At 47.2% G+C, this 72,089-nt stretch overlaps 2 protein-coding genes across 2 annotated transcripts; both read right to left on the bottom strand.

Moving 5' to 3' along the window:
- Nucleotides 1-26,339: 26,339 nt before the first annotated feature.
- On the bottom strand, nucleotides 26,340-28,622 carry LOC123065204 (uncharacterized). The gene is made up of 3 exons (XM_044488553.1): nucleotides 28,492-28,622; nucleotides 27,867-27,958; nucleotides 26,340-27,156 (listed from the first exon to the last, which is right to left on the bottom strand). Exons 1-3 carry the CDS (start codon nucleotides 28,562-28,564, stop codon nucleotides 26,941-26,943), a joined length of 381 nt encoding a protein of 126 aa, XP_044344488.1. The 5' UTR covers nucleotides 28,565-28,622; the 3' UTR covers nucleotides 26,340-26,940.
- Nucleotides 28,623-29,635: 1,013 nt separating this feature from the next.
- Nucleotides 29,636-52,439, bottom strand: LOC123069323 (peptidyl-prolyl cis-trans isomerase). Its single transcript, XM_044492155.1, has 6 exons — nucleotides 52,137-52,439; nucleotides 50,887-51,031; nucleotides 50,590-50,678; nucleotides 49,060-49,114; nucleotides 48,773-48,858; nucleotides 29,636-29,949 (listed from the first exon to the last, which is right to left on the bottom strand). Exons 1-6 carry the CDS (start codon nucleotides 52,326-52,328, stop codon nucleotides 29,794-29,796), a joined length of 723 nt encoding a protein of 240 aa, XP_044348090.1. The 5' UTR covers nucleotides 52,329-52,439; the 3' UTR covers nucleotides 29,636-29,793.
- Nucleotides 52,440-72,089: the final 19,650 nt, after the last annotated feature.

The following is a 72,089-nucleotide window of genomic DNA, read 5'->3' as shown; positions in this document are numbered from 1 at the left end:
TGTTGCCGCGGAAGAGGAATATTCAGAGTCTTCGAGAGATGGAGTTCGACGCAGGGTAGCAGTCCTTGGAGGAGTGGAGTCGAACTGGAATCTTTCATTGAAGCCATCATCTTGAAGATCAGCTTCAGCACTGAGCAGGGTCAAACTCTTCCATGATCTTCGGCAGGTTTCATGAGCAACAAAGGCATTCTTGGTGGCAAGGTTGCAAGTGCGATTGACATCCACCAAGAGGCTTTGCATTTGGTGCTTGAGCCAGAAATGATGCTTATCCTTCTTCTGATGAAGAGCCACAAGAAGCTCTCGGTCATTAAGAACACGAGAACGCTTCCGAGGCCTTTGCGCAATGGTACTTTCAGTAGCTTCAGTGGGCGCTCTGTGAGGCAGACGGGTGTTACCAGCTAGTGGATAGAATCTTGTTGCTGCATGAACACCTTCAATAGGCTGAGTGAAGCTTCGGTGCTCAATATTCTGAAGACAAAGTGGCGTCTTGGCAGGGTCAGAGTATACAACATCAACTAACATATCAACCTCGGGCAGAAATATGATGTGATTGCGAGCAGAGGGCTGATAATTGACAGATGAGTGTCGCTTGATGAGGTGCATGACCCAGGGAGCATAAAACTTCAGACCAAACAGGTCAGATCTGGAAGCAGCAAGTTGCCTGATGAAGAAGTCCTGAGTGTTGAAGCTGATGCCATTGAGAACATAGAAGACCAAAGTCTTCATGGCTCCTTCAAGCTTGGCCGATGATGAGTGTCCCTTGACTGGCCATAGAGTTCGCCTGATGATATGATATATGGTGCGCGGCAGATATTCAAGGTCTTCAACAAAGAAATGTGTGGGATACTCAGCATCATATGGCAAAGGCTTCATCATGCTCAGCATCTGGCTCATATTGGGTTCTGGCTTATGAAAGATGCTCTCCACAGCATTGCGGTGTAGCTGACAGTTAGGCTCATAGAGTTCTCCAGGAGTGGCTAGCCCAGTAAGCTCGATGATATCCATAGCTTTGGCTTCATGATGAACATTGCCAGTCATCCACTCGAGAACCCAAGTCTTAATGTCTCTGTTGTAGCCGCAAATGTGCAGAGTAGCATAGAATTGAAGCAGTAGCTCTTCATTCCAATGTTCCTTGTCTGTCACAAAATGGAGCAGCCCAGCATCGCGAAAGCAGTCAAGTGCTTCTTCCAAGCACGGCAGTCCAGCAATAGCTTCAGTGTCAAGGCGCATATGAGGGAAAATGCGCCCTTGATCATATAGCACGCAGGAGTAATAGCTTCGCTGCGGATAGCTCCAGAACCGATCTGATGAAATCCTTGGCTTGGAGTAGGGGTTCTTGGCGCTGTCAAAGAAGGTATTGTGGCTCTTGAAGCCATTGGCATTGAATGATCCTGGCGAGTTGGTAGTACCTGGAAACCTTGGCAGCCTGGGCTTTGGCTTCTGGACCGGAGGCCGATGCTCAACATGATAGTCAAATTGGGGGCCGGAGGCAGCAGGCGGAGGTACCAGAACAGGCCATCGGACAGTGACAAGCTGACCGTGATCGTATGCTTGCTCAATAGTGTGAGGCCTTGGAGGCGGAACAGGAGCAGGGGCAACATCAGAGGGTTCAGGCTGCACAACAGGTGCTTCAGGAGCATTGGTCATATTCGCTCCAGGTGCAGCCTCCTCATTGGCGTCAGGTGCAGCAGTCTCATTGGCGTCAGATTTAGGGGCCACATTTGCTTCGGGCACAGTGGCCTCATTGGTTTCAAGTTTCGTGCCCACACTTGCTTCAGGCACACTCGTGGGTGCAGGCTCCACATTGGCGTCAGCCATGACCACGTCATTGGCTTCATTAGTATTGGTGGTGGCAGCCTCAACATTTTCAACCTCCTCTTGACGAGCAGGAGGGTCGGGCACAGGCACGTTCAGATCATGAACTGCTTCTTCTTCAATCTCAGGGGGAGTTGGGACACGAACTTCTTCTTCTTCAGTAGCAGGGGGAGTTGGTACACGTACTTCTTCTTTTTCTTCGGCTGATGCAGCCGGAATGTCTTCAGCAGCATGTGCTTCAGACACGGAGATGTTCACTGTTGGAGCTGGTTCAGAGAATACTTGTCGTGCAACAGGTGAACGTTGCACTTCTCCTTTAGGAACGCTCGACAGAGGGACTTCAGGCCTTTGTCCTCTGCAAAGCCTGCGAAGAGCTGGCTTCAGGTTGGGAGATGGAATTGGGTGAGCCTGAAAGTCTTCATCCTCTTCTTGCACTGGGGGTGTAGCTTGTTGTTGTTGGGGAGTTCTGGGGGAATCTTGTTGCTGTGGGTGATCAGCCCACGAAGCATCCTGTGCGATTGGCGTCAATGGACGACCAATGCTGATGATTTCGCTGTTCGTACGAACAGGCGATGATACCACTTGATGTTTGATCTGAGGAAGAACTTCATCATCATTTACATTGTCATCTTGACCAATGTCTTCAGCAGCGTTGGGTTCAGCTGCTGGAATATCTTCAGTCTCATGAGCCTCTGTGGTAGCAGGCTCATGGACAACTATCCTTCTTTCTTGATGAACAGACACAGGGCGAACAACGGAAATGGGTTCAACGACTAAGGGCTCTGTGGAAGCAGCCCTAGTCTTCTTGGTCTTGCGCTTCTTCTTGGAGGGAGCGGCATCAGAGGCTTCAGCATGCTTTCTCTTTCTGGCGTCAGCCTCGGCAGCCTTTGTCTTCTTCTGTTCTGAAGCGGTTGTGGTGACCTTTGGCTTCGAGCCAGTCATGCTGCTCGGGAAGATAATGCGAGGGGCTTCTTGGCTTGAAGGCTCAGGCTGTTCAGCAGGGTGCTTCTTCTTCCTCTTTGCAGCCATCCTGGGGTCAATGCCTGGACGGCAAGGGGCCTTGCGCTTCTCAGCCTCATTATAGGCAAGCACACACTTATCAACCAAAAGCTTCATGCGTTCTCGAGAACCCTGAGCTTCTTGGCGTTTCATCAGAAAGGCTTCTTTAAGCTCATGGAGCATGACCTTGAAGTTTCGGACGTCTTGAACACTCAGATTGGCCACATGCTTCTTGAATTGAGCCTTCTCAAAATCAATCTTCTTTTGAGCTCAACGATGCACTGAGCAAGATCTAGCTCAGAGGCAATGGCGCCATTGAAGGCGACACTGAGGCCAATTGGGAGCTGTAAATCTTCAAAGCTGACGTTGGGGGTGTCGAACCACTCATCAATGAAATTGTGAATGATGGCCACATCAAACAGAGGCAGGTTGCTGAAGATTTCTGCTTCCTCTTTGCTCTTGATCAGTTGCTCAAGGGCATCATCCGCAAGATCTTCATCACTTGATAGATCAATGGATTCTTCACGCAGAATGGCAGCAGGAGTCAAAGCTCGCTGATCAGATGGTCTAACAAGTTGCTTCTTCTTGTCCGTTCTCTTGGAGACACGGGACAGATCTTCAGATTGCACACTGGCTTCAGGAGGTGCAGTGGCCAGTGGCTTCGCACGCAAAGTCTTCGGCGGGGGCTTTGCAGCTGAGGTTGAAGCCTTTGACTTCTTTTGCTTCTGCGGCTTTGGAGGTGGAGGAGCAGGGGCTTCATCAGAGTCAGCACCATCGTCAGAATGATCTACTCTGGCGCCTTGGACCATGATATAGGTGATGAGGCCGTCAAGGTTGGCATAGGGGCCAATGACATTGGGATTTGCTTCACGGGAGCCATCAGCACGGGGAGCAGAGGGACCTGGATTGAAGTCCAAACCCAAGGACTTCTTGTTCTCCTTGGCCGAAGCCACAGCAAACTGATAGTTGCGCTTGAAGAGCGAATCTTCACGACACCATAGAAGTGAAGTGGGATCTGCGTTTGCTGGCTGTGGCCCACGGACCATGCATGGATAGAAGCCTTGTTCAATGGCTTCAGCTCGGCTCTTGGGTTGCAGCCCTCGATAGAGGATATCACCCCATGGGCTCTTGATGGCATGCTTCTCTGCATATTCCTTTGTCACAAATCTGTACTTGAACCACTCCTCAGCCCAATAGCGTCGAATCCATTGGGTTCGCGTCTTCCTCTGATGATAATTCTCTTCAGGATCTGTCTTGTACAGTTCTGCTAAGTCATCAGGCAGATCTCTAGATGTGCCACTTCTGCGCTGTCTGCCACCCTTCCTTGCTGATTTCTCTGTTGCCATGAACTTCAAGCTGAAAGGCTTCAGTATGTTCAAAGGCTTCAGAGGTCTGCGTTTGCTCGTCAGACAGGAACTGGCTTCAGGAGAATTTATATGGTGCTGCAAGTATTCTGCAAACGAATGCAGACTATGAGAACCAAGGGATTCTCCCACGGACATGTACCTGTGACAGCATTAGAGATGCGAGGGAAGGGGAAGAGGTCATATGCATTCTCAGAAGATTTTGAAGATAAATCAGTTTGAAGACATTGACCTCATGTTGCAAAGACACTCACTTATATAGATGAGTTGGTTCCAGATTTGTACCAATCCGTGAATAAGTACAAGTGAGGAATCAAGCTAGTAGAAATCTAAGTGAATCGACTAGGCAGTATGAGATGCAGACGGAATAGATCTAGCTTTGAGTGGACAGAAACTACTTTCGATAAATAGGATGAATCTTGAAGATCAAAAAGGTGGTAAAAATAGAGTTATAATTACCGCACGAAGAACTGCTAGATGGAGAAGAATAGGGGACCGAACAGTTCAGCCCACCGTGCCCTAACTTGGCGACGGAGGACACCTACGGCGACGGCGGAGAGGACGATGTCCGCAGCCGGCGTGAGGACGGCGTCAGAGAAGTCGCGGCAGCTAAGCGCTTCGTCGCCGGCGTCGTCTCGAGCTAGCGGTGGCGCTAGGGTTTTGACGGAGGTGGAGAGGTGGAAGAAGTATTTCTTTACCGCAGGGGGACAGGTATTTATAAGTAGGTGAGAGAGACAGCGCAATTACGCTGGTGCCCCTGCCGGTTCATATCTGAGGGGTACGTGGCAAGCATGCAACACACCCAGGGTTGTCCCACGTTCCCACGCCCGCCAGGCATGTCGGAGAGTTGTTCCGTCTTCTCCGGATTTCAACAGTAAAGATAAGCCATTAAAAACAGATTTAATGTTTGTCTCTGTGCCTTCTGCTGACTAGGACGCAGAGAAGACATTCGATAGTTTCAACAGAATGCATATGATTTGGATAGATAGAATTGAGATAGAGAGCATAGAGAGGTCAGGGTCCGATCACATTCACTTAGTGCAAAAAGATCCAATCTTGAAGACATAGCTATAAGTGAATGTTGTAGAGGACAGAACACCAGTATATATATATATATATATATATATATATATATATATATATATATATATATATATCAAAAATCAATCAAATCATCATAGTGCAGAAAGTCATGAAGACAAATTGAAACTGAAGACAAACCAAATGCGAAGTCATTGCAATATAACGCCTAGAATGAAACGCTTCAAACAAGAAAAGTTGGTGGTGGCGTTACCCACCGTATAGGAAGTATTAGACCCAGACATGGCGCACAATTATCGTGGCGATCCGAAGTCAAATTCCATGTTAATGTATTCACACTCAGAGTGTAAATCTTCATTGATTGAAGATATACATTACTTTGTGTGTTGCACATCTAAGTCATCAACATGCATAAGTGTTAGGATGTGTGTCTGATCACAGGACATTAGAGGATTCCAAGATATTTAGCTCACACCGTAACTTGCAAAACCTTTTCTCATCCAAGGGCTTTGTGAAGATATCTGCCAGTTGCTCATCAGTGTTGACGTGAATGATATCGATATCTTTCTTCATAACATGATCTCTGAGAAAGTGATGACGAATTTCAATGTGCTTTGTCTTCGAGTGTTGGACTGGATTGTTGGCTATTTTGATGGCACTCTCGTTGTCGCAGAAGAGAGGTACTTGTGTCAGGTTGATGCCATAATCCTTGAGAGTTTGCTTCATCCATAGAAGCTGAGCACAACAGGATCCAGCAGCAATGTATTCAGATTCAGCAGTTGAGAGTGATACACAGTTCTGCTTCTTCGAAGACCAACAGACAAGTGATCGACCAAGAAAATGGCATGTGCCAGATGTAGACTTGCGATCCACCTTGTCACCAGCATAATCAGCATCAGAGAATCCAACCAAATCGAATCTTGAGCCCTTGGGATACCATAATCCGAGTGTTGGGGTGTAAGCCAAATATCGAAGAATTCGCTTCACAGCTAAGTGATGCGATTCCTTTGGTGCCGCTTGGTACCGAGCACACATGCAAACACTAAGCATAATATCTGGCCTAGATGCACATAAATAAAGCAAAGAACCAATCATGGAGCGGTATACCTTTTGATCGAACTCTTTACCATTGTCGTCGGGACCAAGATGGTGCTTGGCTGGCATTGGCGTCGTATAGCCTTTGCAGTCTTCCATTCCAAACTTCTTCAGACAGTCTTTGAGGTATTTCTCTTGAGATATGAAGATGCCATTCCTCTGCTGACGAATTTGAAGACCAAGGAAGAACTTCAGCTCACCCATCATGGACATTTGATATTGCTCTTGCATCATGTACCCAAACTCATCACTGTACTTCTGGTTGGTGCATCCGAAGATTATGTCATCCACATATATTTGGCACACAAACAGTTCACCATCATATGTCTTCGTGAAGAGAGTGGGATCGAGGGATCCAGGTTTGAAGCCTTTGCTCTTCAGGAAGTCTTTGATTGTATCATACCAGGCGCGAGGGGCTTGTTTGAGGCCATACAGTGCCTCATTTAGCTTGTACACCATATCAGGATGTTTTGGATCTTCAAAGCCAGGTGGTTGTGCGACATATACTTCTTCTTCAATCTTGCCATTGAGAAATGCACTTTTTACATCCATTTGATATAGCAAGATATTGTGATGATTAGCATAGGCTAGCAGTATGCGAATAGCTTCGAGCCTAGCAACAGGAGCAAATGTTTCATCGAAGTCAATTCCTTCCACTTGGGTGTATCCTTGAGCCACAAGACGTGCTTTGTTTCTGATGACTTGACCATGCTCATCTTGCTTGTTTCGATATATCCATTTTGTTCCAATAATGTTATGCTTCCGTGGATCAGGTCGCTTGACAAGTTCCCAGACATTATTTAGCTTGAACTATTGAAGTTCTTCTTGCATGGCTTGAATCCATTCAGGTTCCATAAAGGCTTCAGCAACTTTCTTGGGTTCTGATATTGACACAAATGAAAAGTTCCCACAGAAGTTTGCTAGCTGTGTTGCTCTTGATCGAGTGAGCGGACTAGGTGCATTGATGCTGTCAATTATCCTCTCTATTTGAACTTCATTTGCGACACGGGGATGAACATGACGAAGATTTTGCTCTGGCTGATCATTGTCATCATCGGGAGGATTGTCTTCGGTCTGAGCATTGTCTTCAGGTTGATTTGGTGCAGAGATGATAAGTTCTTCTTTAGGCTGTGCTTCAGAGGGCATGATTTCACCAGTTCCCATCAGCTTGATTGCCTCGTTTGAAGGAGCTTCATCCAGTGTACTTGGCAGAATTTCTCTCTGTGAACCATTGGTTTCATCAAATTTCACATCCACAGTTTCAACGATTTTGTAGAGAAAAAGGTTGAAGACTCTGTAGGAGTGTGAATCCTTTCCATAGCCAAGCATGAAGCCTTCGTGAGCCTTAGGTGCAAATTTTGACTTGTGATGGGGATCCTTTATCCAGCATCTTGCTCCAAATACTCTGAAGTAACTGACGTTTGGCTTCTTGCCAGTAAGCAGCTCATATGATGTTTTGTTCAGAAGCTTATGAATGTATACACGGTTGATGATGTGACATGCTGTATCAATAGCTTCAGGCCAGAACTTTCTTGGTGTCTTGTACTCATCTAGCATTGTTCGAGCCATTTCAATGAGGGTTCTGTTCTTGCACTCAACAATGCCATTTTGCTGAGGTGTGTATGGAGCAGAGAACTCATGAGTGATTCCCATTGTATCCAGATACAGATCAAGTCCAGTGTTCTTGAATTCAGTGCCATTGTCACTTCTGATGTGCTTGATCTTCACACCATAGTTGTTCATTGCTCGAGTTGCGAAGCGTCTGAAGACATCTTGCACTTCAGTCTTGTACAGAATTATATGAACCCATGTGTATCTTGAGTAGTCATCGACAATGACGAAGCCATAGAGACAAGCAGTTGTTGTGAGGGTGGAGTAGTGCGTGGGTCCAAATAAGTCCATGTGTAACAGCTCGAAGGGTTGAGATGTTGTCATGATTGTCTTCGATGGATGCTTTGCCCTTGTCATCTTTCCAGCTTCACAGGCACCACACAGATGATCCTTCTTGAACTTGACATCTTCGATGCCTATGACATGCTTCTTCTTGACGAGTGAGTGTAAGTTCCTCATGCCAGCATGTACCAGCCTTCGATGCCAGAGCCAGCATTCTGAAGCTTTTGTGAGAAGACAAACGGCAAGCTGTGGACCTGCTGAGAAATCTACCATGTACAGATCATCTTTTCGATACCCTTCAAAGACTAGAGATTTGTCAGATTCCATTAGTACAAGGCAATGATATTTGCCAAATATCACAATCATGTTCAAGTCACAAAGCATTGAGACAGACATTAAGTTGAAACCAAGGGATTCAACAAGCATCACTTTATCCATGTGTTGATCCTTTGAGATTGCAACTCTATCTAGACCCAATACTTTGCTTTTACCAGTGTCAGCAAATGTGATGTGACTCTTGTCGGATGGACGTAAGGTTGAGTCCATGAGAAGACTTCGATCACCAGTCATATGATTTGTGCATCCACTGTCCATAATCCATTCTGAAGCTTTTGGTGATGTACCCTACAGTGCAGTTAGGAGGATAGGCTTCACACAAGTGTTGTGAAGCATATGCATTTGATACATATAGGGACAGTCACAGCTTATATCAAAGTTAGGACATAGACTGATGAGGAATTTAGATGTGAAGCATATAGAATGATATTTTAACGTGCGTCCTCAGTGAGTTTTAGGTCCCCAGCAATAGTATCGGACGCCATTGATTGCTGGCTGGAGACCATTTTCTGCAAAAGAGAGTTAGTTCTTCTTTGCCACCCACATTTTCAGTGGGGGCTTAGAAGCAATGAGTCTAAGTGCAGCATCTGAGAATTTTGGCTTTGAAGCCCTAGCAAATAGCCTTGCAGGAGATGAATGATACTCATATGAATAAGCAGAAAAGTTCTTAGTCCTATGAACATAGCGGTTCGAAGATACACGCTCATATTCATAAGTCTGAGCATGATTTCCCTGCAAAACATTGGCGTTAGGGCGACTCATGTGAGTCCTGTATCTATATGAAGCCTTTGGGCCATATGAAGCTATACGTCTGGGGTTTGTCTTCTTCCTAGGTGGTGTCATGACGACATTCACATGAAGACTCTCAATGTACCGCTTAGGTACCTAGATTTTCTTCATAGGTGGTCCATTCCTGCAGTTAGTACCAATGTACCTGGCAAACACTTCACCATTCTGATTTTTGAACAGCTTATAGTTTGCATCAAAGGATTCAGCAATGATAATAGGATTAGCACAGGTAAAGCCAGATAAGGTAGATGGATCTACTGAAGGTCCCTTTGCAGCAACCCATGTGGTTTTGGGGTACTGCTCAGGCTTCCAGTACGAGCCATCAACATTCATTTTCCTTTCGAACCCAACACCCTCTTTCCTAGGGTTTCGGTTCAGAATCTGCTTTTTGAGGACATCGCAGAGAGTCTGATGCCCCTTCAAGCTTTTGTACATCCCTGTTTCAAGCAATGTCTTCAACATAGCATTTTCATCAGCAACAACAGTGGTATCCTCCGCAGAGGGGTTAGTGACCACATCAGTAGGTGAAGACAATGAAACAGTGGCAGAAGTGGAACATTCAGCAACAGATGTAGCGTTATCACGCTCAATGCATTTTAGACATGGTGGTTCAAATCCTTCCTGAGCGGAACTGATCTGTTGGGTGCGAAGTAACTCATTCACCTTTTGAAGATCTTCATGAGCCGCTCTCAATTTCTCAAGCTCTTGTTTCCTTTGAAGATAATCATAGGAGAGCCTTTCATAAGTTGTTGAGAGCGATTCATGACGACCTTCAAGTTCTTGGTACTTAGCATGAAGATTTTTTATGTCATCAACTAAGGACTGTGAGCGTGTCATTTTAGCGTCCAACAGGTCATCGCTTTTGTCTAACAGTTTCTGAGTATGTTCCATAGCCTTTTGTTGTTCAGTTGCAATTTTAGCAAGAGTTTTGTAGCTGGGTTTGGATTCACAATTAGAGTCATCTTCACTTGAAGTTTGAAAGTAAGCATCGCGTGATTTTACCTTGGCACCACGTGCCATGAAGCAGTAGGTGGGAGTAGGATCGTCTTTGTTATTAGCTTCAGCGTTGGTGTGGAAGTCATTGTTTTCAGTGTTGAAGATTGACTTGGCAACATAAGCAGTGGCTAGAGCCAGGCTTGCAACGCCAGGGTCAGACTCCTCTCCAGACTCCACCTCCGCCTCCTCCGAAGCAGACTCCTCCTCTGAATCCATTTCCTTGCCAACAAAAGCACGAGCCTTGCCAGATGAGCTCTTCTTGTATGATGAAGACTTGGAAGAAGACTTAGAAGACTTTGAGGATTTCTTCTTCTTCTTGTCATCAGAATCATATTCCTTGCTTTTCTTCTTCTTCTTCTCATTGTCCCACTGTGGACACTCAGATATGTAGTGACCAGGTTTCTTGCACCCGTCGTAGGTTCTCTTCTTGTGATCATGTGTGGAAGCTTCATCATTCCTTGAGCTAGATCAGGATGACTTTCTGAAGCCTTTCTTCTTTGTGAATTTCTGGAACTTCTTCACAAGCATAGCAAGTTCCCTTCCAATGTCTTCAGGATCTTCAGAACTGCAGTCAGATTCTTCTTCAGATGAGGAAACAACTTTTGCCTTCAAAGCACGAGTTCGGCCATAGCTTGGACCATAGATATCTCTTTTCTCAGATAGCTGGAACTCATGTGTGTTGAGCCTCTCAAGTATATCAGACGGATCGAGTGTCTTGAAGTCAGGACGTTCTTGTATCATGAGGGCAAGGGTGTCAAAGGAGCTGTCAAGTGATCTCAGCAGTGTCTTGACGATTTTATGCTTTGTAATCTCAGTTGCGCCAAGAGCTTGAAGTTCATTTGTGATATCAGTGAGGCGATCAAACGTGAGCTGGACATTCTCATTGTCGTTTCTCTTGAAGCGGTTGAAGAGGTTGCGAAGAACACTGATTCTTTGATCTCGCTGGGTTGAAACGCCTTCGTTGACCTTGGATAGCCAGTCCCAGACTAGCTTCGACATTTCCAGAGCACTCACACGGCCATACTGTCCTTTGGTCAGATGACCACAGATGATGTTCTTCGCAGTAGAGTCCAGTTGAATGAACTTCTTGACGTCAGTGGGGGTGACACCTTCACCACTTTTGGGAACACCATTCTTGACAACATACCAGAGGTCAACATCAATGGCTTCAAGATGCATGCGCATCTTATTCTTCCAGTAGGGATATTCAGTTCCATCGAACACGGGGCAAGCAGCGGAGACTTTGATTATCCCTGCAGTCGACATAGCTGAAACTCCAGGTGGTTAAACCGAATCACACAGAACAAGGGAGTACCTCGCTCTGATACCAATTGAAAGTGCTAGTATCGACTAGAGGGGGGGGGGGTGAATAGGCGATATTCATGAAAGTCTTCAAAACTTGGAAGTTTCGAAGACAAACAACGGAAACAACCTAATTGATATGCAGCGGAAGATAAACTACCCTGAACAAGCTACAGTCAAGCATGTCATGATGTGAAAGTACAGGACTAATAGCAGTCAGGTAGTAAGGATCGAGTTGGAAGATAGTATGAAGCCAATCAACAATAGTAGTCAAGCAATGAAGTCAAACAGATACACAGACAAGCAATGACTTCATGAAGATAAACTTAAGTAAGGTTGGAAGGGATAGAACCAGTTGCTTGTTGAAGACACAGGATTTGTTGGACCAGTTCCAGTTGCTGTGACAACTGTACGTCTAGTTAGGGAGGCTGAGATTTAACTCAGAAGACCGTGTCTTCACCTTATTATCCTTGAGCTAAGGACACCCAGTCCTCGCCCAATCACTCTGGTAAGTCTTCAAGGGAGACTTCCAAACCTTCACAGACTTCGTTCACCGGCAATCCACAATGACTCTTGGATGCTCAGAACGCGACGCCTAACCGGCTGGAGGATTCACAGTCCTCAAGTGTAATAAGTCTTCAGGTCACACAAATAGAAAGACTTCAGTGATGCCTAACACTCTTTGGCTCTGGGTGTTTGGGCTTTGTCCTCGCAAGGATTTCTCTCTCTCAAATGCTTCGAGGTGGGTTGCTCTCAAACGACAAAAGCCGTGCACAAACTCTGAGCAGCCACCAATTTATGGTGTAGGGGGTGGGCTATTTATAGCCACTAGGCAACCCGACCTGATTTGTCCAAAATGACCCTGGGTCACTAAGGAACTGACACGTGTTCCAACGGTCAGATTTCAAACACACGCGGCAACTTTACTTGGGCTACAAGCAAAGCTGACTCATCCAGCTCTGGATAAGATTTGCTCTCATTGTCTTCGCTCGAAGACATAGGATTTGGGTTGAGCATCACTTCAGTCACTCTGACTTAGTTCACTTGGACCCCACTTAACAGTACGGTGGTTCCTATGACTCAACAAAGAAGAAAATGAAACAGCGAATCCACACAGTCTTCGCGCTCCAAAGTCTTCACTCAATGTCTTCTCATGTCATAGTCTTCAATATGAATATATTCTCATACCACCATTGTCTTCAATGTCTTCATACATTTTTAGGGGTCATCTCCGGTAGGTAAACCGAATCAATGAGGGACACTACGTGCGTTATCCTGCAATTCTCACAAACGCATTAGTCCCTCAACCAACTTTGTCGTCAATACTCCAAAACCAACTAGGGGTGGCACTAGATGCACTTACAGCTTGTAAGATTCATCTTTGTACTGATTCGTAATTTGAATGAAGAATTTCTCAAAAAAAGTAGTATAGCACAGCTTAGAGCAACTTCAATCGGACGATCCATTCTATCCGTCTGCGTCCGTTTGGGTCGGCACGTACAAAAGTGAAGGTCCAACGCAGCCACCCAAACGTAAATCGCGTCCGCCTGGCGTCCGCGTGCATCCATTTTCGGTCCAAAATTGCACCTGGAATGCGTCGGTGCGGACGCGACGCGGACGCGTTGCGCGTCTCCTCGGCGTCCGCCGCGTCCCCACCTGTAGGCCACCCAACCGCCACCGGTCGTCTTATTTATGACGACCACCGACAGCGGGCCCACTTGTCAGCCTCAGGAAGCGTCCTTTTTTAAGCACGCATGTGGTGGGGGGGCGGCCTAATCCACTTCTCCCGTCCACATCTGGCCCACACTACTCCCTTGCTTCCTCGCCGACGACAGAAAACCCTAGGCCGCCATGGGCATCTTCCGCAACAATGGCAAGGCCAAGGGCAAGTGCACCCCCGCGCCTCGTCCTCCCGTGCTCCCGCTCCCCAGCCACAGCCGGCGCGTTTCCGCCCGGAACACCGGCGCCTGCATATCCCGGTGCACCAAGCGCGGTGGCACTGGGAGTACAGGCAGCCCCTCTCCTACCCCGACGTGACGCTGCCGCATCATTGGCACTTGGATCCCCAGCGGATCCTGGTGCCGGCGGTTCCGCGGAGCCAGCGGGCGCATGACGAGGAGGTGCGCCGATGCCGCGCGCAGCTCACGCCGGAGCAGCTTCGGCTTCCCGAGTACGCCGCCGACTCTCCCAACTGGGAGGCTTGATTCGTCCTCAAACACAAGGAGCAACGACGCTCGGGTGTCCACGCCGTCCCGCCGCCGTTCCCACCGCCGCCGCCGCAGGTACAGCCGGAGGACGAGGAGGCAGAGGCGGAGTACCAGGTCGCCCTCGAGGAGGCCCTGCAGCAGGCGCTGGAGGGTGGTCGCCTCGAGGAGGACGCGCACTGGGATGGGCTGGAGCAAGCCCTTGCCCTATCGGTAGCGGGGGACTCCGTCCATTCCCCGCTGTTCGTGCCGCCACCGCCACCCTCCGCCCATCCAGCCTAAGCCGGAGCCGGAGCCGACGCGGAAGCGCTCCCCGCCTCCACCCACATGGCCGGAGGAGGCCTACTCGTGGATGGGGCAATATCGTGAGTGGGTGAGCGCGCCCCCCGTCCACTTCGCCGCGACGTCAGAGCAGGAGGCCGACCACCTCGAGCGCTAGAAGGCGCACTGGCTTCGGCAGGAGCAGGACGACGGCGAGCAGCATATGCGTTACGAGGCCATGCTCTAGCGCGATGCGGAGGTGCTCTGGCTCGAGAAGGAGGAGGAGGAGCACGCGCAGCTGGCCGCAATGCCGTCGCCCCAGCAGACGCCGGAGGAGGCTGCCCTGGCAGCATACCAAGCGGCGTTCGGCTGGGCAGGCCCAGCTCCCGTCTTCATCGACCTCACTAGCGATGGCGACGACAAGGGCAAGGGCAAGACCGACGACGTTTAGGGCAGCGTGCGGGGCGGCAGAAGGCGGGCACGAACTTTTTAATGTTTTATTTAATGTTTAATTATGTTTAAGTGGACTTTGGCCGGCATTTGACCGGCCACTTATTATGTTTAATTAAGTTTATTTTAAGTTTATTTCATGCGACCTTTTTTTTGCGTGCCCGCACATTTGGGTCTACCCCGTTGGACGGCCAAGCCGATCCATTTCAGAATGCGAACACGCACGTCCGCCTGGCCGACCCAAACGGACACCGCTTTTGTCCGCTTTTCGTCCGTTTGGGTCGGCCCGTTGGAGTTGCTCTTAGTTCCTAAAAAAAGTATAGCACAGCTTCTTTTTTGAGCCAAGGAAGAATTCACAGCTGGGAGGACGGAAATGTTGACCGCCTCGGACATGTTTTTTTTGAGACAATCACGCGAAGCTTTATTCATCCTGAAATAATGTTTACAGGGACAAAAACAAGATTACCGGGGTGTCCTAACCAAACATGGCGGCCCACCCCTAGTTTTAAAGCATGCTTTGCTAGATTGTGAGACTCGAAGTTCGAGCTCCTATACTCATGAACAAAATTGCACTCTACAAAACTAGTCACTTGGTCTGATATTTCATGTAGAATTGCACCATAACCAGCCGGGTTTTGCTCCTTCATGTCCTCGATCACCACTTTGCAATCGTATGTGAAAGAACATGCGATGCCCCCATGTTTGGTTTTGGTAATTGATGACAATCTCTATGGACTAATGGTTGCCTTGAGTTATATTTGAAGGGTTTGTCCATAGGCTTTTCTTGGAGTCCATTTGTTGGTTTCAAGGAGAGTTTGTGATGACCACGGTGCTATTAAGGAATTATCCAAAGATCGGTCATGTGAGTGTTGAGCTTATTGCAAGCATGTCTTGAAGAAGAAGATTGTGTGATCATTCATGTTTACCTTCATGACATCATCCAAATGAAGAGAGTTGGAAAGATTCAAGGTTGATCAAGACTAAGTCAAGAGTGAATCAAGTTGATCAACTCACAAAGCGTAGAAGATGTACTGAGAGGGATCAAGTGATCCCATGGTATGGTAAGCATTGTCCATTGCACTTTGTGTACTAACCCATGGTCTATGTGAGAGTTCTATGTGGGGTTAGGTACGTGTCCATGGGCTTGTGTCAAGAGGAAGATATCATACAACCAATGGAAAGGATGACATCAAGTGGTGATCGTCATCAAGATTGCCGTGTGCAAGTTCAAGTGGAGCATCACAAAGAGATCAAGTGCTTGAAGCTTGCATCCATTGTGGTACCAATGGACTTGTGAAGATGTGCCGAAGAGTGGCTCACCCATAGTGGAGTATGGGGGAGCAATCATCTAGTCTTCATCGAGCCAATGCAATCAAGAAAGGTGGTCCAACTTGAGGGAGTCAAGATCGTCATCATCTAGCTCAAGTGGACCATGTGCAAGGCAAAGGTTTGCCCTTGATAGGTTTTCTATTTTACCGGTCTCGTGGTGGTAGTTGGGAGACCGGGTTATAGGATCATTTGCCGTACTATCAAGGGGGGCTCTCAAGTTGGTAGCTTGATCGTATCGTTAGTAGAGATCTCGAACCATTGCATCCTTGCATCATGTTTCTTGGTTCTTGTTTGGTTCTCTCTATGAGTCTTAGAGCTTATGGTCATCTTGATGACAAGCTTGAGTTCATCGAAAACGGAGTTCGCATGTGTCTTCTATGATGTTTTTGGTGTTGGAGGTTTTACCGGTCTTATCCGAGGAAGGGTTCATACCATTTTCTTATGGGCCTTTTCTTATTTGCTTCTTATTGTTATTTCTATCAGGATTGTGTTAGCCCTTGTTGCTAGTTTTCCAACAAACTTGATTTCATCGAATTCGGAGCTCGTATGCGAAAGTTGTGGCTGTTTTGATATTGCCTGTTTTACATAGAGAGGTTGTACCGCCCCATAGAGAGGTTGTACCGGTTGACCGGTACAACCGGTGTTTGGAGCGGTTGTACCGCTCCAGAATTGGTCCGGAGGTTGTACCGGCCATGTACTGCTCTACCACCGGACTAGTTTCTGTTGTGGTGCGGTTGTGGACCGGTTGTACCGCTTATTGCCTGTTACCGGTTGTACCGGTGCTCATAGCGGTTGTACCGCTCCTATGTTATTTTGCACATAACGGGCAGATTTGTGGGGACCTATTTAAGGGGGTCTTCTTCCCCAATGGTTCCCTATCTCTTGAGCTCGTTTTTGCCCCCATTGTTGACCTTCTTTGAGCTTGCTAACTCTCAATCCCTCAATGGATTCTTGCTAGTTTTTGAGGGAAAAGAGAGAGGAGATCTAGATCCACACTTCCACCAATCACTTTCTCCTCTATGTGAGGGGAACCCCTTGGATCTAGATCTTGGAGTTCTTTGTGTTCTCCTTTTTGTTCTTCCTCTCACTTTCCTCCCTAGCATTAGTTGCTTTGGTGGGATTTGAGAGAGAAGGACTTGGGCACTCCGTGTGCCCTTGCCATTGCATTTGTGCATCGGTTTGAGTTCTCCACGGTGATACGTGGAAGTTTCAAGTTGAGAAGCTTATTACTCTTGGGTGCTTCGTACCCTTGAGCTTGTTCCTCTTGGGTGCTTGGGCGCCCTAGACGGTTGGTGGTGTTCGGAGCTCAATCATTGTGGTGTAAAGCTCCGGGCAAGCGTCGGGGTCTCCAATTAGGTTGTGGAGATCGCCCCGAGCAATTTGACGGGTACCGGTGACCGCCCCCAAGGGTTGCCAAAGTGTACGGGTTCGGTGACCGCCCCCAAGGGTCGCCATTTGTACGGGTTCGGTGACCGCCCTCAAGGGTCCCTTAGTGGAATCACGACATCTTGCATTGTGCGAGGGCGTGAGGAGATTACGGTGGCCCTAGTGGCTTCTTGGGGAGCATTGTGCCTCCACACCGCTCCAAACGGAGATTAGCATCCGCAAGGGTGTGAACTTCGGGATACCTCGTCGTCTCCGCGTGCCTCGGTTATCTCTTACCCGAGCCCTTTACTTATGCACTTTACTTTGTGATAGCCATTTTGTTCCTTGTCATATATCTTGCTATCACATAGTTGCTTATCTTGCTTAGCATAAGTTGTTGGTGCACATAGGTGAGCCTAGTTGTTGTAGGTTTTGTGCTTGACAAATTAACCGCTAGGTTTATTCCGCATTTGTTCAAGCCTCTACCGTAATTATTTTAAAACGCCTATTCACCCCCCCTCTAGACGACATCCACGATCTTTCAGGATGCAACATGTAGTCTCTGTAAATTCAGATCTTCGGCCAAGGCTAAAGCCTCCCGAATAGCAAGGGCTTCTAGTGTCGGCGGGTCATAAACACCCCTCACAAGAATTGCCGAAGCCCCCAAAAAAATTCCATCGCGGTCTCTGCATACTGCAGCTGCAGCTCGCCTTCGCCGGTTCTGAGAAACTGCACCATCTACGTTGATCTTGCACATTGCCCCCAGTGGGTGAATCCACTGTGTTTGTCTCGGCCTTGATCCTTCCACCATCGGCCTTGCTCTGCTGCTGCTGTTTATCTGCACTGACCGAAGATCATTCATATACGACTGAATAAAGTGATTGGTAGATTGAGGGCTCTCGAAAATGTCCTCATATATGGCCTTCGCCTAGCCTTCCAGACCGCCCATAGTGTAACCACCAAGATCAAAAAATCCTCCTGGGATAGTTCTTCATGCATTGTGAAAATCTAGTTCCTTGCGTTCCTTTCTGTATTCTGGCTCATCTTCTCCACAAGGCTGGGATCGGCCAGAGACCAAATGCATCTAGACATTGTGCACTCCAGTAGGGCATGTTTCCATGAGTCATCACATCCGTAGAGAGCGCAGCATCGGGTGGTAGACATATTGCGGTGGTGCAGAACATCCATAGACGGGATCGAGTGTTGAGCCAGTCTCCACAAAAACACCTTCAGCTTCAAAGGCACCTTAATGTGCCAAAGATCTGTCCACTCATTGCTCTTTGTGTTAATATCTGAAACTCCACCAGACCCCTCCAACCAATTCTCGCGATGATGTTTTGTGTTCATCACCATCCTGTAAGCCGACCTTACCGTGAATCTTCTGCTTCTTTCACACGACCATGCCCAAAAGTCATCCATGGATCTCGTGCACAACGGGATCGCCAGTATTGAGTCCGCGTCAAACGGCAAAAAAGTTTCCCTGATTAGTTCCTCTCTCCATGCAGCGGATGTGGAGTCAATCAGCTCTGACACTAACCTTGGTGGATTAACTGAGAGGGATGTGATTGGTCTCATGGGACCGGTTCTTGGAATCCAGTTAGTATCCCAAATATCTATTGATGCCCCGTTTCCAACCCTTTGAATGATGCCCTGTTTCAAAACCTCTCTGCCATCAATCACAGCCCGCCATATTTGTGAAGGGTGGTTTCCTAACTCAGCATCCAGGAAACTACTCTCTGGGTAGTAAGCCGCTTTGAGCAGTTTTGCACTCAGCGATGTAGGATCATCCATGAGCCTCCACGCCTGTCGAGCAAGTAGAGCAAGATTGAAAACCTCAATATCTCTAAAACCCATGCCACCTAAATATTTTGGTTTTGTCATGATGTCCCAAGCAACCCAAGCTGGTTTTCTTCTACCTTGTTTACTCCCCCACCAAAACTGCCTGATTATCGAAGTGATATTCTCACACAAGCCCCATGGTAATATGAAGCATGCCATTGAATAAACTGGGATGGCCTGTGCCACAGATTTTATAAGCACTTCTTTCCCTGCAGCTGAGAGTAACTTCTCCATCCATCCATGAACCTTCTCCCATACTCTGTATCTTAAGTACTTGAAAGTACCCATCTTAGACTGCCCTACATCCGTTGGCATTCCCAGATACCTGTCACTCAAAGACTCATTATGAACATTCAGGGTCTGCTTCACAATATCTCTAACCACTTGGGGACACCCTTTGTTGAAGAAGATAGAAGATTTATCATTGTTTATCCGCTGTCCGGAAGCCTTGCAGTACACATCCAATAGGTTTGATACCATTGTCGCGCCCTCAACACTTGACTTAAAAAGCAACAGGCTATCGTCAACAAAAAGGAGGTGGTTAACAGACGGAGCTGAAGGTGCCACCTTGATCCCTTCCAAACCTGACGACTGAGAACTTGATTTTAAAAGGCACGAAAGGCCCTCTGCTGCAATCAAGAAAAGGTAAGGGGAGATAGGGTCTCCCTGTCGGATGCCTCTTGTGGGTGTGAAGTGTTCTAGTTTCTCACCATTGAAAAGAACTGAGAAGGATACTGATTGTACCATGTTCATCACTATCTGAACCCAGCTTTGTGCAAAGCCCAATCTTTCCATCATGGCGCGAAGATACGACCACTCTAACCGATCGTAGGCTTTCATCATGTCCAACTTCAACGCACAGAAACTGTTGGATTTAGCCCTGCTCCTCTTCATAAAATGTAAGCATTCATATGCACAAATGATGTTATCTGTGATTAGTCTACCAGGAACAAAAGAAGATTGTTCCTCTGATATTATGTCAGGGAGAACTATCTTCAGCCTGTTAGAGACAACCTTGGAGGCAATTTTATAGATTACATTGCAAAGACTTATGGGACGGAATTGAGAGAGTTGTGTTGGGTTCAGAACCTTGGGAATGAGCACTAGCACAGTATCATTGACACAACCAGCCCCCTCTTCCCCTTTGATAATTCTCAAGACTGCCTTCGTCACCTCATCTCCACAAATATCCCAATGCCTCTGACAAAAATGAGCTGGGAACCCATCTGGTCCCGGAGCCTTGGTAGGGAACATTTGGAACAGAGCCTTTTTGACCTCTTCCTTCGTATATGGCACCAAGAGCATCTCGTTCATGTCATTTGTGACTTTGATAGGAACCTTGGATAATACATCCTCCATATCAGCTACCCCTTCGGACGTATACAACGTCGTATAGAAGTCCCGAACCAATGATCTTAATTCTGCAGGGTCTTCTATCATGACTCCCCGGGAATTAGCTAGTGCTTTTATCATATTTCTCTTCCTTCGCTGGCTTGCTCTTAGATGAAAGAAACGAGTGTTGCGATCCCCAGCCGAGAGCCATTCTAATCTTGAGCGCTGTCTCCACATGAGTTCCTCCCTGTGATACAATTCTATTAGTTTCTCATTGATCTTTAACTCAACATGCGAGGGTGCAGTCCTTCCAGGGTTAGCCCGCAGCCTTTCTAGCTCCCCTTTCAAACTCTTTATCTCTCTTCTAACTGAGCCGAAAGTGCTCCTATTCCATACTTCCAGATTCTCAGAGATCCTTCTGAGCTTTCTCCTTAGCTCCTCAACAGTACCCGTCGCTCCCCCTTCTGTCCACTTGGATGTGATTGTCTCCGACCAAGTCTCATGTGTCTCCCACATTACTTCATACTTGAACTCCTTTTTATGATGCGGGCGTTCTCTCCCTCGAAATTCCAGCAAGATCGGGCAGTGATCAGATGTCGCTGCCGTTAAATGTTTTAGGTATGCTTGAGGAAACCTCTCATTCCATTCTGCTGTAGCAACTGCTCGGTCCAGCCGCACTCGCATATAGCTTCCTCCCGTCACCTTCTTCTCATATGTCCAAAACTGACCTTGGTAGCCCATGTCCATCAGCATGCAAACATCAACGACGTCTCGGAAGCCCTGTATTTGAGCATTACTCCTTTCTCCCACTCCCACTTGTTCATCTGGACGTAAAACTTCGTTGAAATCACCTATGCAAATCCATGGGAGCTCGCTCAAAGTGCTTATCCCCTTCATGACCTCCCATGTTTGGTGCCTCAAGTGTGTTCTTGCTTTTCCATAAAACAAAGTCATTCTCCATGGATCGCTACCTGGTTCCTCCACAGAGAAATCAATGTGGTACACCGAGTAACCAAGAATTTCAATCTTTATTGGATTATTCCAGAAAAAACCCAAACCGCCACTTCTACCTTGGCTGCTAACCGCATAGCCATTATCATAACCAATAGTTCCTGCTAAGCTTTCTACCCTAGATCTATCAATCTGCGTTTCAACAATACATAACAGGGTAGGGGCAAAACTCCTCGCTAAATCGCGAAGCTCTTTCACTGTCGCGACTTTGCCCGCGCTGCGACAGTTCCAACTTAAGATACTCATTGCGCTCGGCGGCGCTCCTCTCCGGAGCCCGCCGTTGTTGCATTTGTTGTTGAACTCACTGCCTCAACTTCCTCCTCAAGTGTTTCTGATGCCGTACCCCCCTTCTTTGGCCTCTTCCGTTCCTTCCTAGGCGATAGATAAACAGGTGGGAGGGGCGGAACCATAGGATCACGAACTATCAGCTCCATGCGTTCCCCCTGGCCACTTCCATCAGGCGATGTTTCTGAACCACTCGCCATGTTCTCAACGGAATTTCGTTTGTTTGATGACAGTATGATCCCTGTCGAGCCAGACGGCAGGCTTAAACCCCCTTCCCGTGAGCTATCCTTCCCGGTTGTGTTCTCTTCTGCTGGCTCCTTCTCCCGCGCCTCATGCTGCTGCTGCGGCCACGCATTAAAACGCCAGCTCTGGTTCGGGTTATAGGGTTCTCGGCCTCTTCCTCTGCCTCCTACTCCTTGTCTTCCTCCTCCTCGCTGCGATGTATATCCTCTCCCCGCGAGTTTGAGCGGACATTATCAGCAAAAATGAAATCTCCCCATTCAAAGGTTGTCTCATCATGCACACCATCTCCACACTCCTCATGCCAATGACCAAACTCACCGCAATTATAGCAAAAAGTTGGGAGTTTTTCATATTTTACTTGATACTTGAAACTCTCTTGTCCCTTCTTTGAAGTGACAAAACGCTTGATCTTTGCATTGATGTCTATCTTCACTTTGACCCTTCCAAATTCTCCAAAAGCCCGCTGGTAACTTCAGTTGCACTTCTTCTACCTCACCGATCCTTGATGCCAGCCCCTTCATAGCCGGCTCAATCAAAAACTTGTCCGGCAACCGGTGAATCTGTGCCCATACAGAGAGTTTATTCAGCGCAAAAGTATCGGGGTTTCTGAAACCATCATATTCCTCCATGATCACTGCCTGCTCCCTAAACAGCCACGGCCCCTCTAACATCGCCTTATTCCAGTCACCTAAACACCCGAACTGCGCCGTGAACAGATTGGCTTTCACCTTCCTCCATACTACCTGTTTAGCAGGGTTCCATGCCGCCCGCATCTCATTGTACAACGCGTTAGGGCTAAAGGTCTTGGGTGTATGCACGCGAGCGATTGCCAACCACCTTGCCGGTTCCACAATGTCCGGCAGCTCCTCCTCCCATATGAACTCGTCTTCTTCCTCCTGCAGAGTTAACCTGGCTAGCAGATCCTCCGCTGATTCTTTCCCCTGTCTATCCTGCGAGCTGCTTGGTTCCGCCATCACCCTGGAGATCCGATCTCGCCTCCCGTCGTTCCCGTCAAAACCCTAGAAGCCAAGGCCGGGCAGGGTCACCCGGACCCCCCCGGGATCAGCCCGAACTCCCGGGATAAAAAAATTAGATAGGGAAGCGACAGGAAGCTTAAGGTAAATTCCGGCGGCGGACGCCGGAAGACTTCGAAACCCTAGGTTTTTCGCCTAGGGCACTTGTACCCTTTCATCTAGGTTGCGCGCCGCTCGACCGCCTCGGACAGGTCTTCCGCCGTGCCACACTTCGTAACAAAAAAGGAAAAAGGAAAAAGATAGCAGCCCATAACAACAGGAGGAGCACAACGCAGGCAGCCCATATAACCCACAAAACACAAAAAGGCCTATGCCAAATGAACACAAATGCAAACCTGGCCCACCAAGGGACAAACACACACGCCGGACAACAGACACAAACACCTCCGCAACGCGCGAGACAAACATTTTGCAAGTATCTAGCAGCACTTAAAAATGTGGTGAATATTTTTTTTAACTTTTAACCGCCCCTCCCCATTAATTTTCTGTCTAGTCTTCTTGTTGCTCTTTTACATTTGAGACACGGATTCTTTGAAAACTGATGTTTAATCTATGGTAATTTGTTTGATCCAAAATTGCCAATGGCAGTCAATGTTTAATCTAGGGTAATTTTCCTTTCAGGGCGTAGGGCCATTATCCATCCGGTGAGAGTAAAATCATGATGTCATCTTCATTGCCGACGATATCCCCTTATTTGATTTGGTTCAGTTTCATGATTTTCAATCAACTCATTTCAACCATAATAAAGGAGAAAGAAGACTAACTGGTAACAAGAATTTTCAACCAACTTATTTGGTTTGGTCAAACTTTGTCATCTTTCATACCATCTCGACTTGAAGCACACTCTAAGAATACCTTCTGTCAACACATATTTTGCCACCAAATGGGATTCTATGCTCTAAATCCGGCACAGGAAAGATCATGTTTAAACACATGGCATTATTTCAGTTTACCATATGAACTAGATGGGGAGTGCGCCTTGGCGCGAGGGTGCCGGTCCCAACATTTTGGTTGGGCAGTTGGAAGCGATGCCATCCAAACATAGATAGTGGTAGGGCCTTTGTCTTTGTTATTAATCAAAGAACATGTACTGTGCTTTTAGATGATCATCAATGAGAACTCCTACTTCCTCTTTCCATGTTCCAAGGAGAAGCTAATGCAGCTTGTAGTGACGGATACTTGAAAGCAAAGGATATGTAGCATCCTCGGGCTTCATTTTCCTAAGGATACTGTGAAACCTCTAAAAATCATTACAATGGGCTAATAAACCTAGGAAAGCTATACAACAGAAATGATGAAGTGGTGTGTTCTTAACGAAAATAGGAACATATTTTTAGAGAACAAATATATATCAATCTATTTAATACATGTAATAGCAACTCCTCGTGTACACAATGAGGGCGATTAAGGAATGCATTCCAGTCACTTTCAATATAAGGAAACGGAAAGTAGCAGTTCTGATAATTGACAGCAACAGGTAACCATAAGTTAGCTCATCACAAATGAAAGAAATGATTGGAGCTCCAAGGACCAATATGTAGCTTTGTTGTCCCAGTTATAAAATATAATAATATCCGCTTCACGGGTACATGAATAATTTCTCTTATAGTGTGAAATAAACCTCAACACAATTAGTATGCTATGGATCCCTTTATGGATATACTAATAAAACTCTAAAAAAGGATAAATCACCTCATATAATCCTGACTTACTTGCAAACAATCTGTACTTGTCTATTTATGGTCTTCATAATACAGTCAAGCTCTTGCTTTCCTGAATCAGAAACAACAGTCACAACAGTCGGGCAGGACCACCATATGCACCAAAAAAAGGTTAAACACACGCACAAAGGAATAAAGAAGGCACAGGAGCCAAACCCCTTAACTTGTAAACTGAAAATCTATATGTTCTTAACTGATGGTTGAGACAATCAACCACCAGTCCTTTTTGTTTATCCAACAAATATAAGATACGACAGATTTGCAGGTAAGCACAAGGAGACCATATTATTCAACAACTTGTTGATTCAAATGCAATAGCACTGTCCTTGTCAGCACATTTAAAAATTACAGAGATCTTTATCAAGGATATACATGTGCATTTCATCTCCATTACAGTTTGAACATATAAAAAGAAGAAACAATGAATATCTGTAAGAAAGGACAACAAAATTAAGTGTTAAAAGAATGGAGTGGAAAAATAAAGAGAAGATGAGCTCACCAGCGGCTCCTAACAACTACGACACACGTTGCCATACTAACAAACACTGGCTAGTATACCTTAGGGGTGTGCATATGTTACAACCTGCTACTTAAACAATCTGAACTTGAACCTAACTTCTATTGAATGATTCAAAATGTGGTGCTGCTAGACTAATAGGAAAATGAATAAGCATCTACCATATCCAAGTAGGAGCTAGAACCCAAATACTTGAACCTTCATAATATAATACAGTAATAAAAACAGAAGTTTCAGAGTATCGGCTCTATATACAAAATACTCTCATTGCTAAAATAAGGATAAGCTGTGTAAGTTCATCCTTATTTAACTCCTCTTTATGTAGGTAGCATATTTTAAACTCTATAGTTGGAAGTTTGTTCAAACTGCAGGATCCAAAAAAATGGAGTGGTGACGTACAGAATTGGGAAAAGCTTCAGAACAAACTAAAGAAAACAAAAGGAAATGTCCGCTCAATGGCTCGGATTAACCAAGCAACTTAATCACATCAGTCGAAAAATTGTTTATGGATACAAAACGGGACACGCTACCTCGGTCACTCTTTACATGAACAATCCAGCATTATCTCAAGAAAAATACCAAAAAAATCCGGTAGTATTAATTTCTGTAGCATGAACAAATAGCTGCAACTGGTAACTTGCAAAAAAATAGAAGTAATAGTATCACAACGAATTAAAACAAGTCATTCAACCGATAACTTGCTGGGAGTGAGTCTTTCTAGTATAACAAAGTGCAACTTACTCTTAACCAGATTAAATCAAAGAACAACAACAAACAATAAAGGTACGAGAGAGAAGAAAACTTTACTTTAAATGGCTATAAACACTGGAGCATAAATAAGCAACACCTTTAAATAAAAATAAAAAGGGTTTAGTGTTCATTGCATAGTGGGCTCAGATTCGCCTTTCCTCGATCATATAACCTACCCCGCCATCTCTTATCACCAGATCAATCTGTTTACACAATGGAGCTGCCCTGGTTATCACTCAACAAGAATGACCATCCAAGGACAGATCAATAGGTATCAAAGGATCAAAAAGGATTCTAGAGACAACAGGGAGGATCCAACTTGATACCCACAGGTGCCTTGATTGCTCAAAGGCACACTTATTCCAGCCATAGTTAATCATCATCGCCCTAGCACGAACACCACCGCCACAGACAAAGCGAAATGGCGTGAACGCCCCCGGCGGGGCACTGGAATTACGTGCGGTGGCAGGCCGGGAGTGAAACGAGCGCTCAGTTTTTATCCAACGGTCGAGGGCGTTCGGGAGGGGGATCGGACAGCCGGAAATGCATCAAGGAGCCGATCCGACGGCCAGGAGGCTCAAATCGCCGAGGAGCCTTGTGCATCCACTCGTCTCTTATTTCTGGATGGATCACCAGATCAATATGTTCTTATGAGGGTGAAACTGCCCTGGTTATCACTCATCAGAAATGACCATCCAAGGACAGAGCCACTAAAATAAGAACGTGATCAAAATAGCTCAAGGAAATGAGGGGGGATCCAAATTAATACCCACAACAATTGCCTCGATTGCTCGAGAGCATGCCTATATCAGCCATAACTGATCATCGTAGCCCTAGCCATGTCCCATGCAGTAGCTGAAGCAGAGCAGGAGGAAGATGGAGCTCACCGAGGGAGGTTGTAGCCGAGGCAGTACTTAGTGGGCGCCGGGGTTGTACCTGAACGCCGTCCAGCCGGCGAGGAACCGCTTCCTACACCGCACATCCACGCCGCTGCATCGGAGTTGGGCCTTGCACCGTCCCGCCGATGAGCACGAACGCCACGGGCACCGAGGCGGCCAATGAGAGGATGAGGTGATGTAGCACATCCAGGAGCACAGAAATATGTCGTACGTACACAACAACCTGTTTGCTTGGAGACACTGCTGCCCCTGCAACAGCAGCAGCACCAACCCACAACAACAACACCTGCAAAAGACAAAGAAGAGCGACAATCAGAAGGGTTTAAACAAATATATCTAAAAAACATAGATCATAGCAGAGGTAAATAAAGCAAGAGCACCAAAAATTAACTAAATAGACCCAAGAAGAATCGTAGCAGAGTACATCAAACCAACAATCAAAAGGGGATAATGGAGTGGAAGACCATAAATTAATCAGTATGTCTCAATAGTACAACATGAACCAATGGTGACAGGTGTGCTTATCATGTATTGCAGGGTAGCACATAGCAAGAGAAGAAATTTCATTTCACATATGCAACAACAATAAGAACAATTCAGGTTGGTCACCTAACGATACATCCAACTCACACAAATTATCCAGTTGCGGCACACACAATTCATGAGCACATCAGACGATAGACTACAAAGCATGAACGACCTCGGCCGTACTTAATGGGAACCGTGTAACTAAGAAACCTGTGTCCAGCTCAAGTACTACTTTCAACTACCTGTATGGCCAATAGTTGTTAAATCTGACTACCTAATCTACAACAAAAATGTGTACAATCTGGAAATTCAACCACTTTCAATACAATTTTCTTTAGGTTTTCTTGTTTTTCTTAGGAGATAACAAGTAACACAAGTGAACAAATCGAATCAAAGGGGATTAAGGGCTGCTGTAGTACAAGGAAAGACCGAAAGAGAAGAGAGGAGGAGAGGGGGGGGGGGGCAGACCTCCATGGACATGCACATCGCCCCATCTCCCTTGCCCTTCTTCTTCTGGTCCTTCTGGTCCTTGCTCATCCATCCCCTTCTTCTCCTTTTCTCTGCACATGGAATTGACATACTAATTCAGGAATTTTTCAGCTGAATATATAGGTCAAAGATTAGCATCCTGATTATATACTTTACTGAACTGAATATATATGATGGATTTACTTCGGTTTTTCAGCTGTTGTGGTCAAAAGTTCTAAACTTGACTGATATTCTACAAAAATATTTACCGGATGTGATCCAGTGTGTTGTTGTAAATACAAATAAATATACTTTTAATCAGTATTTGCACATCCCTAACCTCTACGCTCCAGCCATGATTTCCTAATCCACGGAAGCATCATGCATACAAAGTCTGTGCATGATGGAAATGTAAAGACTATATATCTCACCTGATGACACGACACGGTGAGAAAATCCCTTATAATTTTCTAACAAGTACATAATTATAATAGCAATGAAGCATAGAGATGCAGACTTGCAAGTAAAAAGTATATAGAACAGTACACCATGGATGCTGAAGATGTTCAGTTATACTCAGAAAGCAAAACACGTGTTGAAACGAGTGCTGAAAAAAGGATCTCACCTTGTTCCAATAGAACATGTGGTGATCCACAAACATAGTTAATGTTGTCTGTATTCATTGGTTCAGATCTCATGGCTCCATAGGATGGTGATGCACAAAGGTGAAAGGACCAACAATCATAGGCCCTACCAGGATGCAGACAAGGAACAAAAGACATATATTTAGACTCCGCTAAAAACAAGCAGTGAAGACAGGAAACCACCAACATCCAATGCACAATGACATAAATACTTTTGGCTTTTACCAGAAAATACATGACCGACAATCACAACAGAGGCGAGGCCAAAAATGCATATTGCCATACAATCCTACACCTAGGTATGGAAAGAAGAGGGGAAAGGAGGAGAAGAGGGGTTGACCTGAAGATCCATGGAAGAAGACGCGCGAGGCTGCGAATAGATGACGTGCACGCACACATCGAAGGAGGCGCCTACCAGGGGTTTGACCAGAAGGACGAGAATCAGGTAATTGTGGACCAATCTGCATGAAAAAGAAAGCAAAAATCAAAGATTAGCAGCAGCCAATGACCAATAACAGAACAAAATAGACGTCCCTGGACGTGCTGGAGAGGAGGCAGGGGCTGGCCGTCGTTGCTCCTTTGGCCGCTCTTCATGGTTTGGGCGGCGCCAGATCGAAGGGGGTGGAAGGAGGAGGACGTGAGGGGAGGAGGCCGGGCGGCGGTGGGGAAGGAGGCAGGGGCGGTGGCGCTAGGGGCGAGAGGAAGAGGAGAAGGAGGCCGGGCGGCGGCGGCGATGTGAGTGGGAGGAGAGGAGGCGGAAGGGGAAGGGAGAGGAGGCGCGTGGGAGAGCGGGGCGGGGCGGGCGAGGGAGGAGGCGGAGTGCGGGAGCGAGGCGGCTAGGGTTTCACCAGGAACGTGGCCGCCTTTTATACCCCTAGAAAGTGAAATGACGGAAATACCCTCGGGGGGCACTGGAATTACGTGCGGTGGCAGGCCGGGAGTGAAACGAGCGCTCAGTTTTTATCCAACGGTCGAGGGCGTTCGGGAGGGGGATCGGACGGCCGGAAACGCATCAAGGAGCCGATCCGACGGCCAGGAGGCTCAAATCGCTGAGGAGCCTCCTGCATCCCTCCCTCTCATATTTCTGGATACTGTACTGTTTTCCATGCAACAATATTACAGCCGTGAAACAAAACAAGGTCTCATAAGATCTCTTTACTCAAAAAAGTCGACTAGCTGGCTGGAGATTCAAGTAACCCTTTCCCAAGAGAAGCCGCAGAAAGAAAAGAAGGATGTGCGAGGTAATAAACCCAACCCTGAGCCCTGAGCTATTGACCTACTCATCAGCCGTCCAAGGGCAGCTCACCACAATCCACAATTCGACAGGGCTGCTTGGGAATATCGGACCTGCTGGTTTCTTGCGATTCAAGCTCCCTCACAACGTCCATGCCCTCCAACACATGTCCAAACACAACATGACGGTTGTCCAACCATGGTGTCTGAGAAGAGCATTCCATTATTTTGAGTCAGAATAAGCACAAAGAAAATCTCAACGTAAAGGCTTGCGGATAAAACAAACACAGAATTTATTTAATTGGTTAGGGATAATTTATTCCTCATAAGCTATCCTATCCAATCTAATCTCTTGCATTTTGTCTTGTTCATACATTGATAAACGCACTACCAATCTACCATCCCAAGTGGTTATTAAGTTATACTATCCCTGGCTGGGAATCGCCGCTGAGCATACAAGTGCCCAGGCTAAGGGGGGTCAATCGTTAACTCTGCTCACCATCTTGCCTGCATCTTCAACAGCACAAATCTGGATTGCAACCCCTTGGCCCAAAGTATCTAGCTGGATGTGGAACAGTGTGCAAGCTAGCCGACAGCAAGGTGCTGAGGAGGCCGCCGTTTCACACGACGTCCTCCTGACCTGCCATAGGCAGCAGTAATAGTAGGGCTTTGGTCTCATTTTACCTTATTTTCACTTCCTTTTCTCATTTTTGGCAGTTCTCCATTCTCTTCTTTTCGGCTTTGGCAGGTTTACCACTTAAGCTTTGTATCTTGGCGTTCTTCTTCTAATACAAAATGGAACACATCTTGGCGCGTGTAGAAGAATTGTTTTTGGAAATGGCATGGCGATGACATGTAAAATGTGATGAACGGGAGAACCTGTACAGCTGTAATATGGAATGTGCATTTTTCACCACATATTGAACATATAAACCCTCAAGAACTGCTAGGCACGAGGAAGCCATCCACGTCGCCCCGTATAGCGTTGTGCCGCGTGTAAATTCGCCCCGTATAGTGTTGTGCCACCGCGTGTAAAATCGATGTCCTCCCAGGGGCATTTTCGTCATTTCACGCATTGAACATATAAAGGCCAGACAACGCAGTGAGCGAGCAGAACGAAGCCAGCCCGTGACCTAATCCGCCACCAACCGCAGACGCCTCCGCCTCTCCTGCCGCCGCCGCCGCCTCCTCTCCTGCTGCCGCCGCCTCCTCTCCTCCACTTCTCTCCTCCCGTCAAAGACCTAGCGCGTGGTCGCTGTTGCCACTCGCCCCTCTCCTGCTCCCACGTCTTCGACCCCGCCCAAGCCAGCTCCCGATGCTCTGTCGAGTGGAGAAGAGGGGTGCGGCAGAGAAGGAGACCGGAGGATGGCGATGGGGGAAGGAGCAGCAGGGTTGGAGCGCCCTGGCCATCGTACCCATCCCCAACGCCTCACCCGCTTCCTCCGCACCTCGCCCCGTTCCCCTCCTTCCCGGCTCTCCACTACGCCTCCTCCTCTCCTTCAGTTTTCTCTTCGGCGACGCTGCCAAAGAAAGTGCACACGAGCGGTGGATCCGTGCCGGAGAAGGGTGGCGGCGACTGCGCTCCGATCGTGGTGGGGTGCAGCCGCCGGGAAGATAAAGTAGGTCTCCCGCCCGTCTCCGCCTCTCACCGCGCCCTTGCTTGTTGGTTGCTTGTTGGTTCGCTGATGAGGAATGCTGGATGCAGGGTGAGGACTTGTTGGTGAGCTGCTACTACATCGACTGCGGCATGAACGAGTTCGCAATATTGCCGGCCCAGGTGAGCTACCTATCTGCTTAACTGCTCTTATTAATTCCTTAAGTGAATATTCAGTCATTCGCTGCTTTGCTGTGCTGTTAATGCGTTTATCTGAACTGAATCCGGCGATGCATTATCGGAGGATCCCGCTTTGATTTCTTTATAAATAATCTGATAATCATATACTCCATCCGTCCCATAATATAAGAGCGTTTTTGACACTCGGCCGGAGTAATAGTTTGACTGTACTGAATTCGCTTGTCTGAAATCATTCAGTAACATTTCTTAGCTGAATATTCTGTCATTCGCTGCTTACTTGTGGTGTTAGTTAGTTTGTCTGAACTGAATCTGCCGATGCATTATCTGAACCCACTTTCATGTCTCTCTACACATGGTCATACAATAATTCCCTTGGTTGAATTCTGATTAAACAATTGCCTACTCTGTTTGGTTTGATTGGGATACCCTCATGGATAAAAGGTAGTATTTTATTGATTGGAGCACTCTGTTTGTAAAATGACAGTCTCTTATGTTCCTACTCCACAGCTGTATTCCAACACCCCTTCAGACTTTGATTTCAAGCTTGAAAGGTGAGCTTACTGCCATGGTTTATTTCTCTTCCTTGCTAATGTTTAGTCCATATCAAATTGTTTAGTTCTAAACTTCACCTTCTACAGTCTAGCAAGAGAATTCGGCTCCCTATCTGAATTTGCGGAGCATCTTGTTGCCAACGTTGACATTGTCTTCCCAGTGATACATGGGAAATTTGGTGAAGATGGTGGTATTCAGGTTCGGAGTTACCAACAAATATTAAATATGCTTTACATGCAAGAGAAAATTATGCTGGTGCCATAGTGCATGCTTGCAGGTATTAGTGCGCTTGATTTGGCACGGAACTGGCATGTAATGCTGACTGTGTCTTGGTTCTTTTATAAGAATCCCACATTGCTGCTGCTTTCTGTTGATGATAAGACGCTAACACCTACCAAATGGCTGCGCTCCGGTCGTGCCGGGGTGCAGCCGCCGGGAAGATAAAGTAGGTCTGCCGCCCGTCTCCGCCTCTCACCGTGCCCTTACTGCCTCCATGGCCAAGCGCATGTTTTTTTCTCTGTCCCTCCATGGCGCTCGTTACCGGCGGGATACATTTGACACTATCTCAAATCCAGTTTATTTGACATGTGTTTGAAATGTATATTTAGCATAAAGATAATACTGCATTTCCTTAGGGACCTTAGTTTTGGCTCTGTTCTTGCTTTTATTATAAGTAAAATATTAATACTTTGTGTCTCCAGCCAGTTCTTGATCAAAGGAAGATGCATTAACAATTCGTGTCTCCAACCGGTTTAGATCATAGGAAACTATGGCATAATGCACTGCTGAATTTTCTTGTTAGTGCTCACTGGCAATATTTGTTCTCACGTACGGTAATGCCTTTCGGTTAAACTAGGAATTAGTTCATTATTGAAAGGTTTCATCTGCATATTTTTTTGCTTCATTCATTTTTGGTCTATTTATTTTGCATAGAAAACCATCTTTGGTATGCTTTAATAGGGCTTATTTAATACAGTACAAGCAAAATTGGATGTAATAGCAAACCAGCCATGAAAAGTTTGAGAGACCATGCAAACCACAAGAAATGATGTGCTCCTGTTATTTTGCCATGATCTTGTGCCCAATTCCAAGGCTCTATCAACTAATGTTAGCTACTTGCTTCTTTGGATGCCTTAATTAGAGCCAGCGAGGAAGATGGGGAAGACAGAGCCAGCAAGGAAGATGGCTCGGCCCTGCCGCTGATGCCCACCGGCCACTTCCGTCAGGCTCCGTCGTGGGAGGGGGCGCACCATTTTTGGGTGTTCCTTCCTACAGCTATCTTGACCATTTGCTTTGGAAGGAGTAATTCAACTCAGGAAGAACAAATAATTTGAGACTTTTTGTCTTTCCTACTATCTGTTCAGGTTGATCATTCTTTTTTATCCTGTCATTTTTTATTTGCTTTGGCAGTGTATTTGGGTTATTTCTTTTTTCTGGAGCTTGGGCATATTGGTTGTCTTGTTGGCTCTTTTTACCAGCAGTCTTTCCTTTTCAGTTTATGGGAGCGATTACTAGCTTACATATATAGTTTAGTTATTAAGTTTCTACATAAGTTCAACCTCAGAGTACAGATTTTGTATCTATTGCTTATTTAATCACTTGAGATCTATTCTCTCCGGTTCATACAGTATGTTAGCATTTAACTCGGAAACTGTATGCTTACTTCAAAATTGGAATGTGACTTTTGCTTGCTGATAGATTCAGTTATGGCATGGTTGCCTACTACTCAAAATGATTTTATAGCGTATCATAAATTTCAGGAACTGTATCACAACAGATCATTGGCATTGTAGCTTCAGGTGGACATGTATGCTGAATATCCCCTCACTGGACAATATTGGATTTTAGTGTATACAAGCCCTCCTCTCAGCTGCTCAGGTAGTTCTTCTTTCTCATTATCAATAAATAAGTTGGTTATAAAATATGCTTGAAGATTGCAACACAGAGAGATTACTTGGCAGACTAAAATAATTGGGAGCTTCTGATTGGACCCTTCAAGCAATAGTGTTGTTAATATGTTAATTATTAGATTATGTTACTGGAATAATTATTGGAGACACACGCATGCACACACACACACAAACACAATTATGTCCGTTCATGTATTATATCCTTATATGCAAACTACTTTTTCCCCTTATACACAGGGATTTATGTTCTATGCTGGATGCATATTTTTGCACCCCTTTTGAAATTATTATGGTGCATATGTGATATACCTAGCTTGTACTCATTCCAACCGAAGGGGTGTGTCTTTAATTTTCCTTTTAAGAAGAAACCTTCTGCAGTGATATGTCTCTATATTGGCAAATGATTATGATAGAAATACCAGGAAACTAATTGGAACTCATAAAGCTCATGAGCATCACGGAGCCAACAGTGTGATAAATTTTATTTTATGTCTGCAACTTTTGGTATCACAAAGCAAGGATGAACCCCCTACATTTTTTTACACCTTTAACTACATTATTTGTTGTCCTATTGTGGATGTACCTACCAGATATTTGAATAAAATTTAGCCATTCAATATACATACCAGGAAATTTAGACGCTCTTGTTCGTTACAGGCATAAACACCTTACTGCAAATGTTCTTCGTGTCTCGCCTCCCCATCGTGATGGGTGGCTCCTACAGCTTCGCCATGCCAACCATCTCCATCATCTTGGCTTGACGCTACGACATGTGGGATATCCTCACGAGGTACTTACTACCCAGCAGAATTGACTTCTTACCACATAAGAGTTGTTGTACGCAAGCTAAGAAATTTGTGTCGCTGCAATAGATAAAACTGGTTCTTTACTAATTAACCATTGTTTGTTTGATGTTTTATTTGTGAAATTTGATTACTACTATTTTGATCTTGAGAAGAACATGGCAGCACCTGCAGATTAAACAACCAGTATATCTCTACTTATTAGCTTCATGATGTGTTATTGCTTCTAGATAGACATGTCTATTTCTTTCGCTGTCATTGCAGAAACTTTTTTATTGTGTATACTGCAATGTTGAGCTTTCAATTCTTTTACCCAGTTTAACACATATTGGAGGGTGGGAGGATATACTGGTGCAATGGATGAACCAAGACTACCAAGAGGTCAATTGCGTGAGTATATGCCAACTATCTGAATACATATGGCATGAGACTGACGCCGATTAGTTCCTCCCTGAATGCTTGACTGCCAGGTCTTCTTTCATCGGAAATTGTTGTGCACTGATAATCTTGTTAGTTCTCACCCTCCCTATTCAAACAGAATTCAAGCATATTACGTGATGTATGTATATAAGAAGCTTAGTCGTGTGTCAGGCTTTGCAAATAAAACTTAGAGCTCAAGTAGTTCAGAATCATCCTGAATATCGCCTATCATGTATCTATAATAACAAGCATAACTGACTATGATTTTTTTAGGATATTATTTGCAGATTTAGGAAAGGAAACCTGACAGAGTTTCAGGGAAATGGAGTGAGTTCCCTATTTACATTTAAATTGTACTCCCTTCCTTCTTGAAAAGAAAATCAGTTTTGGTCAAAGTCAAACAATGTATTGGTTTGTTCTTTTGCTACATGTTCTTAAATTATTGCATGATGCATCTCTAGGCGGTGAGACCAGAAGCTGGGTGATCAAAGCAACTACATGATGCATCTCTGTCTATGTAGCTGTTTACCATAAGCTGGGTGATCAAAGCAATCTACATGATGCATCTCTGTCTATGTAGTTGTTTACCATAAGCTGGGTGATCAAAGCAATCTACATGATGCATCTCTGTCTATGTAGCTGTTTACCATAAGTTGGGTGATCAAAACAATCTACATGATGCATCTCTGTCTATGTAGCTTTACTTAGCATAAACTGATCTTAGTGACTTTTTTTAAACCTATGAGCCTAACATCTATGTAGCCTCATACCATCTATATAATGTGTCCCTTCTTATCTACTTCCCTTGTGTATCACATTGTAACGAAGCCTTTGCGCCATTGGCGCAACGAGTCATCTAGTTGTGGGAAACTTAAAGAAATGTGGAATGTTCACTTTTCAACAGCTCTAACAGCTATAAAGAATCTAGTAACCTAAAATGAAGTTCTGAAAACAATAACATGATGAAATATTAGGACGTGTACAATGATGTTGTGCCACATATGATAAACGATGAGGTGGAAGAACGAGAAATCAGAAAAAAGGGATAGTCTTCTCTTAATTAAGAGATTATCTCTTAGAAACAATATCTCTCACAACATATTTGTAATATTTTTGTGACGCCCGGGTACTTAAGCTACAGTAACCCTCTGCTAATGATGCCACATCACTTCGATTACTGTTGCTAATTTCGCGTTAGTTCGAAATAGATTCAAATTCAATATAAAAATCAAGTAAAACATTTTAAGTTTTGAAAAGTTAAAACTAAAATGTGCAAACTGTGGCAAATAATCTCTAGGTAATACTGTTGAAGGAACCACACTTTTATAAAATAATTAATGCACCAAAGTAAATAAAACAGCAGCAAAATCAATTAATTAAATGCAGTTTACAATTAATAAAATATTAAACTATTTTATTAGGGTAACATAATTATTGTGGCAGTAGTATATTTGTTAGTACTAATTTAGCTGTTAGCGGTAACTTTTGTAAAACTAAATTTTAAAATAAACTAAAAGAAAACAGAAAAGGATGATTAAAAAGATAAACAAAACAAAAGCAAACAGAACAAAAATAGAAAATAAACAAAGGCTAAAAAGGCCCCCCTCTGGGCCGTGGCCCAGCTGGCCAGCAGGCCAGGCCCAACCGGCCACCCACTCCCCCCATAACCGCCCCCCACCCCCCCCCCCCCCGCTAGCCCAAACCATAACCTAACCGCACCCCATCCCCCCCCAAACGAATCCCTCTCCTCCATCTGTTCCTCCCGATCTAGATCAGGGGAACTGCCCCGGACGCCGCCGATTGCCGCCCCGCCGCGCCTCCGCCCTCCCCCGCGGAGTCACCTTGCTGGCGCCACCCCTCCGGGCCTCCTTCCTCTTCCTCCTGCACCGCGTCGTCTTCCACGACCTCCACGCGCCCAACGCCGCCGTCCTCTCCGCCGTCGCCCGTCGTCACCGCCACCTCGCCGGACTGCCTCCCCTACGTCGCCGGCGTCCCCATCTTCCTCCTCGCGCCCCACTGCCCCGTCCCTACGAACCCCGGTGAGGACCCCGGTCCTCCTCTCTCCCTCGCCCCGCGGCCATCGCCGCGCCCCGCGCCTCCGACTGCCCCGTTCCCCTGCGCCCCGCTCGCGGTTGGCCTCCAGCGCCACCGCGCTGACCCCGCCTCTGCTCGCCCACAGGCCCGCCCGCATCGTCCGTGGCTCGTGCGTGGCCGCCCCCTGCTTTTCCCTCGACGCGCTCACCGCGGTCCCCGCACCGGCCCTCGCTGTCCCGCCGTTTGCCCGCGTCGTACCTTCGCTCCGCCGCCCTGCGCCACTCCGGCCGGCCGTGCCTCGCCGACGCTGAACGCCGAGCCCCACCCCGCGGCTGGCCTCGCCCAGTGCTCAGTCGGGCCAACGCTCATGCCCGCGCCCGCACTGCCCAGTGCCCGCTAAGGCCTCTGGGCCTTTGACATGTGGGGCCGCCCCCAGAACGTTTAAAAAAAGTGAATTAAAAGAAATTATTAATAATAAATAAATAAATATGTTAATCAATCAATTAATTAATTAACTAAATTAATTAATTGTATTTAATTAACCTAATTACTAATTAACCTAATTCACTACTGTTAATTAATTAGACAGTCAATGACATGCGGGACCCACACGTCAGTTTGACCCAATCAACGTCATGTTGACTGCTGACATCATGCTGATGTCAGCATACACTATTCTGGATAATGTTGATTTAAAATAATTAAGGAAATTCTAAACTGATTAAATCTCTTAAAATTAATAAAAAAAACGTAGCTCGGTTGGAAAAACTTTGTACATGAAAGTTGCTCAAAACGACGAGACGAATCCGGATATGCAGCCCGTTCGTCCGCCACACATCCGTAGCATAGCGAACACGCAACTTTCCCCCTCCGGTTCATCAGTCCGAGAACGCAAAACACCGGAGATATTTTCCCGAATGTTTCCCCCCTTCGCCGGCATCGCCTAGCACCGTGTATTGCCTCGTTATGTTTTGTGATGCTTTATTTGCTCCGTATTTACTGTTTCTTCCCCCTCTTCTTCTCCGGTAGACCCCGAGACCGACGCTGTTGCTGGTGCCCCGATCGACTGCTGTGTTGACGACCCCTCCTCGACTGAGCTTCCAGGCAAGCCCCCCCCTTGATCACCAGATATCGCCTATTCTTCTCTCTACTGCTTGCATTAGAGTAGTGTAGCATGTTACTGTTCGATTACTCCTATTCTGTTGCATAGCCTGTCATTGTTGCTACAATCGTTGATACCTTACCCGCAATCCTAAATGCTTAGTATAGGATGCTAGTTTATCATCATTGGCCCTACATTCTTGTCAGTCTGCCTTGCTATACTATCGGGCCGTGATCACTTGGGAGGTGATCACGGGTATATACTATACATATATACATACTAAACAGATGGTGACTAAAGTCGGGTCAGCTCGTTGAGTACCCGCAAGTGATTTCATGTGGGGGCTGGAAGGACAGGTGACTCCATCCCGGTAGAGGTGGGCCTGGTTCCCGGCGGCCCCCGCCTGTTACTTTGAGGCGGAGCGACAGGGTAGGTTGAGACCACCTAGGCGAGAGGTGGGCCTGGCCTTGGTCGGCGTTCGCAGTTACTTCATAATAACACGCTTAACGAGATCTTGGTATTTGATCTGAGTCTGGCCACTGGCCTATACGCACTAACTAACTACGCGGGAACAGTTATGGGCACTCGGCGTCGTGGTATCAGCCGAAGCCTTCGTGACGTCAGCGACTGAGCGGCGCGCGCCGGGTTGGACCGTAAGCCTGCTCTTGTATTAAGGGGGCTAGGTCTGCTTCCGGCCACCCTCGCAACGTGCAGGTGTGCAATGGGCGATGGGCCCAGACCCCTACGCATAGGATTTAGACCAGCGTGCTGGCCTCTCTGTTGTGCCTAGGTGGGGCTGCGACGTGTTGATCTTCTGAGGCCGGGCATGACCTAGGAAAGTGTGTCCGGCCAAATGGGATCGAGCGTGTTGGGTTATGTGGTGCACCCCTGTAGGAAAGTTTATCTATTCGAATAGCCGTGTCCCTCGGTAAAAGGACGACCCGAAGTTGTACCTTGACCTTATGACAACTAAAACCGGATACTTAATAAAACACACCCAGACAAGTTCCAGAGACAACCCGGTGATCGCTTTCCCACAGGGCAACGAGGGGAGGATCGCCGGGTAGGATTATGCTGTGCGATGTTACTTGGAGGACTTCAATCTACTCTCTTCTACATGCTGCAAGACGGAGGCTGCGAGAAGCATAGTCTTCGATAGGACTAGCTATCCCCCTCTTATTCTAGCATTCTGCAGTTTAGTCCACCGATATTGCCTTTTTACACATATACCCATGCATATGTAGTGTAGCTCCTTGCTTGCGAGTACTTTGGATGAGTACTCACGGTTGCTTTTCTCCCTCTTTTCCCCCTTTCCCTTCTACCTGGTTGTCGCAACCAGATGCCGGAGCCCAGGAGCCAGACGCCACCGTCGACGACGACTCTTACTACACTGGAGGTGCCTACTACTACGTGCAGGCCGCTGACGTCGACCAGGAGTAGTTTAGGAGGATCCCAGGCAGGAGGCCTGCACCTCTTTCGATCTGTATCCCAGTTTGTGCTAGCCTTCTTAAGGCAAACTTGTTTAACTTATGTCTGTACTCAGATATTGTTGCTTCCGCTGACTCGTCTATGATCGAGCACTTGTATTCAAGCCCTCGAGGCCCCTGGCTTGCATTATGATGCTTGTATGACTTATTTTATTTTTAGAGTTGTGTTGTGATATCTTCCCGTGAGTGCCTGATCTTGATCGTACACGATTGAATCGGGGGCGTCACAAGTTGGTATCAGAGCCGACTGCCTATAGGAATCCCCCTTCCACACTCCTTGGCCGAAGTTGAGTCTAGTCGATGAAAACTGTTTTACTAACATGGCTGTGCGGCCCATGGGCCCACGTCGCCATTGGGTGACATTAGGATCTTTTATTCCTCGTCTATACTCTGGGACTCTGAGCTCTCTTCTATTCAGGTTAAATGATTTTGCTAAAAACAAAACTAACTTTAGGTTCTCGAAAATACTTTCTCCCGGAGAGCCCCTCATTTCAGATGATCGCCTGCTGCGCTAGAAGATTCCGAAGTTACTCTACGATGTTCTCTCGAGTCTTTATGCCATCGCATTTGCGATTTCCTTCCATGATCAACCCCTATGAAAACTGCATACACTTGCCATTTATAAAATCATTCCCCGTTGATCTTGTTATTACAAGATACCCCCGAAATTCTCTCTATTGTTTTGAGAATACTTTGTGCCTCCTGCCCTGCAGTTCTTTGCCACCTGAATACCCCTACGGATAATTTCTCGCACTTATCGAGTATCCGTTCTTTCCCAGTTGATTCATGTATTTCACAACTGTCTTCGAAATACCATTCGATCTTCCAAAAATCCTAAGCAACCTATTGCTCTTGAAATTCTTGCTTGCTTGCATTATGGTTAATCCCATAAGTCTCGTAATCTTATTGGTATCCCTTGTCATTATCATTTTGAGTCTGTTGATTCAATATGTTGCGAATGCTCGCAATCCTCAGTCAGATCCTAGAATTCATCCTTCTGACTCAGACGTCATTTGGATATGAGCTGGTTCTTGACCAATCAATGCCTTGATCGGTTGTGCTTCTAAGTCTATTGAACTTATTCATTTTCGATCAGAACATTTGCTTTTGATCCCTTGATTTGGAAATCATAAATTCCTTTGCAATTGAGCTTTGAATTAGTCAGTTGTTTCTATACCCCAATGCCTTTGCATTGTTTCTTCTTCTGATTGTGTGCCGATGCTCACATCAGCTCCGTTGTGGACCATCAGATCCTTTGTTGAATTATCAATCTGACAGTGTTCTTTGTATACAAGAACCTCGAGAAGTTCTTTCCCTGAAACATAATGCCATTGGTAAATTCTATTCTCTGATATGGCCAACGACGCTCTGCTTTCGAGCTTGAGTTATTTACTTCTGAACTTTGTAGTATATGTTCCTAAGATACCCGATGGGTTGGACCAATGCCTTCCCTAATCTGTGCAAACCCGAGAGTTTTCACTGAGTCATACTCTTCCGGTGTTCTACCACATAAAATTCCAACACTACAGTTTTATCAAAGCGAGAGGTGAATGAAATGTTATGCATTAAAGAAGTGGGAGTCGACCTTGAACTTTGTGTTCATGCCCATGAAAATGATGTAGACCGTCTCAGAAGCTTCTTGCAAAATGATTATCCAGCTGTATGATTCTTTCGGTATTCTTGAAATTGATTCCTTACAGTTATGGTTCTGACCATGCTGTCCTGATCTGATATATCTGATGGGAAATCAATCCAGTGCCTCGTCTATTTTTGGCAAGGTTGAAGTATCTACTGTCATAGGTCAATGACCCGGTTATACTTCTATCATGTTCTACCTTCGAGTATTACCCGCTAGTATCTCGAAGATGTCTCGCCATTGCACCACATCTTACTAACTCTGTTGAAGTAATGTCTTTCCTTGTCGTAATCACTCTATGTGTTCTGGGTTGTTGTCAACCGAGGACACCGACTAGTGAAATTATTCCGCACTACAAATCAAATACCCCTAGTAATTTTACTAGGAAATTATGAACTCAATCTGGTCATTCCTAGACTATCGGCTGCATCCTGGTCTTGCTATCTTTGACTGTGCTACCTCGTCCTTCTCTGGTGCATGAATTCTTCAGTGTGTGAGCACGACTTACGTCGAGCTTTCAATATCATGTTGCTTGTCTTGAAAGGCAACTTTGGTTCCGAGCTTGCATCTTATATATTGATCCTATAACTTGCCACTTCGTCATTCCGTTGCTTGTTGCCGTTGGTGTTTAATTGCATCCTCTCGAAACCTCCCGACAAATGTGTCGGATCACCTTCAACACTTTGACTTCTTCCGAGATGTCAACTGCATTCATGATGAGAAATATCCTCCTTGCCCTCGATGATTTTTATTATCATCGACAACACCCTTGATTTCCTTTCATCACGAACTTGTCCACATTATGAATACAACTTGCTCTCCAGCTAGTGTTGTGTTCTGCCTTGAAGTATTACTGTTTTTTCTGTCGAGAATGTTGTGGGGATTGCTCCACCTCTTAGAAATTCTCAGTATGATGATACTTCTCACCATCACCATTCTTCCTTGGTCCCCGTATTGTTTTTAACTGGGATACCAATATGCTAACGATGCTGCTTGAGTTCTGTACTTCTATAATCCTATTGCTTTGAAGTTAACGATCGACAGTTCGTTCTTAGACTGTTGGTTACTGAATCATCACTCTAACATTGATCTTGCTGCCTAAGGTCATATTTCAGGCACACCTTTCAATTAGTGATTGATGGTGTATGTTTTTCCTCGAGCATACAACATTATATCATTTGAATTGACAAGTGCCATCTTCTTGTTCACATTATTGTGGAAATCCATCCGTTTGGAATTCTTGATGAATTGTCGCTGAGCCCATCAGCCACCTCGTCATCCTCTCCTTGGTTTAGTGATGAACTATTGTTTCAGGAACCCGCTCCCATAGTTCATTTCCCGAGAATTTTACAATGTCATCTTGTCACTTTGTGTTGCACCTTTCTTCTCAGGCATCCCGAGTCTGAGTTATCCTGACACCAATCAGATCTGAATCTCGGTCAGATATGATGGTTGGAACATATATCCAAGAGTTATAACACTAGTCTTTTATGATCCAGCAAGGTGATGTCATGCCTAGCACACCTGGCCGGAGGACCTACTGTTATAATTTCTTTTTAGCAAGGTTAACCATTCTTTCATGAGGAAATCATAAGACTTATTCTATGAGTTGTTCCTGATGGATGCTTTGTGTGTCCAAAGTCCGAACTTTGCTTAAAGACCATGTCAATGCTATCTCGAAGCATGTATGTGGTACTCCTATCAACAATAAGAACACTTGAAGCACAATGCTAAATTTTCTTAATCAAATTATCCAAACATCGTTGTATGGGTAATGTCATGAAATTTCTCTCCCCTTTCCTAACAGGTTTTCTACTTAATATCATGTCATGGTTATCATGCTCTACTTGTCCTTGGGAAGGATATACCCCTGAAATATGTGTTTAAACACATTTTCCTTTCCATTGTTCTGTTTGATCTAATAATCGTGTTTCCTTTCCATTGTTTTGTTTAACCTTTCTTGTAATCTGACTTAACTGAGCAGTGATAACCCCCTGCTTAGATAAGCATCTCATTGTACAACTCTGTCAGTAAGAACCTGTTACTATTGTTGATGACATTCCGGTAACCACCGATGGACGAGAACTGTGCCTATTGGTCCGCCTCGTTTCAACGAGCAGGAAAATGGTTCTCTTCGTCCTTTGCCCTTGGTACCGACGTTGTTGCCGACATAATCGACAGGCTACCCTCTGACATACCTTGCTTGCATGATCACGCAAGACGTCTCCGCCCTTCCTACTTTTAACCCACATGATGGGCCCATAACCCACAATTTCACAGGATCGAAACCTGACACTCCTGTACACCCCCTGTTTCCATAGTTATTCCTCGCGCTTGATTTCGTACGTAATTCATGGGTCACCTTCCTAGTAATCTACTTTGGTATCAGATGCAATACTTATTGTCGTTGCTCTGGACCCTTTCACAGTTTGCTCAGGCATCGAAAAATTGCCTACCCACTTAAACTTCTCATAGTTCCTTCTTACTTTGCTCTCAAAATTTTCTTAAGTCTCAGTTCCAGAGTTACTTTCCGCCACCTCCCCCGATGTTAGCTACCAGGTAGTCAACCTTGCAGAGGTCCGTTCTTCCGGAATAACCACCCTTTATTCTTTCGTAAGTACGATGGAGTTCCCGAAGAAAGGATGCCGAATTCATCATGAGGACTCGAAGCAGAAAAATGAAGAATTCAATGTAATGGATCGACCTCTTCGAGAAGAGCAACCAAGACCAAGAAAAATCGTTAGAATTTCATAACCTATTCTTCCCCCTTACCCCCCTCTTAAATCTCGGGATGAGATTTCTTGTAGTGGAGGAGAATTGTGACGCCCGGGTAGTTAAGCTACAGTAACCCTCTGCTAATGATGCCACATTACTTCGATTACTGTTGCTAATTTCGCGTTAGTTCGAAATCGATTCAAATTCAATATAAAAATCAAGTAAAACATTTTAAGTTTTGAAAAGTTAAAACTAAAATGTGCAAACTATGGCAATAATCTCTAGGTAATACTGTTGAAGGAACCACACTTTTATAAAATAATTAATGCACTAAAATAAATAAAACAAAAGCATAATCAATTAATTAAATGCATTTTACAATTAATAAAATATTAAACTATTTTATTAGGGTAACATAATTATGGTGGCAGTAGTATATTTGTTAGTACAAATTTAGCTGTTAGCAGTAACTTTTGTAAAACTAAATTTAAAAATAAATTAAAAGAAAACGAAAAAGGATGATTAAAAAGATAAACAAAACAAAAGCAAACAGAACAAAAATAGAAAATAAACAAAGGCTAAAAAGGCCCCCCCTGCTGGGCCGTGGCCCAGCTGGCCACCAGGCTAGGCCCAACCGGCCACCCACTCCCCCATACCCCCCCCCCGCTAGCCCAAACCCTAACCTAACCGCACCCCATCCCCCCTCCACGAACGAATCCCTCTCCTCCCTATGTTCCTCCCGATCTAGATCGGGGGAACTGCCCCCGACGCCGCCGGTTGCCGCCCCGCCGCGCCTCCGTCCTCCCCCGCGGAGTCACCTCGCTGGCGCCACCCCTCCGGGCCTCCTTCCTCTTCCTCCTGCACCGCGTCGTCTTCCACGACCTCCACGCGCCCGATGCCGCCGTCCTCTCCGCCGTCGCCCGTCGTCACCGCCACCTCGCCGGACTGCCTCCCATACGTCGCCGGTGTCCCCGTCTTCCTCCTCGCGCCCCACTGCCCCGTCCCTACGAACCCCGGTGAGGACCCCGGTCCTCCTCTCTCCCTCGCCCCGCGACCATCGCCGCGCCCCGCGCCTCCGACTGCCCCGTTTCCCCTGCGCCCGCTCGCGGTTGGCCTCCAGCGCCGCCGCGCTGACCCTGCCTCTGCTCGCCCACAGGCCCACCCGCGCCGTCCGTGGCTCGTGCGTGGCCGCCCCCTGCTTTCCCCTCGACGCGCTCACCACGGTCCCCGCACCGACCCTTGCCGTCCCGACGTTTGCCCGCGTCGTACTTTCGCTCCGCCTCCCTGCGCCACTCCGGCCGGTCGTGGCTCGCCGGCGCCGAACGCCGAGCCCCACCCCGCGGCTGGCCTCGCCCAGTGCCCAGTCGGGCCAGCACTCATGCCCGCGCCCGCACTGCCCAGTGCCCGCTAAGGCCTCTGGGCCTTTGACATGTGGGGCCGCCCCCAGAACGTATAAAAAAGTGAATTAAAAGAAATTATTAATAATAAATAAATAAATATGTTAACCAATTAATTAATTAATTAACCAAATTAATTAATTGTATTTAATTAACCTGATTACTAATTAATCTAATTAACTACTGTTAATTAATTAGACAGTCAATGACATGCGGGACCCACACGTCATTTTGACCCAATCAACGTCCTGTTGACTGCTGACATCATGCTGACGTCATGACGACGTCAGCATACACTATTCTGGATAATGTTGATTTAAAATAATTAAGGAAATTCTAAAATGATTAAATCTTTTAAAATTAATAAAAAATAAACCGTAGCTCGGTTGGAAAAACTTTGTACATGAAAGTTGCTCAGAACGACGAGACGAATCCGGATATGCAGCCCGTTCGTCCGCCACACATCCCTAACATAGCGAACACGCAACTTTCCCCTCCAGTTCATCTGTTCAAAAACGCAAAACGCCGGGATACTTTCTCGGATGTTTCCCCCCTTCGTCGGTATCACCTACTACGCTTAGGGCACACCTAGCACCGTGAATTGCCATGTTACGCTTTGTGATGCTTTGATTGCTCTGTTATTTATTATGTTCCCTCTCTGTTACTTCTTTTCGATAGACCCTGAGACTGCCGGCGACCCCCAGTTCGACTACGGTGTTGACGACTCGTCCTTCTTCCCAGAGCAACCAGGCAAGCCCCCCTTGTGATCACCAGATATCGCCTATTCTACCCTCTACTGCTTGCATTAGAGTAGTGTAGCATGTTATTGTTTCCATTAATCCTATTCTGTTGCATAGCCTGTCATTGTTGCTACAGTCATTGATACCTTACCCGCAATCCTAAATGCTTAGTATAGGATGCTAGTATATCATCATTGGCCCTAATTCTTGTCAGTCTGCCTTGCTATACTATTGGGCCATGATCACTCGGGAGGTGATCAGGGGTATACTATACATATATACATACTAAACAGATGGTGACTAAAGTCGGGTCAGCTCGTTGAGTACCCGCAAGTGATTTCGGTGTGGGGGCTGGAAGGACAGGTGGCTCCATCCCGGTAGAGGTGGGCCTGGGTTCCCGACGGCCCCCGACTGTTACTTGTGGCGGAACGACAGGGCAGGTTGAGACCACCTAGGCGAGAGGTGGGCCTGGCCTGGTCGGCGTTCGTGGTTACTTCATAATAACACGCTTAACGAGATCTTGGTATTTGATCTGAGTCTGGCCACTGGCCTATACGCACTAACCAACTACGCGAGAACAGTTATGGGCACTCGGCGTCGTGGTATCAGCCGAAGCCTTCGTGACATCAGCGACTGAGCGGCGCGCGCCGGATTGGACCGTAAGCCTGCTCTTGTATTAAGGGGGCTAGGTCTGCTTCCGGCCGCCCTCGCAATGTGCAGGTGTGCAATGGGCGATGGGCCCAAACCCCTGCGCGCATAGGATTTAGACCGGCGTGCTGACCTCTCTGTTGTGCCTAGGTGGGGCTGCGACGTGTTGATCTTCCGAGGCCGGGCATGACCTAGGAAAGTGTGTCCGGCCAAATGGGATCGAGCGTGTTGGGTTATGTGGTGCAACCCTGCAGGGAAGTTTATCTATTCGAATAGCCGTGTCCCTCGATAAAAGGACGACCCGGAGTTGTACCTTGACCTTATGACAAGTAGAACCGGATAATTAATAAAACACACCCAGACAAGTTCCAGAGACAACCCGGTGATCGCTTTCCCACAGGGCGACGAGGGGAGGATCGCCGGGTAGGATTATGCTATGCGATGCTACTTGGAGGACTTCAATCTACTCTCTTCTACATACTGCAAGACGGAGGCTGCCAGAAGCGTAGTCTTCGATAGGACTAGTTATCCCCCTCTTATTCTGGCATTCTGCAGTTCAGTCCACCGATATTGCCTTTTTACACATATACCCATGCATATGTAGTGTATCTCCTTGCTTGCGAGTACTTTGGATGAGTACTCACGGTTGTTTTTCTCCCTCTTTTCCCCCTTTCCCTTCTACCTAGTTGTCGCAACCAGATGCCGGAGCCCAGGAGCCAGACGCCACCGTCGACGACGACTCTTACTACACTGGAGGTGCCTACTACTACGTGCAGGCCGCTAACGACGACCAGGAGTAGTTTAGGAGGATCCCAGGCAGGAGGCCTGCGCCTCTTTCGGTCTGTATCCCAGTTTGTGCTAGCCTTCTTAAGGCAAACTTGTTTAACTTATGTGTGTACTCAGATATTGTTGCTTTCGCTGACTCGTCTATGATCGAGCACTTGTATTCGAGCCCTCAAGGCCCCTGGCTTGTATTATGATGCTTGTATGACTTATTTTATTTTTAGAGTTGTGTTGTGATATCTTCCCGTGAGTCGCTGATCTTGATCGTACACGTTTGCGTGTATGATTAGTGTACGATTGAATCGGGGGCATCACATATTTAGTTACTAGAGATAACAGATAAGACTTAAGAGATAACCATTATACATCATATATATATATATATATATTTATATATTATTTCTAGATTACTTGGCAGATTTAAGATACGACTGTTTTATTAACCATTGTATATGCCCTTATACACTTTGGACTACTGCAATGATTGCGACTTTATGCCTCTCTGCTGAAGACACACTATTTTAGAAACAAGAATTCAAGTATCGTCAATTGTTACTTTGGGTGTAAGTGTTTCTGTGGGCACAAACAATCTTACAAAGAAATCTAGGGAGCGGATTGAAGGGTTAAAGTTTTCTGTCAGGATCAGGAATCTAAACCACATCCTACTCCTTTTCTGGTATACAAAAGGGAGTAATGGTTTTTGTGAAGCTAATTTGTTAGTGGGGTATTACTACACTGATTTCAGTTCTGTCAATATAGAAAAATACCCCCATTTTCAAGTGTCTAAACTTGGAAGTAATACCTAAGGCTAGTAAATAAATCTCAATGGTATTGATCGAACACAAAATAGGGATAGAAATGTACCCCTCTGTCCATAATTTGCACATACTTTTGAAGACTAAATAAATATAGCCTTTACTTTACCATACATGACTTTGAAAGCGAAGAGTTTGGCAAATAGTGACCTAAAAATGATCCAGCCATATTGAATATTAAGGATTACTTACCTTCACAGTGCAAATGAAAAACTGACTTCCATTTGTGTCAGGGCCAGCGTTGGCCATGCTTAGTACACCAGGACCAACATGCTTTACTGAAAAAGGGGTAAGAAATAAAAACTTTCAATTTAACTACTAGTGAACTAAAACTGAACCTATTGCAGGCAAAAAATTAAATACACAACTCTATGCAAATCAATGAAGCTTCAGTCCATAAATCAGAAGTGCGACAAAAAGGTCAAGGTTATAAAGTGGAAACTTCATTCAAAGATAATGTGCAGTATAAAACCACTTACATGTAAAATTTTCATCATCAAAGCATTCACCATAAATACTTCTCCCACCAGTACCCTGCGGTCACCAAAAAATCCTTAGCACCTAACAAGTGAAAAAATCTTTTACCTTGTCACAGAAACAAGTTTGCTGATAAATAAGTCACTGAATTCCAAACCTAGATTAGGATGAACTTCGCTTGTCTTTCATAAGGTGCTTTTCGACCCCCTTTAACATTTATTTTGTACACTATCTTAGCATTGCAGTGCTTCCCAGAACTAAGAAAGTTGCCAGTCTTTCCCTAGATGCATCCATAACACAAATACTACTATTTTGCAATTAAACATGTTCTCTTCCAAACTTATATACTCAACACATTATGGTCTTATCTTTTTTTGTGTGTTTAAGAAATTTAATCGTTCAAATTTCAGCCTTGCCCTTGGTAGCTTCTCAACACATGTAACTCATGAAAGGATAAAAATGAATCTTCGCCTGGTAAACTGTTGTGTGGTAGATTTGTCACTTAGCTTATCATAGGAAAGTAGTATAAAAGTGAAGAGGTGAGGAGTAGCGATAGGAAAAATGAGTTGCATTAGGAAAGGCTGTGTTGCTCAACTGCTTAGCCTAGCAGCACAACCCTTGTATTGCTCTCCCACAACCCCGTTCTCATAGTTTAGGCTGCTCCCATTCGCTCGCCGCTGCTGCGGGAATCGATTTGCTTTTTTCCCTCTGGCTACTAAGATGTTTAAGTTCGCCAGGTTGTCTCTTGCCTGCTCATGGACTTAGCAGGCGGTTTAAAAGGTTGACCTATTTGAGAATCTCTGGATCTATGTTTATTTCCAACTCCCCGAAGGCCTCCCGATGGGTTCTACCATAGAGGCACAATACTACGTAGCCACCGTGGCTGCTAGCCTGTATTCATCTAACTTTCATAAATATTGGATGAGCCATACAGTCATAATACGATGCCCTTTCAACATAATTATATTGGCCTAAATATAAATTAACAGATTTAAGAACCATCTTAACTAACTAGAGAATATCATAAATCAATAGCTGAAGTGGTACTACATGATCCCACAAACTCCAGGGGATGTGTAGACTCAGTGTGCTGAAGAGGATAGGACCTAGCACATCCACTTAATCCAGATATCAGTAAACTTGTAGGCAGCTGGTACAATAACTGGCAACTCTTCTGCTAAAATAAGTCTATTATGCCATCTTTTTCATGGGTGGTGCTGAAAAGTACTAGTTTCTGCAATGGCATTGATCGGGATCCTCTATTTCCCCCATCCATTTTATTAGTTGACTTGGTGAAATAGAAATAGAATGCACCCAGATTCATAATTCCAAAGGGACATTTATGCAGACCTGAAGAATTTAAAATCTACATTACAGACATCACTGCACCCTGTAAGTGAATGGACATATGCTGCACGAACACCATCTGAAACAAACTTCGCAATTTGATTGCACTGGAACTGATGTATGGTGTACAGGGAGGAGTACAGAATAAAGTGAGCTGACTAGTTATCAGGGAACATAGTACTGACATTGTTGTTCTGGAAATCCCCGCCCTGAATCATGAAATCCTTGATAATTCGGTGGAAGGAGCAGCCCTTGTATCCATAACCTTTGTCTCCTGCCCCAGTAAAAAAGAGAGCAACAATATCTGAGTCCAGATATATACTACCTCAGCACATTTACTGACACTAGCAACTCCTATGAATTTGCTGTCGACGTTAAATAGTGAGGACCAAGGATTGCTAATTAAAACTTTGGAACCTTGGTCCTTTATAGACTGGGCATCATTAATGATGTCTTTTATCTGAAAAGATAGCCTGCTATACCAGTGCACAAGGCGCGGAAGTTGTCGACAGTCTTGGGGACGACCTCGCCGAAGAGCCCGATTACCACCTTGCCTGCGCGATCCCCGCCGATCTCGACGTCGAAGAAGCATTTGCTCGTCACCTTAGCCTGGAGATCCAAGTCACCCTGCAGAAGCAGCAACAGGACATGGCAAATTACAAGCTAGATTTGTCTAAGACCTATGATCGTGTCCAATGGAAAATTTTGGAAGATCTCCGCCTGTGCTAGCAACCCAACTACTGTGCCCGCTCGGAAGATTCTGAACTGGCTGATCATCCTGACGATGCACTGCCTCTGGAAGGAGAGGAATAAACGTGTCTAGATGGCATCTCCGCGTCTGTGACTGTGGTTACTTCCATCATCGACAGGGAATGTCTCTGGTTGCTCACTTGGCAGCTGAGACGGTGTGGTTGTAGGGAAGTTCTGAGTAATCGATTCATCTTTGATGTCAGTGGATTTCTGGTAGATGTGGCTGTTTTCCCTCTATCTTAATGAAATGACGCGCAATGCTCTTGCGCGTTCCAGAAAAATAAAGGACCAGTGGGGCACCTCCAATCGTTGTACATCAAAACAGACACCTCAAATGTCCACGGACATGTCCAGACATGTCAACGGACAGCGATTGTGGAGCCGGTCATCCAAATCGTATGCATCAAATAGGCATCACATTCGTACAACAGGATGGGCCAGGCGGACCTAGAGGAGAAAACACATTGGCTGTGAGAACATGTGGTCCAACTGAATACGGGCAAGCGGACTATCCGGACTTCCCCAAATCTCCCCAGGTTGGGTTCGGGTTTTTGATAATTCGGACGTCCGGATGTTTGATGCACGGCGTTGGAGGGAAAAAAAAGTGTCCGGACCGCTTGGTACGGACGTTTTGGCAAGGAGTTGCCCTGATCGGACATACTATGCGTTGGTTCTCAGGGCGCTGAGTGCGAGGACGCAGAATCCATCGCAGTGGTGGGCGCTGTACGAAGAGCTTGGGGAGATTTTCCAAACGTTTAAGATACAGAAATCTGATAGAGAGCAACGTTGCCACCCGTCAGACGGCAGCCCAAGCCAAGAATGTCAACCATGTAATCGCATGTGATTGTAAATTTGTAATCCCATCGAGAATGGATATATTAAGCTCTCGCTTTCACCTCAAAATAAATAGAACAATGAACATTCAAACCCTAAGAATGACTAGCGAGCACAGAACTGCCCGGGGGGAGGGGGAGGGGCGTACCTCGGCAGCCGCCGCGCGGACGACGAAGGCGGCGGCAGGGGCGCGGCGCGCGCCGAGTCTGACCGCACCCGTGGAGCTGGAGCGGAGGGGGCAGTCAACGCGTCCCCCAGTGCTGCTGCGGCCAGGGACGACGCGTCGGCGCGGCGCCGGCGTGAGTGCGGAGGGGTTGGATACGGCCGGCCTGCACGCCATGTCAGGGTTGGTTGCTAGTACTGGGATTATCAGATTTCTTTTTCTTATTGGTGAGAGCACTTGGATTATCAGATATAAATCGACCAATGGGGATTTGGGATAAGGAGGAGAAGACGGGGCGCACTAGTGGCATCTCCAGAGCGGACGTCTATTTCACAGTTTTTTCTTGAAAAAAGTCTAAAATAAACCTTGAAGTTGTAGACGAAAGCTAAATCAAACCGAACTTTGAATCCCGAAAATTGACACTCTGACTCCCGATCTATTTTGGACCCTATACCTGTTTGGCACACCGGAAATACTACAATCTCGGCCAGGATTACCAGCTACTCTCTCGGACAAGAATTTGGGCCGGCCCACTATAACAAAACAAGAATTCGTGAGGTTTAAAAAATGTCCGCACATTTCTAAAAATTTTCAGAAGTTAAAAATGTTCCTGTTTCCTATTTTTCGGACAAATTCAATTTTTTGTTGTGTTTTTTAAAAAACTTTTTGGAATTTAGAAACTCTATTAACATTTTAAAAAACTGTTCGCGATTTCAAAAAAATCACATTTGTCAGAAAATGTTCAGAATTCAAACAATATTTCACATGTTTTGAAAAATGTTTCATATTTTTAAAATTGTGTCACATTTTTCAAATAATGTTTTTGGAATTTCGTAAAGTATTTCATAAAAAATGTTTCAGATTGTTGGCAGTGGACTGGACTGGGCTAGCCCACCAGAGATGAAGCGAGTTTTTTTCCTTAACATGCGACGTATAAAAATTATTTATTTCTTTTGCTTAACGGGCGATGTAATAATTCCAAAATAAAAAACATGCCCTGGAGTCGAACTTGGGACCTGGTAGCCACTACAGTAGACGACTATGACTGACATAGTCAGAGGCCCGAAATATTTAATCAGAAACCAAAGCGTCGAACTTTGAAAATATTTTTTAGGGGCAAACAAGTATTGAAAACGTATTTATATATGAAATCTTTGAACATTTATAAAGTGCGAGCACTTTTTGAAATTTTCGAATACTTCTAAAAAACCAACAACTTTTCAAAAGTAACACCTTTATAAACATTTAACAAAAATATTTAATGTGTGCGTTAAAAATATACATTGGATACTGAGAAAATTTAGACATGTGTAAAAATGAAAAAAATAAAAGAAAACAAAAAAGAAAGAAACTAAGAAAACCAGATTAGTGTGCGTGCACTAGTAACTGCGTTACTGCGCTGGCCCAATTCAGGAAATCCCGGGTACGTCCTGTCAAGGTTTAAAATAGACCGGCATTAGAGAGTTTGGTGTGCACATTTCAGGGATTAAGAGTTCGGGGTTTGATTTAGCTTTCGCCTACAAATTGAAGGTTTGTTTTGGACTTTTTCCTTTTTTCTTTCAAGACACGTTTATTAGTCAATGTTTAGGGGAATATAAGACCTCTTCCAATACATCGGTGCTTAAATGAGATGCTAAATGTATTAAATAGTTTAGCAACTATAAAGTTAGTCATAGTGGATAGTAACTTAGACTAATAACATGCATATGTTACTAGTCTATGTACTAGCATCATAGTGGGTAGCACTAACATAAGTATTGTGTCATGCAAGCCTTCATTTATTATGTTGTAGACTCATTTTACATTGGGGTATGTTATGTTATGGTAACATAAGTACCTCTCTCCTCATTAACTCCATGCCAAATCAGCATGTCTTGGGGTGCGTTATGTTACTGCCTAAGTTACTCCCACTATGGCTAGCGTAAGACTACGCACAATGGAAATAACATAGATAGTAACATTACACGTACCTAGATAAAATAGATGATGTAGCAAGCAATAAATGAAAAAAATAGGCATGTGGTAACATAGCTAGTTACTAGTAGCATGAGTAACATCACATATATCAAGGCAAGATGAGTCTATAGGCTAATAAATGAAGTGTTGTATGTTATCACACATATGTTACTTCCCACTAGAGGTAGTAACATAGACTAGTAACATAGGCATGTTACTAGTCTAAGTTATTCCCCGTTGTGGCTAGTCTAATCCTCAATACATAGGTGCTTAACTTGTTGTAGCTAAGCTTCATTCATTTAATGACTCTTTCCTGCATTGATGAGCTTGCTTCATTTAAATTCGCGCGCTTGGCATTGGTTCTTCCTAGGGTTACCAAGCCCATGCATGTCTCTCCTCTTAATTGTCTTCCACATAAGATTTCTCGCCTATATGGCAGGCTTAGCACTTGTACAGGGTGGAGCATTGGGAGGGGCCTAAAGGTGATTTGGAGGCTCACCCAATCAGATATAATGCCCCACTCTAGTGATGTAGCCTTCCTAGCTAATCTTTACAAACACATTGTTCATGACTAAACATGCAGGCTGCAAAGAGAGCAGCTCTAGCTTGTGTTTTCTTCCGAATCACACAGTAAGGATCCATGTTAGTTGATGCTTGAAGCTCCTTTATGACCCTCAGACACAGTCAGATGCCAAACTGATCTTCTTCACATGCAAGTCCTCAGTCAAAGTAATGGCCTCCCTGTATTCATGCGCTTCAAGTGTTATTAGGACCATCACGCCATTGATTACCGCAACTGATGCTCCCAGAAACCGGCCTCCTTCGTCACGACAGACAGCCGACACCGGCCCCCCTAGCAAGGAGCTTGGCCACCACACCATCTACTTCACCCATCCCGCCTCCGATTTGATCCATACTACTTCCGGCCAAGAGCGCGGGCATCCCACTTCGCATGTAGCTGTCTGGGTGGACAATGGGCTCTGAATTTCTTTCTCATGTGTGGAGCAACGGCGAGCCCACCAAATCGCCCATAGGGTAACTAGGGCCTCCACAAACTTGCTGGACTCAAGGGTTCTGCTTAGTTCAAACTGCCAGAGCTTTGCATTAGTAGTCTCATCGTTGAAGAGTGGTATTGAGACATCATCATCCCTCGAGGACCAAATGCTCTTGGTGAAAAGGATCGAGATGGACCTAGAGGGGGGGTGAATAGGTACAATTACAAATTTTAATTATTACTAAGCAATTTTAGGCAATAATACGGAATATGAGAGTGAGCCTAACAATTGCAAGAGTAGTACTAAGTGCTAAGCAAGTACACGAGTATGAAAAGAAGCAAGCACAATATGATATAAGTAAGTGCTAAGAGATAAGTAACCACAAGTAGGGAGTTATGGTTAGGAATAACCGCAACTCCGAGAGACGAGGATGTATGCCGATGTTCACTTCCTTGGAGGGAAGCTACGTCACCGTTAGAGAGGTGGATGTTACCACGAAGGCACACCAACGCCACGAAGGCTCACTGTCGGTGTCAAAACCGGTGGATCTCGGGTAGGGGGTCCCGAACTGTGCGTCTAGGCGGATGGTAACAGGAGACAAGGGACACGATGTTTTTACCCAGGTTCGGGCCCTCTCGACGGAGGTAAAACCCTACTCCTGCTTGATTGATATTGATGATATGGGTAGTACAAGAGTAGATCTACCATGAGATCAGAGAGGCTAAACCCTAGAAGCTAGCCTATGGTATGATTGTTGTTCGTCCTACGGACTAAAACCCTCCGGTTTATATAGGCACCGAAGAGGGTTAGGGTTACACAGAGTCGGTTACAATGGTAGGAGATCTACATATCCGTATCACCAAGCTTGCCTTCCACACCAAGGAAAGTCCCATCCAGACACGGGACGAAGTCTTCAATCTTGTATCTTCATAGTCCAGGAGTCCGGCCGAAGATGATAGTTCGGCTATCCGGACACCCTCTAGTCCGGGACTCCCTAAGTAGCCCCTGAACCAGGCTTCAATGACGACGAGTCCGGCGCGCATATTGTCTTCAACATTGCAAGGCGGGTTCCTCCTCTGAATACTTCATAGAAGATTTTGAACACAAGGATAGTGTCCGGCTCTGCAAAAATAAGTTCCACATACCACCGTAGAGAGAATAATATTTACACAAATTTAATCTGTTGACGTATTTCGTGGCATGACATCACACCACGGCCAAGCCTTTATTCGAATTGTTTTTACTGTCCCACCTCAACGCGTTTAGTGAGGCGGTTTCCTTGGCACGTCTTGTCAAAGCAGAGATCGTGTCCCCTTATTTTGGGATTCTCATCAATACGGGCGTGGGTAACCCAACCGTGCCCGTTGGCATGTCTCCTCTATCGAAGGCGAGTCCCGAACGGTCACGGGGGAGGCTCTTGGTATTCAACCTCTTTATAAAGAGACCAAGGCTCCACTCCCTTCTTTCAATCTCAATCGAATCCGCCCCTCGCCTCGAGTTCCAACACCCAAAGCTCCAGATTCAGGCGCTTCGGACCTTCGATGATGTCCGGCTCCGACCTGCAAGGCCGGTGGATGCCTTCCTTCATTACGGAAGAAGACGTGCTAAAGCTTAGAGATGCCAGGTATTTAACCGGTGAAATTTCGCATAGGCTGCCTGCCCAAGGGCAGGTTATTCCCACTCCCAAGCCTGGTGAAAGCGTGGTGTTCGCATCTCACTTCCTTCGGGGGCTAAGCTTCCCGACGGACCCCTTCGTGAGGGGGCTCATGTTTTACTATGGGTTGGAATTTCACGACTTGGATCCGGAGTCCATCCTCCACATCTCATCGTTCATCGTCGTGTGTGAAGCCTTCCTCTGCATTACCCCTCACTTCGGATTGTGGCTCAAGACCTTCAAAGTGGAGCCGAAGATGATCAAGGGGCAACAGGCAGAGTGCGGAGGGGCTGTTATAAGCAAGAATGCTGATGCTCCGTGGCCCGAGGGCTCTTTTCAAGAGGAGCTCAGTTTATGGCAACAAGAGTGGTTTTATATCACAGCTCCCAGGGCACCAAATGGGTGGCGCCACCTGCCTTTCGCTCGGGTCCTCCACCGCGGCTGGCGTCATGGGTCAATAAAGGGTTTGACTGGGGGCCGTCCAAGGACGTGCCCTTGCTGCAGGGCCACATTCGAGACCTCCTAGAGAGAGAGATCACTTTGGTCATAGTAGCGCAGGTCATGCTGATTCGTCGCATCGTGCCCTACAGATGTCGCCCCTCCGCCTGTGGGAATTTAACCCGGAGGGACCACGAGCTCTCCAACATTTCATGGGCGCGACGCCCGTGGAGATGTACAAGCTTTTCTTCGGATCACAAGAGATGTGTCCGGACTTGACCGAGGACGCAGGTCTGAGCTGCAATCGCCCAGATACTCAAGTAAGTAGCCCTGTACCCGGACATGCTATCCTATATTTATCACAAACTTGCCCTTTTAAAAGAGTTGTCCCTTGAACAAGAGTGGATAGCGAAAGCAAAGTTAATCAGGTGTCCGGCCCCCCTCCCTGAGACCATGCCGGATCCCATGTTAACCAGGATGCTGGAGGTTGCGCCTTCGGGAGAAGGTGAAGGGGGGAACAAGGAAGCTACCGCCTCCGCGAAGGAGGCTGCCAGGAAAGGAGGGATCGAGAATCCTGCCATCCAAGGGAAGAAGAGGACCATCTCTGAAGACCCGGAGATCATGGTCTCAAAGCGAGGGAAGAAATCTTCATCAGAGGGTCCGGCGCCGAGTGATGTCTTGGCCGCATTATGCCCCCAAGGGGATCTGCCCTCCACCGAGCCGTAAGTAAAAATGGGAGTTTTTATTAAAATAAAGGATATCCCTACCCTATTTCTGATAACCGAAATTTTACCTTGTAGTTCGGATCTCAGCCCTTCTCAGCAGAGCTCATCTTCAAGGGATCTTCATCCGGAGATGATAGAGAGCGAAACGCCTCCCCCTGCCGTACCGTCTTACAAGGCAGGCGACCCTGAGGTGTCGTCACGGAGGGTTTCTCCGAGTCCGGCGGGGCCGGAAGGTAGTCGTATGTCCCCTCAAAGCCCTCCGCGTCCGGCCTTCAAAAAAGGCCATCGGACGAGTCCGACACCATATGGTGTACGGTCGAAGGAGCTGAAGGATCTGCTCGGGCGAGCGTTTATCTCACAAGATCACCATGCGTTAATGAGTACGGTGATTGAAAGGATTTCATCCGCTAAGAGCGGATTGCATGAAGCCGTCAGAAGTTTGCTGACAGGTTTTGAGGTACGCAAAATTATGTACCTTCTGACAGTTCCGCATATAAAATGCGTCCTGTGTAGATAGTAGCCCCTGAGGCTCGGTGTGTTGTCAAAAATGACGGCGCGCCGAGCATCATAATCCCAGGTATAATTTGTCGCCCTTCCTATGCAGGTGGCGAAAGGTCCGGTGGCTGGCCGGACTGATGATTTTGCCAAACTAAAGCGGCAACTTGATGTGGCGGATGTCAACATCGCGCTTGTCAATAGGCGACTTGATGAGTCACAAGGTATGCAATTTCCCTGCAGACACCTGGTAAGGGAGCTTGATGCCTGTGCCTTACAACCAGTATGCTTGACGCAGATGGTGCCGCTTCCATGGAGAACCTACGGGCAGAGCTCGCCCAAGCCAAGGAGCAGGCCAGAAAGAGTGACGCGGCTGCCTTAAAGGCGGCCAAAGAGCTAAAAGCCGAACAGGCTGCTCACTGCCGAAGCAAGAAGGAGATGGCTGAGATGGCCGTGGAGTTAAAGAATGCTACCGACCGCTGCAAGCTTCTTGAAAAGGAAGATCGGGCAGTACGAGAGGACCTGAAGAAGGCCACTGCCGAGGCCAAGGATGCTCGCTCTGCGATGAGAGCTATGAAGGAGGAGCTGCGTCAGGCCGGAGATATCGCGGCTGGAAAGCCCTTTCTGCTGTGGAGGAAATTCCTCGACCCTAATTATGCTCAGTTGGACCGGCTATGGAGTGCGGAAGATGCTTATCTGGACTTGGCGACAAGTGCGGCGGATGCGGCCGAACACTTCCGAGATCAAGAGGATCACGAAACGGGAAAGGTTTTTTGGTCGCAGTTCCATGGTCCAGAGCGCCCACTTCCATTAACCGATCGCTTGGCCGAATGGGCGGAGCTAATTAGGTTATTCGGACTTGCCATGAAGGATGTCGTGAGTCTTTTGTGGCCGAAGAGGCCTGAGCCGAAGAGTTATTTTGGCTTGGTGAAGCAGCTCCTTGGTGTGGTGCCGCATATCAATGCAATGAGGAGGTCGGCATGCATAGAGGGTGCTCGAATGGCTCTTGCCCGTGTCAAGACACATTGGGCGGAGATGAAGGCCACCAATGTTGCAACCCAAGATTCGGACGGAAGCCGAGTACCTGTCGAGCACTATTTTCAGGAACTTCTGTTGGGCGCTCGTTTAATAGAGACGCGGTGCTCGAAGGATATTATGTTCGAATAACATGTATTATTGTGAAACAATGTTTCGATGAAATATAAAAGCTTTTTATACTTGTGCTTTCAAGAATTAAAATACCTCTTGTGCGGCCGTTAATGTATATGTGTATATAACCTGAAAGATGGCAGTCTTCGGCTTCAGCCCCCACGCATATAATGCGGGGGTGTTTGCAAAAGGCGCATTTTCACACTTGATCCAACGTCTTGGTCCTATAAAGGAGGTGGTAGCGTAGCAAACTAGGCAACCGGACTATAATGCTTTATCACTTTCACTTAGCCATAGGAGTTTGACAATGGGGCTACTATATAGCCCCTAGGGGCACCGCGCTCACCCGAATTCGGGGCGCGTATGTGCCTGACCGGGAAACGGCCCTTCGTCAATGCAGAGGAATCCTATAGATTCCGGCGGGTCATCGAGTGGTTGACCAGTCTCACGCTATATCATGACAGTCAGTTTTCGGCTTTCTCTACTGAGGTGCTCGCCTGGCCGACCGGGGCACAATCGCAGTAGTTCTCCTGGTGCCGCGTTAGCTGATAGAGCGGAACGTAAGGCAGCAAAACACAGGAGCGGGGCAAACCCAACATTTGACCAAAGACATGATTCGGAGCTGATGCATATAAGGCCTAACTCGAGACGCCGAACACTCCCTAAGGTATTCGGTCTTTATAAAAATGGGTCAAACAGCGCCCTTGGTAATAAGCCCCTGGTGTCTAGGTACGCGCAAAATTCTGACGTGGCCTATGCCAAAACGCCAGCCTCCTCCTCGGTTATAGCAAGAAACCACGGGATGTGTATCAACAAGAGACAGTAAAAAAGGTTTACGCAGGGTCTTAATCTGAAAAGAATCCTTGCAACGGGTCCCTACTGCACCTCTGCGCCTGTGTCTCCGTTGTGCCGTATCCTGGACGGGTGTCGCACGGTGTTCATCTGTAAAAGAGAGGAACTTAGTTGAAAAAGATTGTGCGAAAATGTACGTTATATTAAATAAACAAAGTATGTTTCAAAAAATGAATAAAATTGAGCTTTATTGTCTCTTGTTGTATATGCGCGGAGCCCCTTGTGCGGGGGTGTGCGGCTGGTAAGCCTCCGTATGTTTACGCCGGGCTCGTCTAACCGTGTCCGGGGTCTGAACGACCTGTTTAGGTGCTTGGATTAGTGTGTGGATGTCGAGGCAGTCACACAATCTTCCGCACTCGAGGAACACTCGATATTTCCCTTTAAGGAGATGATGCCTCGTGGACCGGGCATTTTAAGTGTGAGGGATGCATAATGCGGTATTGCGTTAATGCAGGCGAAAGCTTCGCACCCCAGTAGTGCTTTATAGCTACTCGTAAATGGGGCGAGGTGGAAGGTTAACTTTTTGCGGCGGAAGTTGTCGGGTGAGCCGAACACAACTTCTAGCAATAGAGAGCCCATATAATGGGCATATCGGCCTGGCATTACCCCTTGAAAGGAAGTGTTGCTATGGCGAATTTTGGTTGGGTCTATCCCCATTTTGCGGATTGTGTCCTGATATAGCAGGTTTAGATCACTGCCGCCGTCCATTAGGACTTGTGTAAATTGGAGTCCGTCAATTATCGGATCTAATATCAAGGCAGTCCATCCTGCATTCCGGATACTTTTAGAGTAATCTTGATGGTCGAAGGTGATTGGTTTTGACAACCAGTGGCGGGACTCCTCTGGGATAGGCTGTATGGCGCGTGTCTCTATGGGCGCCATTCTGTTTTTCCCTTTTGTCGCGTAAAGTGAGTTTACTGTTTTGACTTCTTGTAGGAAATTCTTTTGTTTTCCGGTGCTCTGCTTGTGGGGTTCGTCATCGTCCTCGCTTGGTGTGTCGAGCCCCTTGTGTTCGGCATTGAGTTTGCCGGACTGCTTGAAGACCCAACAATCTCTGTGGGTATGATTTGCAGGCTTCCCGGGGGTACTGTGGATTTGGCATACCTTGTCCAAGATTTTGTTTACTGTGAGCTTTTGAATCCGGCATTGACTGTCGTGCTCTTCGGGCTATTGCCCTTGGTCCGGCGCTGGTCCTTGCTGCCTCGCGGTTTCTTGTTTCCATCCCTAACTTCGGATGTACTTGGGTCGCTGGTACTGCATATTGCCAGCCAGCTATCCTCTCCCGCGCAAAAGCGGGTCATGAGGCTTGTTAATGCGGCCATTGTTCTTGGCTTTTCTTGGCCGAGGTGTCTGGCGAGCCATTCGTCTCGGACGTTGTGTTTGAAAGCTGCTAAGGCTTCGGCGTCTGGACAGTCGACTATTTGGTTCTTTTTAGTAAGGAATCTGTTCCGGAATTTTCGGGCTGACTCTCTGGGTTGTTGAGTTATGTGACTTAAATCGTCTGCATCCGGAGGTCGGACATAGGTCCCTTGAAAATTTGCCCGAAAAGCATCCTCGAGCTCTTCCCAACTTCCAATGGTGTTTTCTGGGAGGCTTTTGAGCCAATACCAGGCTGGCCCTTTGAGCTTGAGGGGTAAGTATTTTATGGCGTGGAGGTCATCTCCTCTAGCCATGTGTATGTGGAGGATGTAATCCTCAATCCAAACTCCAGGGTCTTTTGTTCTGTCGTGTGCCTCTATGTTTACGAGCTTGAATCCCGCTAGAAATTCATGATCCAGAACCTCATCGATGAAACATAGGGGATGTGCGGCACCCCTATATTTAGGTGTACCGTAATATTCGGATACTTGACGTGTTGCATTGCTTACTAGAGCTTGCTTTCTTGGCCCGTAGATGGATCTAACTGGGCCATCTTTTTGATGCGAATCCGTGTGCGGATCGCGTGCCGGCTTGTGTGCGGCGCCGTTTGCCGTTCTATGTTTGCCATGGGGTCATCTATCCGACCGGGTGGTATCCTTGTTCTTTGATTGTGGTGGCTCTACGGCCTCCTCGTCAAATTCTGGCAATAGTTTTCGCTTCGGGTAGCTCTTTGTTTGGCGACTGTCGCCGTATTTGTCTGCGGTGTTGAGTACTTTGCTCCTTCTGATTCTGAGTGCATCTTCCGCTGTTTTGAGCTTCCGCTTCTGCTTCTTCAGGCTACGTGCAGTGGCGACGAGCCTTTTATGGAGGTTCTTCTGCTCCTGTAACTTGTCCGGCGTGAGATCGTCCGGACTGTTATCTTCACCGGGGACGGGTTGTTTATCCGGATTGTCCTGTTCGGACGGTTGCTCAATAGCATGTCCGTCGTCCATCGGTTCACCCTGCTCTATGGCTGGGTCTGTATGGCTGCTGCCTTTGTCGAGGCGGCATTTTGAGCGGCGCTTATGTCGCTGTTTTGACTGCTTTTCGAGGGAATGATCCCTCTTGGCGTCCCGTTGTTCCTCGTCTTCGCTTCCTTTAGGTGTGTCCACCATGTATACATCATGAGATGAGGTGGCTGTCCAGTGCCCTATAGGTGCTGGTTCATGTTTGTCTTCTACATCGTCGTCCATACCGTCGATGTCTTCGGAATCGAAGTCGAGCATGTCGTTTAAACTTTCGATAGTGGCTACGAAGTGGGTGGTGGGTGGGCTTTGAATTTCTTCGTCGTCCGCATCCCAACCTTCCTGACCATAGTCCGGCCAGGACTCTCCTGATAGAGAGAGAGACTCTAGTGAATTTAGGATGTCGCCGAAGGGCGAGTGCTGAAAGATGTCCGCAGCAGTGAACTCCATGATCGGCGCCCAATCGGATTCGATTGGCAGGGGCGCGGAAGGTTCGGAGTCCGGAGAGGAGTCCGACACCTTGGAGTCGCGAGCTACGCAAAGGACAGGGTTGGTGTTCGGCTCAATCGTCGTAGGGATAGCAGCCCCCGAGGCGGTGTCCAGCCACCCATCCTCGATCAGTGCAGTCGGCTCCGAGCTAAGGGTCGGAGCGGACACTTGTGCGGCCTCTAGGGCACTATCCGGCAGCATAGCTAGATCATGCCCATCGTGACAGTGCGGCGCGCTTGGTTGTGGCTCGAACCCGTCGAAGATCAAGTCTCCGCGGACGTCAGCCGTATAGTTCAAACTTCCAAATCTGACCTGATGGCCAGGGGCGTAGCTTTCAATCTGCTCCAGATGGCCAACCGAATTGGCCCGCAGTGCAAAGCCGCCGAATACGAAGATCTGTCCGGGGAGAAAAGTCTCACCCTGGACCGCATCGTTGTTGATGATCGGAGGAGCCATCGGGCCTAAAGATGACGACACAGAGGAACTCTCAATGAAAGCACCAATGTCGGTGTCAAAACCGGCGGATCTCGGGTAGGGGGTCCCGAACTGTGCGTCTAGGTGGATTGTAACCGGAGACAAGGTACACGATGTTTTTACCCAGGTTCGGGCCCTCTCGATGGAGGTAAAACCCTAATCGTGCTTGATTGATATTGATGATATGGGTAGTACAAGAGTAGATCTACCACGAGATCAGAGAGGCTAAACCCTAGAAGCTAGCGTATGGTATGATTGTTGTTCGTCCTACGGACTAAAACCCTCCGGTTTATATAGGCACCAAAGAGGGTTAGGGTTACACAGAGTCAGTTACAATGGTAGGAGATCTACATATCCGTATCGCCAAGCTTGCCTTCCACGCCAAGGAAAGTCCCATCCGGACACGGGACGAAGTCTTCAGTCTTGTATCTTCATAGTCCAGGAGTCCGACCGAAGATGATAGTTCGGCTATCCGGACAGCCCCTAGTCCGGGACTCCCTCACTCACCCTATTCTCCCTTTGAGACAATTGTTGGGGAACGTAGTAATTTTAAAAAATTTCCTACGTGCACGCAAGATCATGGTGATGCATAGCAACGAGAGGGGAGAGTGTTGTCCACGTACCCTCGTAGACCGAAAGCGGAAGCGTTAGAACAACGTGGTTGATGTAGTCGTATGTCTTCACGGTCCGACCGATCAAGCACCGAAACTACGACACCTCTGAGTTCTAGCACACGTTCAGCTCGATGACGATCCCCGTACTCTGATCCAGTAGAATGTTGGGGAAGAGTTCCGTCAGCACGACGGCGTGGTGACGATCTTGATGTTCTACCGTCGCAGGGCTTCGCCTAAGCACCGCTACAATATTATCGAAGAGGACTATGGTGGATGGGGCACCGCACACGGCTAAGAGATCAAGAGATCAATTGTTGTGTCTATGGGGTGCCCCCCTCCTCCGTATATAAAGGGGGGAGGAGAAGAGGGCCGGCCTAGGGGAGGAGGCGCGCCCAAGGGGGGCAATCCTACTCCAAGTAGGATTCCTCCCTCTTTCCTAGTCCAAGTAGGAGAGGGGAAGGAAGGGAAGGAGAAGGAGAAGGAAGGAGAGGGAGGAAAAGGAGGAAAGGGGGGCCGGACCCCTAGTCCAATTCGGTTTGGGCTAGGGGGGCCGCGCGCCCTGCCTCCTCTCTTCCACCACTTGGCCCATGAGGCCCATTGCTTCTTCCTCGTATTCCCGTAACTCCCCGGTACCCCCGAAAATACCCGAATCACTCAGAACCTTTCCGATGTCCGAATATAGTCGTCCAATATATCGATCTTTACGTCTTGACCATTTCGAGACTCCTCGTCATGTCCCCGATCTCATCCGGGTTCCAAACTCCTTCGGTACATCAAAACTCATAAACTCATAATATAACTGTCATCAAAACCTTAAGCGTGCGGACCCTACGGGTTCGAGAACTATGTAGACATGACCGAGACACGTTTCCGGTCAATAGCCAATAGCGGAACCTGGATGCTCATATTGGCTCCTACATATTCTACGAAGATCTTTATCGGTCAAACCGCATAACAACATACGTTGTTCCCTTTGTCATCGGTATGTTACTTGCCTGAGATTCGATCGTCGGTATCTCAATACCTAGCTCAATCTCGTTACCGGCAAGTCTCTTTACTCGTTCCATAATGCATCATCCCGCAACTAACTCATTAGTCACATTGCTTGCAAGGCTTATAGTGATGTGCATTACCGAGAGGGCCCAGAGATACCTCTCCGACAATCGGAGTGACAAATCCTAATCTCGAAATACGCCAACCCAACATGTACCTTCGGAGACACCTGTAGAGCTCCTTTATAATCACCCAATTACGTTGTGACGTTTGGTAGCACACAAAGTGTTACTCCGGTAAACGGGAGTTGCATAATCTCATAGTTGTAGGAACATGTATAAGTTATGAAGAAAGCAATAGCAACATACTAAATGATCAAGTGCTAAGCTAACAGAATGGGTCAAGTCAACCACATCATTCTCCTAATGATGTGATCCCGTTAATCAAATGACAACTCATGTCTATGGTTAGGAAACTTAACCATCTTTGATTAACGAGCTTGTCAAGTAGGGGCATACTAGTGACACTATGTTTGTCTATGTATTCACACATGTATTATGTTTCCGGTTAATACAATTCTAGCATGAATAATAAACATTTATCATGAAATAAGGAAATAAATAATAAGTTTATTATTGCCTCTAGGGCATATTTCCTTCAGTCTCCCACTTGCACTAGAGTCAATAATCTAGTTCACATCACCATGTGATTTAACATCAATATTCACATCTGTTTGTGATTAATACTCATAGTTCACATCGTCATGTGATCAACACCCTAAGGGTTACTAGAGTCAATAATCTAGTTCACATCGTTATGTGATTAACAACCAAAGAGTACTAAGGTATGATCATGTTTTGCTCGTGAGAGAATCTTAGTCAACGGGTCTGTCACATTCAGAGCCGTATGTATTTTACAAATATTCTATGCCTACAATGCTCTGCACGGAGCTACTCTAGCTAATTGCTCCCACTTTCAATATGTATCCAGATTGAGACTTAGAGTCATCTGGATCGGTGTAAAAGCTTGCACCGATGTAACACTTTACGACGGGCTCTTTTATCACCTGCATAATCGAGAAATATTTCCTTAGTCCTTACTAAGGATATTCTTGACCAATGTCTAGTGATCTACTCCTAGATCACTATTGTACTCCCTTGCCAATTACAGAGCAAGGTATACAATAGGTCTGGTACATAGCATAGCATACTTTGTAGAACCTATGACTGAGGCATAGGGAATGACTTTCATTATCTTTTCTACTTTCTGCCGTGATCGGGATTTGAGTCTTACTCAATTTCACACCTTTGCAACACAGGCAAGAACTCTTTCTTTGACTGTTCCATTTTGAACTACTTCAAAGGAACAACTACTACCAGCTAACTGGTACAGGAGGCGGAAAATGAGCGAGAGCGAGACCCCCCTCCTCCCCCGCGCCCGTCAACCCACCAGCCCCTCCCGGCGCGTGCCATTCCGGGCTCGCCGGCCACCATCAGCTCCCTTTCTCTGCGCCCGTTCCAGCTGCCACCGCCGCCTTCCCGCCTGCCGGAAAATTTCTTCCCGGTCGTCCTTCCCCTGTCTGCTACTTCGTCGCCTGTGCCCGATCTAGATCGGTCGACCGGCTCAGATCCGCCCTCCCCGGCCTCGCGTGAGCGGATCCGCGCTGCTATGCTTGCTGGCGAGGTTCTGGAGACGCCGCCTACCCTTCAAGGCGGGGGCGTGCGCGTCGCCTCCGTCATCATCGCGTCCGACGTGGCTCTGCTGCGCATTAATGAAGAAGCTGCCATCAATGCGCGCCTCTGCTCGGGCGGCGATGGGACGCTGATGTCCCTCCAGGCCGGGTCTTCCGCTACCAACGCCCGGTTCCCGTCCTCAGCGACAGCCTCCTCTGCCCCCTCCCCCTCCAGCTCCTCGCAGGCGTCTTCAAATCCCCCTCCATTTAGTGGGAAAGTGTTTTCATTGTTTCTCCCCACTGCATAGAGCCAAAGATTGCAAGGAAGAGGTGAGGTGCAACAGTTGTTTCAGACCCGCCACCGTGCAAAAGGCTGTCCTGGCAGGGGGCGACCGACTCAACAGCAAGCTCGGGCGACCACTCCAGCTCCTCGTCCGGCCGCTCCGCCGGCAACCGGCCACCGCGGCCTCCCTTCATCACCGACTGCTCTGGCGCCCCTTGTTCGGTCTTTCCGCAACGCCCTCGTCATGCCTAGGCTGGGTGACCCACACTCCAGGCCGGCCATGGGGCGCGTTGTGGCGCCAGCCACGCTGGAGATGGACGTGCAAGCCGACGCACTCACCACCAACTGCGTCCTCATCTCCTTGGGAGGAGATCGCCGCCCGGCTTCGTGTTAGTCCGTTGCCGACGCTCTGCACAAGGAGTTCAACATCCCTCTGTCCATGCTCACCGTCGTCAGGCACTTCCCGGAGGACTACCTCGCAATGTTCACTCATCCTCACCACCGCGACGACGTCGTCAACCGCGGGAACTTCCGGCGCGACCGCCTCGAGCTCCACCCCAAGCCCTGGATCATGGAGACCCATGCCGAGCATGAATACATGAAGCACCACGTGCAGCTGAGCCTGGAGGGAGTACCACTGCACGCCTGGAACGCCGACATGATCAGCCATGTCATCGGAGTCGACTTCGAGCTGGACTATGTGCTGCTCCGCTCCACGCGCCAAGAGGACGCCAGGACTCTGGGCATCTGGGCTTGGGCGACAAACCCGAGCGCCATCCCGCGCGTCATGCACCTCACGCTGCCGGCGAGGCATGGCCCGCAGCGTGTGCCAGCTCGGGGGCGGTGCCGGCTTCGCTACCGCGTCATCGTCCACTTGGGTCTCCACGAAGACTTCTCCAACGTGCGCGACGACGACTCCAGGGCAAACGCGGACGTCAACGATGGGTCCATGGCATCGTTGACGGCGACCGTGTGCCGACGGAGCGCCGTGAGGTGCCTCGCGATGATTCTGGGCATGGTCGGCGTCGTGATGAAGAAGATGATGATGCCGCGCGGCGTGGACGCGACCAGGACCACGACAACATGGGCTCGAGGTGGTTCGGCCGCAGCCGGTCTCGTGCCTCCCGTGACCAGGCTCGTGACCGCGGCGACGACCAAGGCCACGACGGCAATGAAGGTCGGGAGGGGCGCGACGGCCATCGTCGCCGGGGCGCTGGGGTTCGCTCTTCGGCCAGCCCTGTGCGCAGCCCTCGCGGCGGCTCGTCCCGCTGCACGCATCCCCTTGATGCGGCACGCTCCATCTCCCCAACGTCTGTCCTGCCGACCCCGCCGTCGCCGGTGGACGCGCCCACCCCGTCCTCCGGCTTCGTCTTGCGCATCCAGGCGCCTCTGACGCCCGCCATGGTGGTGGCCATGGCCACTCCACCACGTCCACCTGGCTTTGAGCAGTCTCCAGCTCAGGTCACGCCGCCTCTCGCCTCCGGCCAGCCCGCTCACCGCTCTCCATCGCCGACAGGCCACTCCAACGATAGCCTGGCGCCCCTCTTTGTGCAGCCAGAGGCACCGCTCTTGGCTGGGCAGCCCCGTGCCCCGCCCAGGATCCTAGCCAACAGGAGGAAGACTTTGGCTGGTGTGGCCATTGACACCAACCCAGGGTTCTCCCTGCGTCGAACCACTGCCCATGCCAAGGAGCGTCGTGTTGCTGTTCCGGTCACAAGAGAGGCTGAGAAGCTGGTCTGCCGGAGCCTCGGCATAGTGCAGGATGGTAAGGATGTCACAAAGGATGCCCTGGAGGAGCTGAGTCGCTGCTTCCAACACGAGCTATCGCCCTCGGTGTTGTCGGTGCTCTGTTCGTTGTTCAAGCTCGATGACGAGGATGCCATGGCGATTGAAGATGCTCTGATCAGCCGCGGCGGCCAGGCTGCCATGGACCATGCGGCTGTTGCTGGTGAAGCAATAGGGGAGGTCTGACTGCCTCGCAAAAGTCAGCAGTTCGAGCTACCACAAGTTTCCAATGTTAGCAAAACCTATTGTGTCCTCTAGTAGTAATTTCAGTTGGTTGTGTTCCTGCCGTTCAAGTCATGATTGTAGCCCCTTGGTTCCCTGCTGTATCCCTATTGTTGTTTGTCGTCTCTGTTGCTTAATGAAGTTTATGTCAGTCGTGTCTCGTCCAGTCTCTTGCACATTCAGCAATCATCCACACCTGAAGTCCCATGAGGCTTCAGATGCGCCCTCGGCTGCCCAGCCCTCTACTGCTCCCTACTGCAGGCTGTTGCGGATGGACAATGAGATGATTCGACATGCTCATTTGCTGCAATCCGGATGGGTATTGTTTTGCAATGCCATGAGAATTCTAGTTTCCTGATGATAATTCCAAAGGTTAATTTTTTGTGCTGGAATGTGAGAGGACTAAATGACCCGGACAGACGTGCGACTGTGCACGAGACGATCGCCTCCACCTCATGCCACATTGTCTGCCTTCAGGAGACCAAGATGGAAAACATAGATCAGTACGTCGCCTCCTACCTTGGCGGTAATAGACTATGGAGCTATGCTCAGCGTCCAGCCACTGGATCCAGAAGAGGCCTCCTCATGCTCTGGGATGATAGTGTCGTTCGCATTTCCGATGTCCACATCAATGAGTTCTGCCTTTCCGCAATGGTCAACGTCATTCATTCCGATACCCCTTTCAAGATCACTAGTGTCTATGGTCCAACGGCCTCCAACAGAAAGGATGACTTCTTCAATGAATTGATCGCTCAAAAACCCATCAATGGCACTAAATGGATTGTCATGGGCAACTTCAACCAGATTTACCGAGCTCGAGATAAAAATAATAGGAACATCAATCGCAGCCGCCTCAACCGCTTCCGCGCTATGCTAGACTCTTGTGAACTAAAAGAGATCCACCTCCAGAACAGACGCTTCACCTGGAGTAACGAGCGTCAGAACCCTACTTTGTGCAAGCTGGACTCGGTTTTCTGCAATGCCGACTGGGACATGCATTTTGATTCTCATGTGCTTCACGCCATTTCTTCTTCGCTCTCGGACCATTGCCCCCTTCTCCTTGCTGACGACAGGGGACCGAAGCGACCAAGATGCTTCAGATTCGAGAATTTTTGGTCCTGTATCCCAGGCTTCTTTGACATCGTCTCCCAGGCTTGGGAAGGGCCGTGTGCCCACACAGAGCCATGCCAACGGCTTTTCCATAAGCTCATACAAACGGGGAGGCATTTGTGTAAGTGGAGTAACAGGCTTTTCTCCAAGGCAAAGTTGCATCTTCATGCGGCTCTCCTCGTCATCCTTCGTCTTGACATTGCCCAAGAGACACGCGTCCTTTCGGTGGGAGAGAGGGATCTTCGGGTTCGACTCAAGCGTCGTGTCGTCAGCCTAGCGGCGGTTGAGAGGGCGCACAAAAAGCAATGTGCTCGCATTGGTAACATCAAGGGGGGGGACGCCAATACCAAAATTTTCCACCTAAGGGTAAACTCAAGGCGAAGGAAGAATCACATCCACAGGCTCAAGAAGAATTTTGGATGGACCACAGACCACCAGGAAAAAGAGGAAATTATCCATGACCACTTTGCGAGCAGTCTAGGAGGGGGACAACCCAGACCGATGGATCTAAACTGGGAGAACCTGAACCTTAGGATGGTTGACCTCACTGGCATTGAAGACAACATCACCGAAGACGAGGTCAAAGCGGCCATTGATCTTATGCCAGGTGACAAGGCCCCGGGACTGGATGGTTTCACGGGAAGCTTCTTCAAGAAATGTTGGCAGATTATCAAAGTGGATGTAATGAGAGTCATCCACCAATTTAGTAGCCTCCAAACGACAAACCTTCACTGGCTCAACTCGGCCAACATTGTGCTCATACCAAAGAAGGATGGGGCGAAAGAAATCGGGGACTTCCGCCCCATTAGCCTCATCCATGCTATTGCTAAAATCATCGCCAAGGTGTTGGCATCCCGCCTGGGCCCTTTCATGAACAACCTTGTCTCCACTACGCAGAGTGCTTTCATCAAGAAACGGAGCATCCACGACAACTTCATGTATGTGAGAAACCTCGCGCGACGTCTCCACAGAAACAGAACTCCATCCTTGCTCTTCAAGTTGGATATCCGGAAGGCCTTTGACTCGGTGCGTTGGGAGTACATCCTTGACCTACTCCGCCGGTTGGGATTTCCAGTCCGCTTTTGGGATTGGGTGGCGGCCCTCTTATGCACGTCCTCTTCTCGCGTCCTCCTCAACGGTATTGCCGGGCCCGCCATCTACCATCGACAAGGGCTCAGACAAGGGGACCCCCTTTCCCCCCTTCTCTTTGTCCTCGCGATCGACCCCTTACAGCAGCTTCTCGACATTGCCACGAGTCACAACCTGCTCCAGAAAATTCGAGGCCGTGGATCTACTGTCCGTACCTCCCTGTATGCCGACGATGCGGCGATCTTCATCTCCCCTTCACGGGAAGATGTGGCCAACCTTGCGGCCATCCTTGGTGCATTTGGAGGGGTCACCGGTCTGTCCACCAACTTTCAGAAGAGCTCTGTCGTCGCAATTCGCTGTGGCAACCTAAACCTTGACGACATACTCCACAGCCTGCCCGCCTCGCAAACTTCTTTCCCATTGAAGTATTTGGGCCTCCCATTATCCATTTGGCAGCTGAAAAGGGTGGACTTCCAACACCTAGAAGACAAGGTGGCTGCGAAGCTCCCTCCTTGGCAAGGTAGAAACATCACCACAATTGGCCGGGCGGCCTTGGTCAAATCGGTCCTCACTTCTCAAG

This window comes from Triticum aestivum, chromosome 3B (genome assembly GCF_018294505.1).
Source record: "Triticum aestivum cultivar Chinese Spring chromosome 3B, IWGSC CS RefSeq v2.1, whole genome shotgun sequence".
NCBI lineage: Eukaryota > Viridiplantae > Streptophyta > Magnoliopsida > Poales > Poaceae > Triticum > Triticum aestivum.
Note: the sequence above shows the minus strand (reverse complement) of the source record. Positions and strands in the feature narration are given on the sequence as shown.

Bases quoted from the DNA above. Each gene is read 5' to 3' on its own strand.
- LOC123065204 (XM_044488553.1), bottom strand. From the start codon at position 28,564: ATGAGATCTGAACCAATGAATACAGACAACATTAACTATGTTTGTGGA. The intron at 27,959-28,491 runs GTGAGATCCTTT...TTCCATGTGCAG, and splicing joins ACATGTTCTATTGGAACAAG to AGAAAAGGAGAAGAAGGGGA. The intron at 27,157-27,866 runs GTCTGCCCCCCC...TGTCTTTTGCAG, and splicing joins CGATGTGCATGTCCATGGAG to GTGTTGTTGTTGTGGGTTGG.
- LOC123069323 (XM_044492155.1), bottom strand. From the start codon at position 52,328: ATGGCGTGCAGGCCGGCCGTATCCAACCCCTCCGCACTCACGCCGGCG. The intron at 51,032-52,136 runs GTACGCCCCTCC...CTGCTTCTGCAG, and splicing joins TCCGCGCGGCGGCTGCCGAG to GGTGACTTGGATCTCCAGGC. The intron at 49,115-50,589 runs GTCAGTACTATG...TGGTGACCGCAG, and splicing joins GGGATTTCCAGAACAACAAT to GGTACTGGTGGGAGAAGTAT.